Source organism: Vicia villosa, unplaced genomic scaffold (assembly GCF_029867415.1).
Source record: "Vicia villosa cultivar HV-30 ecotype Madison, WI unplaced genomic scaffold, Vvil1.0 ctg.001344F_1_1, whole genome shotgun sequence".
Lineage (NCBI taxonomy): Eukaryota > Viridiplantae > Streptophyta > Magnoliopsida > Fabales > Fabaceae > Vicia > Vicia villosa.
Genome location: NW_026705585.1, coordinates 477069 through 549157, shown reverse-complemented (window position 1 = coordinate 549157; position 72089 = coordinate 477069). Strand labels below are relative to the sequence as shown.

The following is a 72089-nucleotide window of genomic DNA, read 5'->3' as shown; positions in this document are numbered from 1 at the left end:
AAATATAATTTATAAATCAATTCCAAAAAATATTTTGAAGAAAATATAAAATAAAATATGATTGTTAATCATATTTTTGAAAATTGTTTTAGAGATAAAAGTAAGAATATTATTAATTTTTTATTATTATTATTTTTAAAATGAAATTGTTATTTGACAGTTTGGCATGAAAAAAAAAGTGTATTCTTAATATTCTTAAGTGAAAATAAGTTAAGATAAAATGAAGAAAAAATAAGTTAAAATAAATATTTCATTGCAATCAATTATAAGTTTCAAATTAATTTGATTTAATTAGAGATTTGGTCCCCTGTTATGACCTATTTATGAAAGTTGTCCATTTATTTTATTTTTAAATAGCTTTGATCATTTCTTCTCTATTTTAAGTAAAAAGAATTATGATGTGAAATAGTTTTTAATATGTGACATTTAATGGATGATGTGTAATGTACTAGTTGGATTATTGAATTTTTCATGTCATTTTTTATTATTTTAATATTAAATATATTAAACTAAAATAATCAAATATTAAATAAGCTCGATGTATCCTCCTATTCACCGTGTTTAAAAGGAAGTGAATGAATCTCAAAAGTAAGGTGAGTTAGAGTTGAAATTTGCGGTGGATTATTGCTCCTATAGGAAAATGGCATTAAATTTAAAGAAATCAGAAGAGATAATTGTGTACTATTGACTACTTATAATTAATTAATTTCTTTTCCAGTGGATTATTGCTCTCTAGGCTTATGCGACAATTGCACCAAACTGAGTAATCAGTTCCTTGCAAATAATTAAACTAAACTTGCAAAGCACATGAACCAAAACCACACACAAACATAGCAAAATCACATAAACTAGATTTTGACATAATTAGAAAATAAAAAAATAGAGGTGTTACCTTCGATGAATAAGAAACCCTTGAACTTCATGGAAAGGGCTCGAAATGGAAATGGATTTTTCGATTAACTCTGGGTTAGAATGAGGGCTTGATTTAATTCGGATGAGTGTTTGATTGATTTTGGACCAGACCGATGAAGGTTCCATTAGATGGAAATGAAAATGGTTTCTTTGAAGAACAATGAGTAAGTGGTTTATTAGATTCAATTGAATGGACAAAGATTTTGGATGAAAAAAATTATTAGGAGACATTGATGGTAAATAGAAAGAAAGAGAAGGAGCTATGAATTTAAGCTTGAATCGTGAGAGAGGATAAGCTAGTTCGGGAGATAGGAAAACGAAAAGTGAAAAAAGAAAAGGGAAGAGTGAAAAAATATGATAGGAGAGGAAAAAAGTGAGAGAGAAATGAAAAGTGAAAAAGAAAATAGGGAAGAATGAAAGAAAATAGAGGAAAGATAAATGAAAAATGAAAAAGGAAATAGGGGAAAAATGAAAGAAAATAAAGGAAAGATGATAAAAAAAACGTTTCTGGTGAGTGAGAGTATGGACAAAGGTTTCAGTGATGAAGGTTTAATGAATGAGAGAGAGAGAGAGAGAGAGAGAGAGAGAGAGAGAGAGAGAGAGAGAGAGAGAGAGAGAGAGAGAGAGAGAGAGAGAGAGAGAGAGAGAGAGAGACGGGGTGAAGGTTTAGTTAGAGAGAGAGAGAGAGACAGAAGCGAACACTTTTGTTTTTTTTTAATTTTTATTAGTAATATTAGAAATAGTGGAAAATGAATTATTTGGGCGAATTTGTGAAAAGTTGCGCCATATAAAATGGTTTAGCATCAACTAAGCTCGTCTCTAAAATTTTAATAAATAAATATAAAAATCATATGATTCTCCCATTTGTGACCCTAAAAGATTTTTTAAATTTTTATTAGCTTTTTTTTAGTGTACGTTAAAGTGGACACTATGATTAAAGCCATTTAAAAAATTAAAAATAAAAATTAAAAATTAGTTAGTCTGTCTATGCGACGTAAATTGACACTAGTAGCATCGGAGCCGTGGCCGACACTAATATTTTGAAGCTAAAACTCATTGGTTTATATTTTATAAATCTATTTCAAAAATCTTTTTGAAGAAAAAATAAAATATGATTGATAATATATTTTTTTAAAATTATTTTAGAGATGAAAAAATATTATGAATTTTTTCTTTAAAATATAAGATTATTATTTAATAGTATAGTATGAGAAAAAGTGTATTCATAAATATGCTTAAGTTAAAATAATTTAAGAAAAAATAAATAAAAAATAAATTAAAATAAATATTTAATTGCAATCAATTAAAATATTTAAAATAATTTGGCTAAATTATAGTTTTGATCTATATATTATTCCCCCTATTTTGTTTTTCCCCTATTTTGTTTTTAAGCATTTTGGCCCCCTTCTCTATTTCTAGTTAAAAAATGTGTTGTTGTAAAATATTTTTTAATATATGACACTTATGGATGACATATAATGTATCATTTTAATTATTGAATTTTCCGTGTCACTTATCTTATTAGGGTATTGATTATATTAAACTAAAACTAATTAAACATAATATAAGCTTGATGTTTTCTCTTCTTCATCACATTTTCAACCTTGACCTACAAACTTCAAAAAGTTGTGCATTTTCTCCTTTCTTCATTGTGTCTTCTTCAACATCACTCATCCAAATGTTTTTGTGGGCTGGATTGTCCACTTGCATGGACATATGAGAATTTCGACCAGAGATTTTATGAATGTGGATTATACAAGATACTTGTATATCCCTGATTTTTATGTATTATCTTCTCCTTCTTCATCCCTAACTATCATGGTAATACTTAGTATTTTTCTTTTTTGTATTGTTCAAATTCAAGGAAGGAACTATCATGGTAATACTTAGTATTTTTCTTTTTTGTATTGTTCAAATTCAAGGAAGGAAACGATGTGCCTTTTTGTCTAATATGATGAACATATGGCAAATCGTTCAAAGGAAGTCATTAATTCACTATGGAAGAAGGTTAATAATTTAAATAAGAAGGTTGATATAGTTAATAAGGTTAATGATAATCTAATGAATGAAATTAAATTTTTAGTTTATTTTATGATTTTCTTGTGGGTTTTGATCATCTTGTTAATAAAAAAACCTTAGTAAACTAATGTAATTTTATTGTAATATTGGTCATTGTGTTGTTGTTATAATGTTATTGTAATGTTGATCATCATGTTGATGTTAAGAATTAATGTAGTGACATAATTTATTTGGGTCATTTACGTATTGATCATTTTGAGACCATTTACAACATGATATCAAAATTTTGATCGCCCACTAACTAAATTATTTTTCTTATGATGGACCTATAACATATATAGCAAAAAACCGTCAGACGGTGTGTCTAGCAATCCTACTTTTCTCAAGTCTATATATAAGCATGCAAGTCATTCATTTCAATATATCTTGGTGGAAATTCTTCGTACACTACTACAAATAATACATTTCATGACTAAACTTTCAACTCAACCAAAAAAAAAGAGATATTATGCCTAGGTGTGTCATATTTTATTTATATATATAGGCACTTGTGATGCGACGAGTTGAGAGTCTGTGAATATTTCGATCTCCTCGGCCGCGATGTCCTTGGCCAATCGTAATCCTGTGAGGAGAGCCTCGTATTCTGCTTGATTGTTTGAGGTAGGGAATGATAGGAAAAGAGACACCTCTATTAATTTTCGTTCTCCGTTCTCCAGGATTATGCTTGCGCCGCGCTACCAGTTGAACTAGAAGCCCCGTCCACATAGATGACCCATTTTCGGGCATCATTGACAGATGGCTCAGTGAAAGTCATCTCAGCTGCAAAGTATGCCAGGGCTTCTGCCTTCAATGCTTTTCTATCCTCGTATCTTATGTCGAATTCAGATAGCTCGAGTAACCAACGAAGCATTCGACCGGCCATATATGGTCGTTCGAGCAATTGCTTAATGGGTTGTTCGGTCCGTACTATTATGGTATGTGTCAGAAAATAATGTATGAGCCTTCTTGCTGCGTTGATCAGGGATAGTACGACCTTCTTTATCTATTGGTATCTGAGCTCTGGGCCTTGAAACGCCTTGCTTGTGAAGTATATAGGCTTCTGCTCCTCTGGGGTTTCTCTGATAAGGCCATCACTAACGGCTTATGATGCAACGGCCAGATACAAGTATAAGATTTCCATGATATTCGGCCTGGATAGGACACGTGGTTGTGACATGGCTCGTTTGAGGTGGATGAGGGCTTGTTCGCACTCAGCTTTCCATTCGAACGTAGCCTCCTTTCGCAAAAGTTTAAATAAAGGAAGAGCATGTTGGGCAGATTTGGCAACAAAATGGGATAACGACGTGAGCATCCCGTTTAAAGATTGGATGGATTTCCTTGAGTTTGGAGTAGGGAATTCGGAAAAAGCCCTACATTTTTCCGGATTGGCCTCAATTCCTCGTTCTGTTAAATAGAAACCGAGGAATTTTCTTGCTCGGACCCCGAACGTGCACATATCGGGATTAAATCGCATTTTGCATTTTCTGGCCTGTTCGAAGAATTTTTTAAGGTAGAATGCATGATCAGTTTCCTCTTGGGAATTGATGATCATGTCGTCCATGTATACTTCGAGCATGTCTCCGATTTCTCCTCGGAATACTTTATTCATCATTCGTTGGTAAGTTGCCTCAGCATTCTTCAAACCGAATGGCATTACATTGTAGTAATAGTTGCCCAATTCAATCATGAATGTTGTGTATTCTTTGTCGACTTTGGCCATAGGTATTTGATTGTATCCCGAATAGGCATCCATAAACGATAGTAATTTAAAACCGGCGGAATTATCTACTAGTTTATCTATATTCGGTAATGGATATGCGTCTTTAGGGCAAGCCCTATTGAGATCGGTATAATCAGTACACGTGCGTCATTTTTCATTATTCTTTTTGACAAGTACAACATTGGACAACCAAGTGTTATACTTGGCTTCCGAAATGAAATTTGCCTCTAGGAGGACTTTAACAGCTAATTCAATCGTTGTCGTTTTCTTCGGGGACTGCTTCCTCCTTCTTTGGGCAACGGCTTTGCACGTTGGATCAATTGTCAAGTGGTGGCAAGCGATCTCCAGGTCGAGACCGGGAATCTCTGCAGCACTCCAGGAGAACAAATCGGCATTCTCTCGTAGGCACGCCTTTAGCTGTTTTCTGGCCAGGTCGCGTAGCCTGGCTCTGATCTTGACCCCTTTGGTTGGGTCTTCTCCGAGTGGTACAAGCTCAAAGTCTTCATCTGGGATAGGGCGCATAATGTCCTCGACTTTATTCGCGAATATTTCTTTGCCTCCATTCTCCCCTCGGCTTCCCTGCCAAAACGTTTTTCCAGATCGACAGTATTTATGCGCGACAGCGGTTTAGATATCTCGGAACTGACGGGCAGTGGTAGTTTTGCCTCCAATCGAGGAGTAACTTTTATGGAATTTAGGCCTTTGGCGGATGCCTCAAAACACCTTTGAGCTCCCTCAATGTCTCCATGCAGGGTGGCTACTTGTCCTTTGGCAGTATAATATTTCATCTTTAGATGGACGATCGAAGGCACGACTATTAATTCAGCCAAGGTGGGTCGTCCGAAGATACATTGATATATGGACGGACAGTCAATGACCAAGAACTGAACCTTGATGGCTCTGGTCGTTTCTGCTGCTCCAAATGATATTATCAGCTCTACGAAACCCCATGGTTTAGTAACAGTGTCGTTGAACCCCTGCAAGTCTGATCCTACATATGGGGTGAGGTTACTCTCATCCAATTGTAGAGTGGAGAACAACTGGGAGTACATGATGTCGACAAAACTTTCCTGATCGACCAAGACGCGACGGACATCAAAGTTGGCCATCCGGGCGCGGATGAGTAATGGGATAGTGGCGTTGGGAGCACCACCGGGGAGCTCTTCCTTATAAAATGCAATGGGTGCGGAATTCCCTCTGGGGAGGTCGAGCGTAGCGGTCTTGCCCGAGCTGGCCAGTATGAGCTCCTCGAACTTACATTTTACCGAGGCTACCATGACCTTGTTAAATCCTACTCCAGATATGACCATTGCGAAAGGAAATGATTCCCAAGGGCTATGGGAGGATAAGAACATGGAATTTGAGGCCCAATCTGGCATGTAGAAATCTTCCGGCCGGGTAATGCTCATAGCAACCTGTAGCGCAGTTGTGTCATCGGCAGATGGTTTTTCTTCTGCCACTATCTTCGCCTCTTGGACTGCCTCTTGCTTCTTCGCATATTTCTTGAAGTGCCCCTCTCTGATAAGTATTTCGATTGCGTCCTTCAAGTGGATACAGCCCTCGGTGTTATGCTCATGGCCTTTGTGGAAATGGCAATACTTTGACTTATCCAAGTTTGACCGAGCAGGCATTGACTTTGGAAAACGTGCCTTGCCCGTCTGGAATTCAGTATTAGCGCATTCGTTCAGGATACGTTCCCGAGATGCATTCAGAGGAGTATATTTCCGGAATTTCCCGGCTGGTCCCTTGTAATCTCTAGGGTCTCGGCTCTTGTCTTCTTTATTTTTATTCGTTCCCTTGTGAGAACCTTATTCATGTCGAGCACTCTTGGTATTTTCCTGGTGCATGGAATCCCGAGCCGCGTGGGCGGCTTCCTTTTCCTCGTACTGGATATACGTTTGTGCTTTGAGGAAGAAAGCGTCCAAAGTGGCAGGCGTTTCTATGCCCACAACCTTGGAGAAATCGGAACGAGGTCGGAGGCCTCGTTCCAAGAGATACTTTTTCATGTCGGCCATGGTAGATACTTGTACATCCTCCTTGTTAAATCTTTCGATATTAGCTCTGAGCGACTCGTCTTTCCCCTGGATGATGACCTCCAGGGAGGCTTCCGACTTGGGATGTCTGCGAGAAGTCGTGAAATGCCTTGAAAAGAGTTAGCCGAGACCCTTCCAGGATGTAATGGACTCGTCCATAAGGCTTTTATACCAGGTCATTGCGCCCTTGCGCAGGGTTGTCAGAAATAATTGACACTTTATCGCACTTGGGACCCCCTTGTAGTCGAGGAGAGCATCGATGTTTTCTATATGCTCATTAGGATCTAATGTTCCATCATATATGCCCAATGGGGGAGGTTTCTCTAACCCGACGGGCAGAGGAGTTTCTAGTATTGCTCGAGATAGGGGTCTCGACGCTCTTTTTCTTCGTCACTACAGATGGGGGATGGTGAAGGACTGTAACTCCGCCTATGACACCGATGATGATTTGCAGGCTTAGGGGAAGGTGATTGTGATTGTCCCTTTGATCGTGGTGATGGTGTGCGCCGATGAGAGAGGTGATATTATTTTCTCTTCTTGGGAATAGAAGAAGGATGATCTCTTCGAGAAGGGGTATGCTGACATTTCTTGGACACCGACGGATCCTGCTCGGGATGAGGTTGTCTACGAGGAGGAGTCTTGGCACAGTATTTCTGCTCCAATGCCCTAATCCAATCTTTTTACTGACGGATCAAGGTGTTGGTCTGGTTCAGGGCTGCGAAGGTGGCAGCCATGGTGGGATCAACCTGAGGTGGCTCCGTGACCAGAAGAGCGTCTTCAAGAAGATTTTCTTGATGACCCTTTCCACTGGTATCTCCATAATGGAATTTGGTATTGTTACGGGCATCCTCCGAAGAAGGAGAAGTCGTGAGGCCATCGCGAGACTGAGACATGTTGTTGTTTGGGGGAGGTACGATGAGTTCGACATCGTGTTTCCCCATTTGTGCGGCATCCAGAGTAGAGAAATTCTCGTTGTTGCCAGCCATGAAAGCTGAAAGGTGGTAGCTTTAGTTTCTGATTTCTTGGTAACGCAGGAAAGCGATCAAGAAAATGCAAGAAAGAGAAACGGGGAAGTAGGAGTTTCCCACATACGGCGCCACTATTCACGTCGGGCAGAACAGATGGCTAACAATAGTAGGCTTGACCTTCGGTGATGGATGAGAACATATGGCTAACAACAGTAGGTTGCCTCCAGATGGTTCTACGAATTGGGCCAATGCTTATTGGGTCGCTTCATGCCAATGAGTGGATTAAGTCTAATGTAAAGATTGGGCCAGTCCAGAATAGTTTAAGTCTATGACGGGTGAGTATGTCTGCATGCCTGATAAGCTAATTATATCCAAAGAATGTATTTATTTTCTATCTATATCTTTTTATTTTCCGCGTTTACTTTCAATTCGTTCAAACCCGAGCTCGAAAACATCGAAATTGTTGAATGACATTCTAACAACCATCTATGTGGACACGGTAAATTCCCGGAGTAATACTTCCAAATATTTTTTTGCTTGCCGCATCTAGCACCCATAAATGGGAAAAACAAATGGCCCAATAATTTTGCTCTAGAAATTTTGCCACCACTTTATAAGAAGGGTCCAGGAAGGCCAAAAAAACTCAAAAGAAGGGAACTAGATGAGGCATCCCAAACAAGATGGCAAAGATCAAACACAAGTCACAGGTGCAAGACATGCTTAGTGTATGTGCCCAACACCTAAACATGTAAGAATAATAAACAACTTGCAGTTGTTCCTGGTGAACTGCCAAGAAATGTCTAAACACCTACTCAAGGAAGCCAAATTACAACTATGAATATATGACCAAAGAAAAGGGTCAGTCTCATTATGTACTCTTGTGTATGTTGACATAATTGATTTTTTACTATCAAATTGTGTATGTATTCTTGTCTCAAATTATGCATGTTATAGGGTAGGCCCAAAGGGATATCCAAGAAGGGAGGCCCAAGTAAAAAAGACAAAGACACATGCTCAACCTGATGAGTCTTCTGCTCAACCTGATGAGGCTTCTGCTCAAGTTGCAACAGATTCTAATCATCCTGCAACACAGGTTTCTGTATGTTTTGATGAGGTTATAAGAAGGTATTGTGGGATAAAGGATGGTGCCTTGGCAGCAGTGCTGAATGATGAAGATATACTGGACGTTGAACCACTTAGTTTTGACATTGTTCTAGTAAAACCATATATACCTGCTAGGCATTCTGCTAGTGTCAACCCAATTAGTGCAGAAAAACTTGATGTTGTTAACCCAATGCCAACTGTAAGAACATTCATTGGTAAAAAACCTAAGGTGCATAAGTCCACTGTCAAAACATTCTTTGGTCCAAAACTAAAAGTGTCTAAGTATGTTGTTTCTCTAATTCCAACTAATACCAAAAAGGAAAAAGGCCAAGCATCTACTCACAATCCAACTATGAGCGATCATGTAAGTTACCAAATTATACCAACTGATAGTGTTTATTGTTTTATGTTAATTAGTTTAGTAACATTACGCTGTCATAATAGATGAAAGGTTTGATACCAACAAAAAAATGCCAAGCATGTAGAAATTCCAAAAAGGAAGAGCGATCAACTTAGGACTTTGAAAACACGTGAAATTGTGGGACCAGTGAAGCATGCTGAAGATCCACTTGTGATTGCTAAAGAAACATAGATGTTGGCAGTGCTAAGGGAGAGAAGTTTTTGGAATGACATCGAGAAGAGTTTGACTAAGTTAATTTATGTTATGAAATATGTGGTATTTAGTTCATCATTTACTCTTTTGTTTTGGACAATAATCTTAATGTAATATCAAACGTGTGTACTCTTTTCGTGAGGAACATCAAACTTATGTATTATCGAGACGTTTTGTTATGAAATATGTTGTTTGAAACATTTATCTTGCTATGTTGAAATATATGGTATGAAAATCGTAACAATTAAGCCAAAGATTCATTAACCAATGATACGTAGTTGATACATTAACACACTAACGAAAGATACATTAATCGAATATAATTTAACCAAAGATACATAACTGATACATTATCACACAAAACATTATCGATACATTTCATCAACAATTACATTTCAAAACAAAATACACATTAAACATCAAGGAAATTACAAAACACAACATATTTATTTTTCCAAAAAAATTCCTCTACTTTGAGTTTGGTCTTGAGATTTTTGTTCTTCTTCTTTGTATCCTCATACAACTTTTTCAACTATCTCATTGCTTCCATATCTTCAAACTTTGACTTGAACATGCTCCCGTCTTGATTTTCAGAGTTATCTCCAATGTCTTCATCACATATAAACAAATCACATGTCTCATCACTCTTTCTAAATGGACATCTCCAAAATAGCCTCCCTTTATTCGGTCCCTTCTTACATTAGTATGACAACATTCAACCCTTGCAACCACATAAATGGCTAGCTCGAGATTTTACAGAAGAAGATGAAAAAGAAACGCCTTTTGATGAGCTTGACTTCGAATAATCCAGTAAATATAAGAGACGAGATGAAATAAATAAGGAGATGGATAATATTTTCTTTGGCTATGTCATGAAGGGAGACGAAAGCTAGGTTAAAATCAAAATATGCAAAGTCAATTATTAATCAGATTTTCTTTGGCTATATAACACGTAATATCTCAAATAATATATTTTAATCATAATAAAATTTTTAAAAAATAATCTAAATATACACGTGGACTGCCATGTCACGTATGTTAGTCTCATTTAACGTTGGGGAATAATTCTATGGATGAGAAAATTTTGAAGGACCATTATTTGAAGAAAATATTTAGGGGGACTAAAAACGAAATCTACAATATTTATGAGGACCAAAAACTTATTTACCCCAAAAATAAATATATAAAAATTAAATTTCAAATAAAAACAATAGTATTTATAAATAAATAACATTTTGTTTTTTTGTTGATATGTAAATTAAAATAAACATCATATAAAGAATGCGATAAAATATACCTATAATATTGGTTGATTTCTCTAAAGAATTAATGATGTGTATCATTTTGTAACGTAATGCAGTTTTTTTTTGGTGAAGTGGAGGGCCAGAGGCCCAAGGAAAGAAAATTACAGCGAAGTTAACCTCGGAATCGAAGCACCTAAAGTGTCTGTAGAACTCAAATGAGAGATAAACATCATAATGTCTTCCTAAAACAATAATACTCCACCACTCGTTGCTACATACTGTGCCAACGCATCCGCACAGAAGTTAGTTTCTCGGTAACAATGTGAGACTCACACCTCTTCAATGCACTGCATAAGAAGGATTATCTGCTTGAGTAATGCCACGTTGTCCATATTAGTTTTTATGCCCGTGTTGGTCATGTCTGCAACCACACTAGAGTCTACATCAACAACAACCTTGGATATTCGTAGTCCTCGTATAGTTTTGAGCCCTTCAAACACTCCCCACAACTCTGCCTTAATAACACTACAAATGCTGAAATACTTAGCAAAATCTCCCAAACAGATACCATTTATGTTTCTAATAATTCCCCCACAACCCGGAACTATGTTATTCACGCATGCACCATCAATATTAAGCTTAACCCACCCAGGTTCTGGAGGTTTCCATCCCCCATTAATCACTCTGCTCTCACGTTGTACCATTACATGCTGAATCTTCGAAGCGTTTATGTAATCATGAACTCTACGATGTAAGTGCAAATTTGGCTTCGTCGGTCTATTATAATCACCATCATGACATTCTCTTTTCCTCCAATTCCATAAGTTGTGGCACCCTATGGCCTAGTAACTAGCCCGTGTTGTGTTTACATTAAGATTGCAAGTAATTCAATCAAGAAGTCTTGAACCATAGAAAACCAAGCTGATATTACTCGGGACTTTGTTTGCCCAAACTTGCATTGCAACTCTGCAATCCCGCGGCGCATGAAGTGCAATTTCCATAACACTACCACACAGTTGGCAACTCGCACTACCAAGACCTTTAGAATTCAACAGATAGTTAGACGCAATTCGATCTTGCGCTAGCATCCAAATGAAGCAATGAACCCATTCCTGAACCTTTAGTTTCCAGATTTTATCCCATCGAGTATTTGTAACAGTAGCAGCCCGATGCACAAGATTAGTATAACTCGTACTTACCAAATAGTAATGCTTGCTGAATCCTGCGGTTAACAATTCATCATCCCCATATTCTGGCCGCAGCCACTGCATAGTGTGCTGCAAATTCCAACTTCCATCCGCCATAACCAGCTCGCACAGTCTCGCTTGATTTGATTCAATTTGCAAAATACAAACCTTAAACTGAACCCCACACTTTTTAGAAAATGGTCCGTACACATTCGAAGCAAATGTAGTTTTTTACCGTTTAAATTTGATTTGATTTAGTTAACGGTTTTTTAATAGGTTGGTTCGATTTTTAACACCCCTAGTGATAAGGGGGATTAAATAACCCGTTTGGTGACGGTAGGAAATCATCATCCCTTTTGTTATATTCCCACTCCTGTCAACATCTCACTAGTCACACTATAACAAACAATACCATCTATGTATTTTTCTTTTTCTGTATTATTTCGATCATTAATTAATTGAAACCATTTTGATAAAAAAAAAAGTTACCTGCCTCTTTTTAGGATCATTTCATTTTACTATTTTTCCAATAAACAGATGAACCTCTTGAAGTACATAGAAGAGCAGAGTCACGACTAAGGATCAATTTCATAATCATGATTATGAACTATGAAGAACTAATTCAATAATAGAAACATATAGACACCCACCTAGTGCCCACACAAATGATTTTACTTATGAATTTAATATACATCATTTACAAGAAAATTAGAAGGTCAGAAGAATCACTGGACACAAATATTGGGAGTGAAGAACATTAAATTCCTTGAATCAGATCAGTAGCATTTAGCTAGTTGCAAAGAAATCACCTACATTTGTTAACTAAATTCCTTTACACCACCAATTTACAACAATTCTAAGAGAGGGGAGAAAACACAAAACAAAGCAAGTCTTCAACCTGCAACAGACATTTTGTAGTTTTTTAGAAAAGTATGAAATTCTATGAATGTTTATTTTATACATATTTTAAAGTGCTATACATACATATATGCACATAGACAAAGTACTAATGCTTAAGCTGAATGTAAATGAAATCAAAAAAGTTAACTGTTTCAGAACATACCTTCCTCGGAGAAGTCAAATATATCACCAAGCATGTCATCATTGTCCCCATCTTCATCAGACTTTTCCCTGCCGGAGGGACTGCTACAATCCATATCATTAGTAATTTCTGCTGATTCATGACAGTCAATTGAGGCTTTACAATAACCCTCTTGAAAAAATTGCTCGTAGTCTGGTGAGTCACTACGTGACTCCTCACAAGTAGCATGCATATTCTTATCACAACCACTAAAACTTGAATTGAAACTGTCCCCATGATCTGATGATTTAACCTTTGTTATACTATCAGTGAAATTTGAGGCACCTGTTGAAACCTCAATTGTGTTAACAGTTTCAAGGTTAAAAAAGGGGTGATGCCAACACAGCTACAACTAGCTCTTTGTTCTTGCAATCAAATTTTAAACTAATTAGGAGAAATATCTTACAATATCAGTTAAAATATAAGAAATTACCATATAGCATCATGATATCATGTTATAGTACCTTAGCTTATATCATAAAATCAGTTTGTAATAATCTTAGAGTATCTTAGATTATCTTATAGGATTATTTTCTATTACCTAGTTATTATTATGATGTGTTTTCTGAATTTTCTATTTATTTGTAATTAGAAGTCATGTATTTGTCAGTGTTTAGTTTTTGTAACAAGCTACTATCAAGCTACTGTATCATCAATAGTATCCAACCTCTTATTATTTCTCTCTTTATTTTATGTAAACTAAAACAAATAACTTCAATGTGGTATTTGAGCCAAGTTCGACCCTCCGTGACTTGTCTCACTACTATTCCACTTCCGAGTTCCTGAAACTTTGAGACTGTAATTGATAGTTATATTCAACGGGCTCTCTGCTAAGTTCATCTGGATTTGGTTCTTTCAAACTAAGAGACACAATTCATGAAAGTTGATTGATTTGGTTTTCTCTTTCAAACAGATATATTGGTTACAAACTTAAAACTAAGAGAGCGAGCTTGAGGATTTGTGTTAGAAAATAAGAAAATATCTTTATATGTATTGATATTATGCTATAGTATTTTAGTTTATCTTGAAAGATACAACTGTAATCTTAGAGTATCTCCTAAGATTAGTTTCTATATTCCTTAGTTATTATTAAGATTTGTCTCCTGGTTTCTCTATTTATATAGGATTAAGAGTCTTGTACTCCTATAAATATAGGTTAGTATTTAATCTTTTGTAGTTAAGGACACATCTTGGATTGAGCGTGTCCTCGTGTTTGACACGTGTTCGACAACTCAGATACGTGTCCCAAAGAACATTTTGTTCCCTTTGCTTTGACAAAACATACATTCCTCAAACACATCCACAAGAGTCGAAGATGTGTTGAAGCAATGAAGAAGGTTAAAGATATTAAATTTATTACATCGCTTTTAGTTTTAGTAATATATATGGATAAATGAAGGTAAGAAAACTATCATATCTTGTTTTAGATTTTTTTTTTTTTATGTAACAAATTGCTCATTTCAGATGCACATATACGTTTTGATTTTCAATTTAGATATTTTACAAATAATGTTCATATTACAATAAATAAATAAGTATCAATGCAAGTGTCTTATGTTTTTGACATAAGCAGTATTCACGAGTCCGCGTCAGAGTTCATGCTTCATAATATGTTTGTTTCTATATTAGGATTACTTTCTTATCTTAGAGTATCTCTTAATATTACTTTCCATATTACTTATAACTAAGATTATGTTTATTTCCATGACTTATTATATATGTTTGGTTTTAAATCAAAGTACCTCTTAATATTACTTTCCATATTACTTATAACTTAGATTATGTTTATTTCCATAATTTATTATATATGTTTGGTTTTAAATCGTTCAAGTTAGGTCTTTGACCGCCATAACTCATAAGCGCTGGCTTAATATTGTTGCAATTTGAGTTTTTTGTAGTTCATGAAAGCCAGTTGTCTTTTTGGTACTTGTTTCTCTTTCCAAGAGTATATTTCTAACAATTGTAAAGCTTAATAATCTTTATGTTGAGAGGAGTGAATTTGGTATATTTGTAACTAGCTTAAAACTTAGTAAGTTTTAGCTAGACAGAAATGATAGAACATAAGGAAAATATCTTATAATATCTTAATATAATCTTGACATAACCTTGAATTATTTCATGTGATTACTTTCTTATCCTAAGATTAATTTCCATGTTAATTATTATCTTGATTTTCTTTCTTATTAAATTAGGATTAGGAGTCCAGTACCTAACCCCATCAATAGGGGTAAGTACTTAATCCTTTTGTATCATAAAAATATCAATCATTATCATATGATGTCACTATCCATTCTCTCCTCTCTTAATCTAATTTTACAGTTATATAGGTAACTCAAAAAGTACAGTAGAAGCTTTCACACTGGTTTGATTATCTTACCAACATCTGTTTTTTCCGCTAAGCCATGTACTATTAACTTCGGATGGGAAATAGCAGCATCTTCTGACAACTTCTCTTCAGTGGCATGTGAATCTGATGAAGAGCTGGAACATCGTCTTATAACAATACCTCTGAAAAATATTGTAGAGCTTGTTACAATGTAATTGAACAGTTACACAGACACTCTTAGTTTCATCATCATCATAAGGAAAAAGACGAGAAGCAGAGTCTTCCAAATTTAAACAAATGAGAATTAAAATATGGTCCCCGAAAAACCTTACCCAGTCTCAATTTTGTTGAGCAATAAACAGATGAACAAGGAAATGTGAAACTTTAAAATTTAAACCATGTAAAAGTAAGATGGCAGTGCACAAGAAAAAATAAATAAAAATTAGTCCATCGACAAGACAACACAGACAAGTCAATACCAACTCCTGTGATTTCCTAATTATAACATGTAAGTAAACTAAAATAAAGTATTTCCATCTAGAGCATAAAGAAAAGCTGTCTTTGTAATGACAGAAAAGAAACTAAACAAACCTAGCAACAATAGAAGTCAAGAGTACACTGGAGAACCATATTTCAACAAAAAAATGGCAAGGATGTAGAAATTACAGCCATATGCAAACATTTACCAGTATAAAAAATTTGAGAACTTTATATATAATGAAAGTGTTCCCATATTTAGAATGAAAATCATCTGAGTGGAAAGTTAGTAGAAAACATGCCCAGTGGACCCAACAACAAAAAGGAAGATAAGGGACTGTTACCTGTCACCCCAAGTAGACTGAATTTTGTGGAAATGATCATAGACAGGTAACAAAACCTTCTGTTTTATTTCAACTTCATTAACAGGAATATCTTCTATCTCAATCTCTCCATTGGTTAGAAGTTCAAATTTATTCAGCCCTCCAGTTTCAAAAGAATCCATCGCAAAGAAAGACACCTAAAATTGAGGAGGAAATAGTTTGTTTGAATGGACATAGTAATGTTGAGAAAGGAGGCAAACATCATTCTTCTGTGCATAAATTAAATGAGTACCTCAGACTTCTCCCAAATTGGTATCCTCCCAGAGTTTATATGCACCTCTGCATTTGAGAAGTGACAGTCCTGATTAGGTTTAATAGAAACATCGTTCCCAACACTATAATTTTCACAATTTGAAACATCCAAGATCATTTCAGCAGCTTCCAGTCCACCAGGTGTATTCCCTGATATATATACCTCTCTTTCTTGCCAATCATATCTCCTACAGACATCCCACCACTGAACAGGTTCAACCTTCACTCGTAAATCTTCTTCTTGTATCTGTGGTAAAGGAACTTGGGCTGTTCTTGAAGCAGTTTCATTTGGCTCTGTCATCAATGACGGTAGTAGGTTATATTGAATTAAGTGACCAGAAGGGGTATAAACCAGTAAGTGTTCCATGACATGAACTTTTGCGTATGCGTTGTGTGAATCAAGAGAAACAGAATTATGAAAGACAGCAGAAACAGCACCGGATGGAACTGAAACTTTCCCTGCTGCAGAAGATGCAGCATTACTAACCGTATTGAGCCATCCGGCATTAACATTTTTTATTCTGCTAACAACAGAAAGAAAAGCAGGAGGTTGGGGGGGTATGTGGCAAAGCTGTTGATGCTGGTTTACAGTAAAATTTGGAGTGAACCACCATGGTAGAGGAAAAACCGGCAAAAGAGCAGGGCTTTCTGTATCCTGATTGTGTAGCTTAAGAACAGTCTCACCACCAAAAGGAGAAAGGACAAAAATATGACAAGTTCCCTTGGAGGAAATGATGGCAACCCACTGACTGTAGTGACTAAAACAAATATCTTGTATTACCTGTGTAGCACACATGATTTAGTAAAAACCTTTGCAATTATTGAAAAAAAAGGATTTAATTTTGATCTCTCGTTCTTGACACCATCATCTAAACATATCTTGCCAAGCAAACAAGTTTGACTAACAATGCCACTAGCTAGGAAGATTAACTCTCTATTGATGTGTCAAGACATCATTAGATGATGGTGTGAAACAGTTCATCAAATTTAAGCTCTAAACACAAAGACCTAAAAGAAACGCAGAGAATAGCAGCATACAGCAGATGTCATGCCACGGTGGAGTTTGTAAAGATGCACATGAGAACAACTCCAATCATTGCCTTGAGAACCCGGCCCTTTCTTTGAGTAGGATGGCATAATTCGAAATATATTGATGTTATTACCATGAATTGAGGCTGTAACTAGAAGTGTTCCACTTGGATCAAAACAAAGTGCAGATATAGGACTAGTATGGGCCCTAAATTGTGCCACAACAGCTCTAGAAATAAAATCCTTGACAACAACCTGCAGAAAATTAGTAATAGCAGTCAACAGGAATACCATAAAGAATGATTATTTTCCAGCTGCCACTGACAAATTATCATCTACCTTAGAAAATCCTTCTTCTATGGCTAAGCTGAACCAATAGATGATCTCATGTAAAATGTAATAAAGATGCCAATATTACTTTAAGAAAGAAAATATCTGGTCAGCAGTCCAGAATCATTGGAAAAGAAAAATCAAATGTAATGTGTTACATTGTTATCAAATAGAAACTCACCACTCCAGCCGAATCTGTTTCGGTAGAATTTGAAGCAAATCGACTAACTTTCCAGCTTGAATTTGGTGATACAGGGGAACTGGACCCATCCGGCATTAGATCTTGATAGTATTTAGACAATGTTTTGTAGCCCATATCACTAAGATTGATAAGCCCAGTAGCCAAGTGCTTGCTAGATTCCATGGCATATCGGGCTACCAGGTTTCCGCTGCTTGGTGATGTTGATGGGCTGACAGAAGGAGGAGTCAGACTTTGAGGACTTAAGCGACTTGTGTTTGACACCAATGGGTTGTTGGAGGCATAAGCTAACCACCGCGGCCCTACAGCCATTGGACCATAGCCAATATTAACCCCAACTATTCCTTGTCCACCCAACTGAGGCACAGGATACGTGAGTACACTGAATTTATTCTCAAGAGTAAGAGCATCAAAACAGTATATCTGCAAGCAAATTAAAAATGAAAATAACAAATTAGTCAGGTATAAGCTATGTCAATAAAAAACTAAGTCATTGTATATTACGAAGTGATTCATTAGGCCTCGTGAAGTATTGGTATCCTGAAAACTTTTTAACATATCTGGGCATATGTTTAGATATTTTAAAATTAACGGAGTGCAGTATAATGTGGCCTACTCAATTAAGGAAATTGGTAAAACCTATCCAATGGTAATCGGAAAAAATTATAAACTCAATTTCCTCAATAAGATAACGTTGAAAAATTATAGGTGATAAAAACAAATTGCAAACATACTTGACTCAAAAACTTACTTGAGTAGCAAGACCCACAGCGACTATTTGAGGACTGCATCTAACCATGTAGACAGTTGAACGGAATCTTAGAGCATGGACATAGGTATGGGACCTTAATGAGTAAAATCTAACCGTTGTAGCTGAGTTGATAATATTTTCAGCTTGAGCGTCGCTGTGACCATCTCTAACATTTTGCACTGTACCAGGTATCTTTGATTTATCACATGCAACTACCAAGAGTAAAGGATGTGATGCTCTAAATCCTTCACAGTCCTCTGATTTTGCAGGGACAGGCTGCATCTGTAAAAATGAAACTGGATCGTCGCGTTTCGAGACAAGTTCCTTGATATCAGAGGCATCTTCCACATCAAGAACTTGAAAGCCATTGGAATATCCAAGTAAGAGGATGTGTTTGAAAGAAGACAGACCAAGCTCTAGCCTGTCAAAGCAAGCCCAAAGCACCTGTTTGACAAAAAATAGATATCAATAATTCTTACATCTCTGTTCATAAATAATAACTTCACCATAGTATGGCATAATGCTGATCAAAATGCAAGTCCACTAATCAAAATACACCTCTTCAACTTCACTCAATAATCCTAAGTAATCTATTTAAATATTTGAGTCATGAAAACATAAGAAATAACGATTAACCGATCGTTCATACTCGATAGATTACGAAACAGTATCTCAGCAGTTCACAATAAGAACAACGCTTCTACCTAACCATTAGCAATCAGAAATCTATAACTGGTAAGTTTTCTAAACTAAAGGTTTTCTTTCATCAAAACTCACGTAAACAGCATTCACAAGTCACAAATTCAAAAAGCAACAACCAAAACATTCAAAAATTAAACGCTACCTGATCTTTATCATCGTGTCCGTCACCGGAGATAGATGCGGCAACGGAGGCGCCGGCAGTTCTGACGCCGGAAGACGCGGTCTTAATGCAAGACGAAATGAACTTGAAAGAAGACGGAACGAATCCATTGTTCTTGCAACCGTTGCTCTTTCCCTGCTTCTTCATAACAATAAAAATACACTACGCGGTTTACTAAAGGCCACCGGTGAGTGACCGGGAATTCCGTCCCCGCCGACGACAAGAGTCGCGGAACGCACTCGATCGGATATAGCATAAGATTCCGAGACGACGGGATTCGCCCTACACGGCGGCGATAGAAAACTCCGGTGGTTGTTTTAGTTAGTTGTTGAATAAAATTTGACTTTAACAGAGACGGTTGTTCTTCTTCTTTCTTTCAAGCTTTGGATACACATTCTTCTGCTTCTGCTTTGGTGCTAATCACAAGTCTAGTTATCTTAATTGTCATTTAGATCCCGTGACATTTTCGATAATCTCCTCTATGTCCCCTTCCAATATTTTCAAACTTCAACTTCGCTCCACCCTTCTAAATGACCATCAAACCCCTCACGCGGTCTTCATTCTATTTTAATCCGTGGATGAGTTTGAAGGACAAGATGGATATTAAACATGCAGGCACGTGAGTGTCGTGTGATATTTTATGGGGAGAATTTTGATATATGATTATGAAGGAAGAAAAAGGGATTGGGGAATAATTAAAAATTCAAGGTCATAAGGCATATAGAAATATTGATTAGAAACGACAAGGAAGCAAGGGGAATATGTTAATCAAGATGCGGAACTAAAATATAGATATATTTCAATTGCACTTACAAGTTACAACCTGTACTTGTTCACCAAGAAAATGATAATGATTGAGTTGTAAATGTAGGTGGAGTAACGTGAACCCTTTTCCTATTGGTTTTTACTTTTAAGTACTGGACACGCAATTTATTAAATAAGATTTACAGATTAATAATTTCTCAAAAAATTATTGCATTTTTATTAAATAAAAATAGCATAAGTAAAAAATAATAATCATTTTTATATTAAATTGTAAAAATAATTATTTATTTTAAAATAAAATCTATTTACTAAACTAACAATGTCAAGAGTCGTGACAATTTATTTTCTATTTTTATGAGTAAATAGTTGTTTATTTTGTACAATGAAATAAATAATGAGACAGGTTTCTTTTCCGACGAATCTTTAAAAGTAAAAATGATGTTGGTTTCGAGAAAAATGGAAGCATCAATAGTTGTAAGTGTGACATATAAGATTAACTTAAGGCACAAGCAAACTTTTTACCACATAAGAGAAAACTTCAACGTCAAAAAATAAGAAGAACAATTCGATAGAAAAACTATGTTTTTAATATTTTCACATGTATAAACTATGCTTTTAAAAAAATGAGGTTAAATTCATCGATATAATAAATTATATTCTAGCATTCTTCCCCTTTCCTCTGAAAAACCTTAATTCAGAGGAACAAAAGAAAATCATTCTATGAGGGATTCTTATCCCCTCCTCTCTCACTTTTTAGATTAGTTTATCTTTTTCTGCTCTTTAAAATTTTCGTTGTTTCTAGTCTAGTAAAAGTCTCCATTGGAGCAATTATTCAAGATTTATTCATGTCCTAATTTACTTATTTTCTTATTAATTCAATTGTTTATCTCTTATTATTGTGAAAAACGATGTCGAAATCCCAAAGTATACTAGGTTTCTTTCGGAAAGAAACCCACAAGAGTAAGCAAAAGTAGGGGAGCAGTGAGAACAACAAGGAATTGGTTATAACTGCTATTATTTCCTTTCTCTTTCAATCAAGATTACAAGTTACAAGAATAATAAATAACACTCTCACCCTAAATTAGGATTTGCAATATGCAATGATGAGAGATTAGTATGTTATTTATAATAAACCTAACAAACTAAACTAATGGGTTTTTTCATAAATACCCATTACAAGCCAACTTAGGGTACAAGTTAACTTAAATAATTGGACATAACAAAACAGGCCCAATTCGAAATACTAATATGCAATGATGAGAGACTAGTATGTTATTTATAATAAACCTAACAAACTAAACTAATGGGCTTTTTCATAAATACCCATTACAATTGGACATAACAAAACAGACCCAATTCGAAATACTAACAACCCTAGCATTTCGACACCCACATACTAGACACACTTTGACTATAGTATGTAGGTCTTCGACACATTCTCTGTCAAAACAGGAAGCTACTCTTCGACCCTCTATAGTTTGATTCAATTCTCACAAATCTTCACCTTGGAACAAACTTTAATATCAAAGAACAAATGAATTTCTATAACATATATAGTTCGATTCAAATCTTAGAAATCTCCATAACATATATTAAAGAACCAACTATATGAGCATATGGAATGCTATTCATATAAACTCTTTCGACATCAGTACTGGGACACTGATTAATACTCAACTTGAATTGAGGGTTTGTCGGAGTCACGACAAGATTTGAATTCAACATACCAAACTTGTCGAGAATCTTTCGTAGGTATGCCTCTTGAGATTAGCATAACTTTGACTGTTTTCTATCTCTTTAAATGTCAATCCCAAGAATCCTGGATGCTGCTCCCAGATCCTTCATATCAAACTCCTTATTGAGTTTAGCCTTCATCCTCATCGCATCTTCGACATTGTTGCTTTCTATGAGAATATCGTCCATTAAAGCAACAAAGTAACAAATGAATTTCCAGGTCGAAATCGGAAGTACACATAGTGGTCGAATTGGCTTTTAACGAAACTTATGTGTGCCATGAACTTGTCGAATCTCCATTCCACCGTTGAGGAGATTGTTTCAGTCCATATAAAGATTTGTTTAGATTGCACACATAATATTCCTTCTCATTTTCGACATACCCTTCAGGTTGCCTCATTAGAACCGTTTCATCTAGATCACCATACAAGAACACAGTCTTCACATCCATTTGTTCCAGTTCAAGATCTAACGGTGCCACCATGGCAAGCAACATTCGAATGGACCTATACTTCACAATAGGAGAAAACACATCATTGAAGTAGACGTCTTCTTTCTGAGTGATGGACACCTTGCAGGCCCCCAAAGATCAGCATAGATGTCATCAAAGGATCCATGTGTTCTTTGTTTGTTGTTGAACTTCATTCTGCAAGATTTTCCAAGTACACATGGTTCACAAAACTTCAACTTTTTGACTTTGTCTCCACCAAGTAGATTTTGTTTTCCCAATTCGACCAAACCCCTTTCACTGACATGGCCCAATCTCATGTGCCAAATTGCTGTCTCCGACAAAGGTTTCGTGGATGCAACATTTGTCGAAACACTTAAAACTTCAGCCTCAAGGGTATACAAGCCTTGTTTTTTCATGCCTCTCAAGACTTGCTTAGACCCTTTCATGACTCTTAGGATACTATTCTCTCCTTGGAAAACATATCCTTTCTTGTCGAATTCACCAAGAGAAATCAATTTTTTCTTCAAATCAGGAACATACCTGACTTCAGTCAACAACCTTATTGACTCATCATGGAGCTTGAATCTCACAAATCCAACACTTGCAATCTTGCAAGCTTTGTTGTTTTCCAGCAATACGGATCCACCATCTTGATCACATAATTCCTCAACGAGTATTTATTTAGAGTCATGTGCCAAGTGCAACCTGAATCCATAATCCACTATTTACTCGAGTCACTGCTTGAAACCACAAGAACATCAGATGATTCAAAATCAACTTGAACAATGGTTGTGTTGCCATTATCCTTACCTCCATGATCTTTCAGGCATTCAGGACACACATTTCTTGTGTGACCCTCCTTCTTACAATGATAACATCGAATACCAGATGCTTCGCCACTGTAAGACTTCTGCTGACTTTTACCCTTCTTTTTGTCGAACTTACCATCCTTTCGCAAGAATTTTCCATTAACGACCAAACCTTCACCAATCATTGAAGGTTTATGCTTCTTTCGTTCGTTCAAGTTCTTAGAATACAAGGCTGATTGAACTTCTTTAAAGGTTACGGACTCCCTTCCATACAAGAGAGATTCTTTGAAGTGAGCATGTGTTCGAGGCAAAGCGCACAACAATAACAGCACTTGATCTTCATCACTGATCTTCACATCAATATTTTCAATATCAAGAATCATCTTGTTGAATATGTCCAACTGCTCAGCCAACACTTTGTCTTCATTCATCTTGAATGAATACAAAGCTTGCTTCAGGTAGAGTCAATTTACCAGCGATTTGGTCATGTACAAACTTTCAAGTTTCACCGATAACCTTGATGTCGTCGTCTCCTTTGATACCTGTCGAAGAACCTTATCACCAAGGTTCAACAAAATAGCGTTGTGGGCTTTCTCTATCATGGTCGTATTTTCTTTTTTCGTTGACACAACGTCTATAGCCGCCGCTCCCTTCAATGCTTCCAAACAACCCTACTAACAAGTAGGGCTTTCATCTTCAAGCGCCATAGACCGAAACCGTTCACTCCATTGAACTTTTCATTCTCATACTTTTTTGAAGGCATCTTCTCCATGCTCACCGCACCAATTTGTTATGAAAAACGATGTCGGAATCCCAAAGTATATTAGGTTTCTTTCGGCAAGAAACCCACAAGGGTAAGAAAAAGTAATAGAGCAATAAGAATAAAAAGGAATTGATTATAACTGCTATTATTTCCATTATCTTTCAATCAAGATTACAAGTTACAAGAATAACAAATAACCCTCTCACTCTAAATTAGGATTTGCAGTATGCAATGATGAGAGACTAGTATGATATTTGTAATAAACCTAACTTACTAAACTAATGGGCTCTTTCACAAATACCCAATACAAGCCAACTTGGGGTACAAGTTAACTTAAACAATTGGACATAACAAAATAGGCCCAATTTGAAATACTAACAACCCTAGCATTTCGACACCCACATACTAGAACACACTTCAACTACAATATATAGGTCTTCGACATATTCTCTATCGAAACAGGAAGCTACTCTTCGATCTACTAGAGTTCGATCCAACTCTCACACTTATGTTTATGCTTTTACATATGATTTTGTCTATAAGCATGTTTGCTTCCATTTCTAATATGTGTGAGTAGTTTTCTTTAGGATTTAGGACATATGATTATCTAAATGACAAACTTCATGTAGGTTCCTTGATAAAACATCAATAATGAGAAATCACCCCTTCTTTTAATTTTCTATTTTAAACTCATATGTCTTTGACGCCAAAGGGATGTTTGTGTTAAACATATGACTCCATACACAAGAGGGGGTGAATTATGGAGGTTTGGAAAATGTTCATTTAAAATAATTTTTTAAAAAAAATTAGAGTTTGAAAACATTTTATCAAAATGTTTAAATAAATATGCAGCGAAAAATTACAGTAAAAAAATTAAGTGGAAAATAAAAGAGATAAGGAAAGAGAAAAGACCTTGGAGAATTATAGATGTTCTATCTAATGAAGTGACATACTCCTCTCTCAAAGAGTTGATTTTGAGAGTGTCTGTTATGCTTGAGAACTTTAAGAAGATTAAGCCCGTAAACCCCCTTACAGAAAGAAAACAAATATTTTTCATAGGATGATCTCGAACTAAGACGGAGTTTTGAGTTGATTATCCTCTAAACTGAACTGAGGTTTTATTTGGGTTGACCACGAATCAAACCAAGATTTTACATCGGGTTGAACTAAGAAACCAAGAGAGATTTTAACTGGGTTGAGCTCAAGAACCATTGTGTAGATTTTTTTAGTTGATTTCCAAGAACCAAAAGAAAGTTTTTTCACAGGTGGAGCTCACGAAGCAAACGGAGAATAAGACTAATCCTCTAAAAAAATATCTTTTAAAGTGGTTTAGCTTCCAACCAAAATAATAACTTCCTACAGATGGATTATTTACTTAAGAGACAGATCTACTCTTGGTAAAGAATGATTTAGAGATGTGAGAAAAACAAGAATGATTTAGAGATGTGATGAGAGAAATGAAAAATGGGATTTAGAAAGACATGGTGTAAATTTAGAAAGAATTCAAAATGATAGAGAAGCTCTCTATTTAAAGACCAAGACATGGTGTAAATTTAGAAAGAATTCATGGGTTAATTCAATGACCTAGTCGTTTAGGCTAATAGATTTGGCAATGTAAATAATTTATTATTGTTGCCCAAAATGGAATTTTTAGATAAAGAGTTACTGTCCAAAATGAAATATTTAAATAATTTATTGTTGCTACCTAAAAAAGGCTAATTGATTAGGATAATTTTTCTTCAACAATTAAATATTAATATATAATTCTTACAGTGAAAAATATATTAAAGTACTCAAATATTCAAATTTACTTTAATGTAGTTATAATTGAGATCTAATAATCTCACTTAGTAAATAAAATATGCCAAATATTATTGTATATCATGTTGAATTTACTTTCAACCTTATGGATGGAACTTTAAGAACAAGATTTGGTTTTCTATCTGGCCTTATGTTTTAATGATAACATCACATGATATCTTATAGAACAATTTAGTACTCTAATGGTTTATGTCTAGTGTAGCTTTTTCTAACAAGTTCTTACTCTAAAGAAAAGGCATGTGACGTCATCAGGTTCTGGACTCAACAAACTCTTACTATTAATGAAACCAGTGGTGTTTACAAAAACTCAGTTAAGTTCTGAAATGCTTTTATAACAACGGTTATGATGAACATCGGTGATATAGCTTCTGATTGTGACTCTTGTGGAAGAGCTTCTGGAGACTCCTTTAGCTCTGAGATTCTGTTGTCCAAGTTCTGAAGATCTGAAGACAAGGTTCTGGAAGAACAAGTTTTGAAGATTCTGAAGAAAAAGATTCCGAAGACCAAGTGCTGGAGACTCTGAAGACAAGGTTCTAGATGAACATATTCTGAAGACTTAGGTTCTGAAGATTCAATTTTTGGTCCTTCTAAGCATGCTTCATCACCAACTACCAGAAGCCTATGAAGATTTGAAGATTAGATCAAAATAGGTTTACGTGAGGAAATAGTATGAGGTTTATATGTTTCCACTATCCGAATAGGGTGGCGCAGAGATTGTACTATGTTGTCGACCACTCCCTCACTGACTGTTATGGATAAAACAGGTGGAATTAAGTATTCATATTATACTATTCAATGAAATTATTTTTTGCTATAAAAAGGAAGACTTGGAAGATTGAAGATAGAAGAAGTCCTGCTAGAGCTGTCAAAATGGGTTAGCCCATATGGGCCGGCCCGCTGGGCCCGAAAAATCATAGGGCTTGGGCCTTAAAATTAGAGCCCATATTTTTCAGGGCCTTTTTAGCCCAGCCCTGAAAAGCCCGCTACCCATTAGGGCTAGCCCATATGGGCCGTGGGTAGCCCATCAGACCCGCATAATTATAAATTTTAAAAATATACTAGTAAGAGACCCGTGCTCCCGCACGGGTAATTTAATTATAATATTGTGTAATCATGAAATAAAAAAATAAGACGTAAATGTAATAATACATGAATGAATGGTAATGTTATAACACTTAGATAGTATCAAATACAAATGTAAAATTTTAGATATAAATACAAAATTTGAAATGATTTAATTTTTTTAAAATGAGCAATCACATAGATTTAATTATATTAAATAATTATACACAAATAAAAAATTGTGAGATAGAGAAAAATTAATATTTAAAAATAAAGATTTTGTCTTTTAAATTAAAATAATAATTGATTAAACTAAAATAAATATTATCTTGTTAGTGACCCGTGAGATATATATATTTTTAATATTATTAAAATTAAAAAATACATTTTATTATCATGCAATCGATATGGTATAAAATTATTTAAATACAAATAAATTTAAAATAAATTACTTAACTATTAAATAATTATACAAAAACAAATTTTACCTATGAGATGAAGAGAATAAAAAGAATTTTAAATTTGAAAATTAATCAAAATAAATCATCTAAGAATTTTAACAATTGATAATGGTATAAAATGAATTACTTAACATTTGAGAATTTTTCAGTTCTCCACTACTAAAAAATGGTATTAATTTTTAAATATTAATTTTTCTCTTAAATAATGGTATAAAATAATATTGTCTCTTAAAGAAGAAATAATGATATTAACATTTGAGAATTTTCCAATTCTCCACTACTAATAAAGATATTCACAACACTGAAGTAATCAGAATCTTGGTCAATTATTGGGTCTGAGTTTTATTTATGCACCCCTAAATACAGGTTCATCAATTAAATGAAATAATAGCAATAAATATAAATAATATTATTGACCAATCACTTACACACAAATAATAAATATGATGATATTGTTGTAGAAATACATTTATGTCTCATAATTCATTATTAACTAAGAGATGACCATTATGTGAAATTGAATTCAAAATTAGTGCCAAATCTTAATTGACTTTTTTTTATTCGTCACAACAAAGTCAAGTTCCATGTTCATACTGTCTTAGAACCCAATATGGAGAATATCGACAACTCTATTTATTTTCCTAACAACCATTGCAATTTTGTGAATCTCTTTATCTCTAACATCCTTAAGACAAATCATGTTATCAATGGTCTTAACATCCTTAATAAAGGAGAAACTTTTGTCTTCAAATGCACCCTATGAACCAGAATTGAATGACAGAGTTTGCGGTTTCTTGTACGGTTTCTTTTCCCTGCCAAGAAATAATATCGGCACCGAAAATACATGACTTACTTTGTATCAACGCATATTCCTCAATCTTATATGGATAAATATAATCTCTATCCTGAAGTGTACTACAACTAAAATGAGCATAAGAAATAAAATGTAGTGTTTGAAAAGATATTGAATTCAAACAATAACTAAATTTCACTAAACCTTAAACTAAGGTGAAGCAAAGTAAGTAAAAAGTTAAAATTGACTAAAATAAAACACAACATGGTTTGATAAAAATGATGGCTTACTAAAAGCATGCTAATTTTACTCTAATCATAAAGCAAAAAATGAGGTCACTAATTATTTCTTATAAGTTGCAACAGTAACCTCATACAGCATAAATCCTTTTCATTAGTTTGAAAAATGCATAAATAAATGCACAAATCTGTAGCAAAAGAGGAATCACAGTCAAAAGATTCATTGAGAAAAGATGAGTAAGACTAACTAATTGAATCATTAACTGTTTCATTACACTTTTCATACCTCTTTTTCTATTAACATGATAGCATCGACAAAACATACCATATAGATTTGTCATTAACAGAAACAAAACAAAATCAGAATTAAGAAATACTAACCATATTGCTCCACTAAGTTCAAATGGGATCATCCAAATAGCCACTGATGTATTCAAACTGGATTGTATTATAGAGTAGAAAGAAAACTAAAAGAAAACTATAAGAAATAATGAAATCAAATGGTTAAAAAATGTGCACATCTAAAAGGTAAACGTAGGTTATGAAATCAAATTGTCACCTATTTTAAGTGAAGATAAAAGCATGTGCAAACCATAAAACCTGTGAAGTTTATAAAACCAACATGCAGAGAAGACATTTTGAAACCAAATTGAAAACCATAAAACCATAAAATCTATGAACCATATAAGATTTATAAACATTAAACCTATTTATCATTTAAAAAACAAAAGTTGATGAAAATGCATTGTTAACTATTTTAAGTGAAATTGAATGCAGAACATGAATTTTTGTACAACACCCACAAAATATACAATGATGTGTTACAAAAAAGTTCTAAAAATCATAAAACCAGAGAGTCGTAGAATCAGTGACGCATAACACCATACAAAAAGAAGACATTTTAACCGGAACTGATAACCATAAAACCAAAAAATCTACGAACCTTATAAGATTAATAATCATTAAAACACAAATATAAGACATTTTTATGAAACAAAATTGAAAGAAGTAGATGATTGAAACAGTGATAATAGTCTCTTCCAAACTCAAGTATAATGATTTTACAGTAGAGAATTATACAAAAACAGGAGTGGAAACTTGAAGATTTTATTTCATAGATTCAATCAAAGAATGCTTAAAAAATGAGGGGAATCGAGGGAGCGAAACAATACCTTGAGAATGGTGGAGCTTTCATTGGGAAACAGAAAATTTGAAGTTAAATAAATCACCTGCAAATGCACAAATAGGTCACCCGTATATGTATAAAAAAGAAGATTACAGGATCAGCGTTGCCAAACCTTTTGAAATATATAATAACTGAAAAGCTATAGCATGTTTTCTTTGAAACGAAAAAAAATGACATTTTTAGGAAACAAAACTAAAATAAAACGCTTAATTCAAAACACTAAAAAGTGAAAACCTTTTAACTTAGAAACGAAAAAGATAAAATCGTTTGAAAGGTGAAGACTAACCGGTTAGCGTTGAAGCATGAATCAGTGAATGACATAATAAGGAAAGAGAAGTGAACTGAAGTGATGGAAGAGAACTAAAAAAGTGTGGAGGGAAAAGAAATTCTTCAAGTACTGAAAGAGCAAATTTTCCACCCTGAAAATGAAATGTGATAAGAATTCAATTCTCCAAAATAGCAGCGCTATAAAATATTACTTGTAGAAATAAAAGCCTTGAATTAAAGCAACAAATACAATAAGCTATTAAGGGAACTGAGCTCTACCTTGTATTCCTTCACCCAGGCTGCAAGGTACTATCTTCCTTAAGTCCAAAATACTGCCAAGAAAAGTCATTCAAAATGTCAAATATCACTAATAAGAAAATAATAACTTCAAATATTTCGATACAAACCTGGAAGGCACCCATTTTTTTCAATCGAACTCCACCAAAAGATCCATGCCTTGTTGTTGTAAGTTTGTTGCAGTCCCGGGTAGTTTGTGTCAAAATCATCGAAAAGCATTATACAAAAATCAAAATAAAAAACTAAAAAATACATATCCAATGCAAAATATTGGAAGTCATCCAATACATATCACTTGTCTTTAGAACATAGAACAACACAAATAAACAACCGCAAGAATCGTGGTTTACGAATCTGAATGAATGAGTGAATGTGTCTGAGTTTTACTTACTTGGTTGTAATGTAGAGAGTGTTAGGTGATTCGCGAAGAAGATTGGCGAGGGCTATGTCGATGGCGGTTGGACGTGCATAAGATCTTCACTGTTCTCTATCGATTTCTGGATCTCCGGTTATCGATCGTGACCCTAATGCCATTTGTTGTTATCTTTTTCGGTTCTTTCTTTGCTTGAACTTTGGTAACTCGGCGGCAGATTAGGGTTTCAGGAAAAAGTGATAAAAGAGAAGAAGAGAGAGAGAAAACGAAAGTGAGGAGGAAGGAGATAAAGGGATGGTTTTGAAATGAATAATGTGGCCAATGACAAAGTGAAAAGTGTTGGCTTATTTGACATAATACACCACTTGTCAAGTTCTTATTAGTCCAAATTAAAAGTGTTTGGTTAATTTGTTAATTACGTAAATGTCCAAGTTGTAGTGTAGATTTTTTTTGGTGAAAGGGCAAATAAGGAAGATTGGTCAATTGTTTAGTATTAGCTTTATAGTAGATTAATATTTATATTATCTTACTCCAAAATAGCATATTGATTTTTCTTACTTCACTAAATTTTATTTCTATTTTATTCAATCTTTCTATTTTAAATATTATACATTAATATAATCAACATTTTTTCATCGTATTATATTATTTTTTCTTTTATAATAAATATTCAAGTATTATTTTATACAATTTAGACATATATTGTATTTAGAAACATATTATAGTATTTATAAGAGATAATATAGTACTTAAAAATGTATTATGTTTAAAATAACATAATTTTTAATTTTATTTATAATAAATATCATGGAGTTTTTATTTTAATTTTTTTAAATAAAAAAGCCCATTTAGGGCCGGGTAGCCCGAAGCCCATCTAGGGCCGGGCTCGGGTAGTAAATCTCGAGCCCATATTATTCAGGGCCTTTTTGGCCCAGCCCTGAAAAGCCCAAGGCCCGCTAGGACCGGCCCGTTTAGGGCCGGGTAGCCCATATTGACAGCTCAAAGTCCTGCTAACAACACTCAACAAAACTTACGCTGAAACACTTCTTAATTTACTCTGATATATTCTTTGTAAAGTTTTGTAAAAGCAAGTGAACTTTTGTTCGTTAACTTGCAGCAAGTGGGCTTTTGTTCATATACTTGCTAAACACTCTTGTGTTTTTGATTGTATTCAAATATGTGTAATCCCCTTTCAAGAAAAAACTTTGTAAACACAACCTTTGTATTTCAACTTGTAAGTTAATAGTTCCTTGAGAGACTAGGGTATAGTCAGAATTTCTCAAGAAGATATTGACGGGTAGTTTTTGTGGTTTGCAATACCAACAATTGGTATTTGTTGTGGTTCTGTAATAAGTTCAGTTATAGTGGATTAAGTCCTTGTTGAGAAGGCAAAATCACCTTGGTGAGTCGACTAGATTAACTTTGTTAGAAGTGAACCAGGAAAAAAATAATTGTGTTATTTATTTTTGTTCTTGTGTTCTTTGTTTTTGACTTGGAAAGAATTTATTTTAAACCTCCAAACCCAATTCAAACCCCCGTTCTCGTGTTTCTCGCACCTTCATAAACTCTTTTGTGATATCCGAAAGGGTTTCTTGAGAATAATCTCTAATTACATAATAACTTAATACAAAAGAGGTGTTCCCAAGACCTTTCATCGCTAAGTTTTCATTAAAGATTTCTTGGTTTCACATAATAAACCATACCATTTTCACGTAATACAATAAAATTGACATGTTATATAAGAAACATAAACTTACTCTCACTGACTTTATAATAGCCATAATTTTCTCTCTTATTCATATAAAAATCGAATGAGATATCTAACTTTAGAATACCCATCTCAAAACTAAATAAGATAATTAAAATCATAATATTCATCTCAAAATCAAATCAGACAATTAACTCACGAGAGTATATGGTATCACTAAAGAGATAGCGTTGGAACAAGTTTGGTTTGTCAACTAATCCTTGAAGTTTTGATGATAACAAGTACACTTGTATGGAGAACAAATTTGTTTTCTAACGGTTTGTTAAAGTGTGTAGATCAGAATTATAGGCTCTAGACTCTGAGCATGCAAGTTGTGGACTATGAACAAATGAATTTCGAGACTCTGAACAAGACATCTCTGAACTCTATACAATCAATGCACTCTAAACCGATGTATTATGCAAAGAAGTGTTTACAATGACGAATCTGCTTCTACAAGTATCAAGTCATCTACTAAAAGAAGACTATCTAGATCGACTCTAAAGATAAGCAGAATATGAAGACCGGAGATCTCTGAAGATTTCTATAGCATGCAGACTCTGATGTAAGATAATGACTTTGAACTCTGAACAAGTTTCATCACTATTTATATGAAGTCTCTAATTCAAAGGGAAAACATCTTAAAGAAGATCTTTAAGAAGCAACAAATGTAATCAAACATATAGGCTATCAAGTCAATGCTCTACAAGAATTTATCCAGAAAATATTTGAGTTACACTCTTAACTCTTTACGACTCTGATACCTCAAAGGTCCGAAGACTTACTCTAATCAAGCTTCACCATAACCAATCATATGCCTTTGACTCAAGTTGTTAAGTGTGAGGAAAAAGATAGTGACTCTGACCTCTAATCAAGCTTCATCTAATTCTATCACAAGCCTATGAATCATGAAGTTAGTTGTGAAGGGAACTTGTGGGAAAATATTATTAAAGTACATTAACACGTGACTACAGTACAACATCATATCCACTACCCTGCGAGATTGGACATAAGATTGTACACTATAGTGTTACTATTCTCATACGTCCCATCATCTATCCTAGTTTTACAAGCGCCACTTTACTTAGTTTCTAGCTAATGCTCTAACAACTATTTGTTGTATGGATACTCAATATCTCTCATTCTCCAACAAATCTATTTTCTGTATCTATTTTAAGAGAAATTGGAAGATTGAATCAATGATGCAGATTATATGCACAAGAGAGTGAGAGAAACAAAAAGGCTGCAAAGAGGTACACTTGGAAAAAATAATACAAATAAGGAGAATCTAAAGAAGAAGAAGAAAAGAGAATATGGCCGCATAAGAGAAAAATGCACACTAAAAGAAGATAATATACGTGCAAAAACATATGAGAATGTGATATTAAGGAAAAATGAATTGAAGGAAATAAGTAAGGATATTGAATGAAGATATGGTAAGACTCTTAAATATGAAAGCGAAGAAGAGTAATATGTTACCACTAGTACACAAGCAATATCAGACACAATCAAAAGCAGCTATGAAAAAGAAAATGAGAGACAAGGCAAAATGTTGAGAGTGAGAATACTATCTGATAACGTTAGTCTTCCTCGAGGGATGAAGATAAGAATTCAGAATATTTATCACAAGATAGAAAGAATGCAAAAAGCTCTACAAGGAAGAATACCTGCTCAACATCAATGATCGAAAGAAGAAATTTTTCTAAGCTTAAAATATTCATATATTTCTATTGTGTAAACCTTGGAAGTAAATTTGTGTTATTTAAGAAGCACTCTATAAAAACAAACTTTGCTGTAGCCAAGTTTGGTTGTTTTCCTCAACAGACTAGTTCGGTCAGAATTCTTGAGATGTCAATGAGAGACAGATCTTGATATTTCATTTATACTATTCTCATCAGCTAATTCACCTAGTCGAAAAGAGAACCAACGAGCTTCATGGGAAGTAAAATATTTTCACCTCATAAAGAAAAGTAGAAACTTCTAAGCACCTATCTCGCTGAAGCTTTAGGTCGCAAACATTGTCTTTCATCCGTTGTTTTTCAGCACAGTGCCAATCAGACTAGAAAGCCTTTTAGTGACTAAATGTACCAAGGGTTGAGCAACTGAAGCGCACCATGCATACCTTTTTTTTTGACAGAAAATAAATGATATTCATTCATTCAAATCGGTAGAGTACATCGTTGCAATACACATTCAAAATCGCCAAAAACAAAAAGGATGAATCTGCGAACAAATCCACAGCATCCATGTTAATAGCATAAAACGGCAAATTGCATATGCCTACAAATATTAATGTATTGACTATATTGAGATGTCCGAAATATTCATGCTTCCGGATCTGTAGCGTTGACGGCACCAAAGTCATTGATTGAATCTGCACTAGATCGAAACTAATCTTTCAACCTGAAACAAATGAACACCGCACAAAAACGGAAAAACAAAATACCCGCACAAAGACGAGAAATCAAAATACACCACAAAAATATGGGAAATCAAAACAAAAAAATGACCAACGAAATTACAAAAAGATAAAAAGAAAAAGTGTGAAAATCACTTATTTAAGTAATACATAAACAAAAACGATTTGGAGGGGTGATTTTGGATCAAAATTGATCCTAAATCACCCCTCTTTGAGAGAGAGGAAGGCTAAAGAAGAAAAGCGACGGCTAGGGTAGAAGAGGAGGAGATGCATACCTAGCCACTTTGCCCATTTATATATCATATTTATAATAAATATTTTGATTTTTTCCTTTAAATAATAATAAATATATGACTCATTTAATGTAAATTTTTTCCTTAATTAATACTTTAGTTTGTTGATTTTATATGGCTATTTTTTTTCCAATCAATTACTACTGTATTTATAAAATAAATAAAAGTAGAATACAAAGATAAAGCCATAAAGAGGAACATGTCATTAACCAACATTATTAAGAATCAGAACTATATTTCTGATTTATACCAGAAGTGCATTTTCGATTTTACATAAGTGTAAATTAAAAAAAGGTGCGCACCAAATATATATTTTCGATTTTTCAGGAGTATTTTTGAAAATGTATAGGATATTTATTTACACTATAAGGTGAAATAAGAAATTACTTTAAATTTTAAATTTGGGCTCGGTTTTAAAAATTAGACCTGTTTAGATAGAAATTTGGATGATAAATTAAATTGGTTTATGGAGAAGGATATGTTACCTTTGATTTCGATACCTTTGGTAACTTTGTGTGTCTCTAATTAATCACCATCTCTCTCTCTAAAATGTACTACTCCCTCCGTCCCACAATGAGTGACCCAATTGGAATAAAATGATGTCCTAAAATGAATGATCCATTTCAATTTTCAATACATTTTTTCCAGTTTTACCCTCTAATTAATAAAAGTTTCATCATTTCCAATACATAATAAGGGTAGTATAGTAAAAATTCTATTATCTCTCTTACTTTTAACCACTTTTCTTAATATGTGTGAAAAGGTGGGCTGGGTCACTCATTGTGGGACGGAGGGAGTATTATTTTATTCATTTATGTATCCTATTTTTACACCAAAGGCATCAAAGTTATGGAACAGGGAAGGTAGCCAATCATATCCCCTAGTCTATTAGCACACTCATGCACTTTGGGATTAATTTCTATTTTAAGTTAGAATACCTTATGATTTGAAAGAGAAAATTTGATTACGAGATTATATTAAAACACCTTTTATTTATTATGTATACACATCGAGTACAACATAGAACCTCTATCTAGCCTTTATCACAAAATACAAGTATGACAAAAAACTAGAAGTTGGAAAGAAGTACAACAACACCAACACAAATGAGGCCACAAAACTTGCAATTCCAATGTATATACTTAATCATCATACAATACCAACTCCATACATGAGTAGATTGCCATGACTTCCATGAATATTATCCACCAATTGGTGGTGACAGTGATACCTCTTTCTATACTTTTCATTATTATTCCACTCTCTAACCCTATCATCTTCCTCATATTCATACCTACTCTCTTCAACCATTTCCTCTTCCTCTTGTTCCACTTCATCATCTTCTATATAACATTCATCTGTAACAAGAAACAATCTCAACCGCCCATCTTCTCTATCCGCATAAACAGTTTTAGGTCTTTTTACTTTCTTTTTGTTGAGTTGTAATCTTCCGTTCATCCTCACCGGTAACAGAATATAATTTGGTAGACCGTTACTGCCTAACGTTGAAAGCGGCGGCGGAAACTTATTATTACCATTTACACCTTCTTCTTCTTCTTCTTCTTCTTCTTCTTCTTCTTCTACAACCCTAGTAGTCTTCCAATAATATTCATCACCTTCATTATTTTCATCTATTATCGAATAATCATAATCATCTACCAACTGCATGCTTTCAAATCCAATACCCTCTGTACAAACCATCGACGGCTCCATATTATCATGGATCATTGAATGCGGTGGAAGAGAGATCAAAAGCTTTGATTTAGATGAAACTGGATAGGTAGAGTTAGGGTTGGGGCATTTATGATTATTATTGTTGGTGGTGGTGGTGAAGAAAGAGTGAAAGTGTTTCTTGAAGTTAAAAAGATGAAAAAGAAAAGAGAGAGAAAAGGAGAGAATGATCTGAAAATACAAAGAGAAAATCATAACGATGAATCATGTGATATTGTTGATTGAGATTTGAGAAGGTATTATAGGAAGGAAGAGATGGGAAGAGGGTGAGGGTATTAATATAATATCCTCAGCCCAAAGATAGAGAGTGTGTTATATATGGTTATGAATTGTGATACTAATCTACTAATGATGATAAGATAGTGAAAGGGTATGAATGAAAAAAATGGAAAGAGGTGTAGTGATGGAGTGATTAGGAAAAGATGCCGAGTTACACTGAGATGGCCTAAAAATACGCCTAAAATGGCACATTGTCATTTTTCTTCCATGTTTTTTAAAAGACTATCCTCATCCTCACTTTTTTTATAGGTTTGGATTCATATCTACATGGATCCGGTGGTGCATATTTTAATTTATATTCACTCACTCAAATACTTAAATGTGATAAAATATATTATCAAAATATTCTTGTAATTGAAATGAATTGAAAAAAATTCTTATCACAAATTTATTTTCAAGTCAAACTTGGCTTAAACCAACAACTCAATTTTGTTGTTTAGCTCTCAGTCAGATAATTTGAGGCTAAGGGACTAAAGAGTCAAAATCTCGAGTATGTAGGTATATTTCCTTTTTTTAACACTAATGTTTTTATTGACATTAAGTCTACGGACTAATGCATCCAGACCTGCCCCTGTGCCCTTACAACAGGAGTCACAACACATGGCCTTAACTTTATAGGGGCCTCAAAATATATTAAATATATGCTACAACTAATATAAATTTGATTTATGTCAAATATGATTGATCAATGCAAATAGCATACTAGTCCAGTGTTATGTTTTGAATAGAAGCTTGTCGGTCCAAATTTAAAAGCGACAATCCCCCTTTTTTTTAAGGCACATATATATCTATTAAGTTTAAAAGAGAAAACCTGAAAACTTCCCTTACTTTAAAATCTTTTCAAATAAAATATTATATATTGTGGTCTGTTCTATTAATATTTTTTTTTTATAAAGCATATATCATTTTTTTAAATTATATTGTTATATTTTATTTTATAATAATACATTACAAAATTAATAAATTAATTATTAATTATTAATTAAATCATTAGAATTAAAGAAATTATTACATTTATTTTTTTAATAATTTAACTTAATCTAATTTAATATAATATTTAGAGAGTTTTATAATTTTTCTCACAAATTTAATATCTTTCATGTTACTATAGTGTTTTAAAAATGGGATCAAATCAATTGGTCGAACCGATTGAACCTTAAATTAGAGAGTCATCGATCTATTCTGATTGTTAGATCAGATAAGCTATTAAAATGATGGAAACTTGTCATAATTGATAAAAATTGACGAACCGACGAGTTAAATGATTGCTTTATTTTTTCCAGATAAAATGACGCCGTTTTGAATTTGATAATCTTTTTAAAAAAAATAAAATTAAAATATAAGTAGACTTTGTTAGAAAATTATTTGGAACAACTTTTACTCCTTAGAATTAAATTTATTATACATAGCAATTATTTTGTTGTTCGATTTATCTATTATATATTATTAAAAATTTATTTAAATTTGTGTTTTATATTATTTTGTTGCATGTGATGATGATGTTTAGAATTTAAATTTAAAGAATGACCTTGTAAAATTATGAAATTTTGAAATTTTATAGGTATCGTGATTTTTTTAAAAACAAAACCATCCTGTTTGACCGGTTTAATAACTATATAATTTTGTTATAGAGAATAGTTTATTCAACCGAGTTATCTACTTTAATCTGATCTACTCATGCGGTTGGACCACTAACTCAGTGGTTTAACTAATAAATCAATGAGTCAGTATACTCACTAGTTTGATGATCGGTCTGATTTTTAAAACACTACTACTTTATTAACTACTAATAAAATCTTTATATATTATTTTTAAAAAGAATTATTAGTATGTATTTTATATTTTATTTTATAAAAGGCCTATTTAAAATATTAGAACAGGGCCTCTTAATTGTTTGGGCCAGCCCTGACTGCAACTATAAGGTATTGTCTGCTTTGGATGTGAGAACTAGTCACAATTTTGTTCTTTGCAAAATGCGTCTTATTATTTGAGGAATGTGAGTGTTGTATACAAACTACATTTTTTTAATGACACAATAATATAAATGTACACCCTAAAATTCTTAAGGGCGGTTTGTAAACCAGATGAGGGATATATACTGAACAAACTGATCGCAGGTAAATAGTCGATATGTGTGAAGGGGTCGGAGTCGGGACATAAAACGGACGCGAGGAAGGATACACCAACCCGGAGTCAGGACAAGAAGCCAGACGCGAGGAAGGATACACCAACCAGGAATCGATGTACGAAGTCAGATGGAACGAATGGCACGCCTAGTCAGACAATCGAAATGTCAAGTCGGTCTGAAGGTTACGGTAGTCAAATGGCTGCACGGACGTTGTGAAAATAAGTGAAGGGACATTGCATCTCATGATGGTGACGACGAGAGTTATAGAATGATATTGATGATGGGAGCTGGAGGGTCACTACACAATGAATGCAGATTATTAGGGTTAAGTATTAAAAGGGATCTTCCCATGGAGGGAAAGAAAACAACCAACATAACAACATCATACAGAAAATACAGGCACACCATAGCCTCGAAACATATAGAACTGTTGAGGTCTCACCTGATTAACTTTGGGGAGGCTATCCAAAAGTGTTTTTCAGGAACAATAAATAAATAAAGAAATATAGGTAAATAACCCTACAACAACCAACAATAAAGTCAAATGGCACAAGGAGTGCCAAAGAAACAGGTAAAAAAACAAATAAACCGCAACCACTAAACGTCAAAAACAATGAAAAGAAAAGCCTAAGCAACAAACAATAAGCTCCCCCCCAAAAAACTAGAAACTACATAGAGAACCTGCATGACAAAGCACCCCCAACAAATACCTGATTAGAGCTCTGACACCATGACCCACCATCAACGGACCAAGAGACAGAGCAACATAAAAGACAATCGAGCACTTCTAAAGCATGTCAAAACTCTTGATCTCTATTGGTTCAGACATATGATAGCGTTTTGGAGTCAGTTAGAGAAGGATGTTAAGTTCAATGAATACCTGTTAAGAAACAAATTTCAAGTCAAAAAATACTCTTATCAATCCATCTTCCACATTTATTGACTTACCGCAAAATAAATTATTGTTATATATTGACCAAATGGTCCACACCATAACATGTCAAATCAAAATAATCCCCCTCTTGACTTAGCCTTAGAGCCTAAAAAGAGAATGAAGCTTAAAGACATACCTAAGATCCTTAGGAAGAGCCAACTGCACTCCTAACCACCAAAAAATCATATACTTGACACTTGAAGCAAAGGTACATGTAACAAATAGATTAAGGGTGATTCAAGTCGATCCCCACACAATATACAGGAGATGCCCTCCAGGTCAACAATAACCTTTAGCTTGAAAAGGTTTTTTCTAAACGAGAACCTATCTTGCACGAGCTTCCAGGAAAGAACCACCACCTTAGAAGGAACCCATCTGTCCCAAACAATGGAAAAGGAGGGAATTACACTAGCTACAAGAGTCTCAAAGGAAGGACACATGCTTGCTTAAACAAGATAAATAGATGCCACTAAGAATCGACCATCTTTAGAATGACTCAAGATCCACCTATCGCTCTCCTCACTAAACTGAAAAACTTGGAGAGTTGAGAAGAACTCAAAGACCAAGGGTTCTTCGTGAACAAATAAATGCCTCATCCATCGAATATCCCAAGAAATCCTACCCTCTTCCCACCTTCCCATCTTACCCACAAATCCATCTTGAAATTGGGAGATGATGAAGAGCCTCTAAAACATAATCTTAAGATGGATGTCCCCTAACCAATGGTAATCTCAAAAAGAAGTCTACAAACTTAACCCTACCTTTTTGACTAACCTTGCCTCAAACCAATTGAGATGATCGTCCTTTTTGGATTTAACTTAAGACTAGAAACACCCGACAAAATTCGCTATCTTCATTTTGCTAAGAGAGCAAAGTTATCCAGCTAAAGATCTTTAACACCCAAACTCCCATTATTGTTTATTTACTAACATCCAACCATTTAATCCAAAAAACTTGGAGCCCCTTTCACACTTCCCCAAAGGAACCTTCTCTATAATCTGACTAACTTCTTCCACACCTTCATGGGCATTTTAAGGAAAAAAGAAAAGAAAATATGGATAACATTAAGGACAAAATTAAGGAGAACAACCATGAAATTGCAGGTCTTTTAGTTTTGATGTTTTTGTCAATTTGTGTGTATGTGCTATTAATTATTCGCGTATTTGCAATTTGTTAGTTACTTAATTCACTACTACAAAACATATCTACGATGAAGATATATTACCACGACCATTTATTCACCGTAGTAATATCTTATTTTTTACGTGCATTATTTTTTAAAATTTTATGAAGAAAGATTTCATCATGGTTTTTAAATCTAACCGTGATCATAGAAATTAGGTGACAAGCTACGAATCATAGCATCAACATTTTTCCATTTTTTCAATAAAAATAAGTACGTGACCCTTAATATTTTTTGTTATTTAAGAATTAAAAGTATACCAACCACAATTTTTTCATTCAATCGTGGTTATCTGTTCCATATTTCATCATTGTTGTTTCTTTCAACCATTGTGATTTTTTTTCACTTAATATAAACATAATAGGCAATTTATTTCATTTATAACAGACAAGGGCGCCCTAGAAAATGAGACGGCGAAGATGGCGAAATCTTCACCATCTTCATTCATTTCTGGAAATAAATTTATGAAATCTTCACCTTGTTTATTGTTCATTTCTTATTTTCTCTCTCTTTCTCTATCTCGCGAGGTAATGGTACTTCTTTCTGAAAGTTTATGTTCTCCGACAGGGTTTCTTTTTTAACAAAATGACACTGTAATGAGAATTGTTCATGTTCTATTCACATTTTATGACAATAACTTTGTGTAGTTACAAACTCATTATTGGATTGTTGATACTCTTTAGGTTTTGGTGTTGTTAAAATAAGTAAATGACAACAAATACTAAGAGAAGGAAATTATTTTATTCATTAAGAAGGCATTACATTTTGGATCCTCAACGGATGTGCCTATATTATATAATTTTATTCTTCATCCCCCTCTTCTCCCACTTTGGAGGCCCCAGTAGATGTGCCTACTCCTTCAAACTTTTGAACCTTTGAACCTTCCTCATACTTTTTCTTCTCTTCCATTTCTTGCTTCTTCATCAGCTTGGAAACTCCTTTTTAAAATCCCTCTTTCCATCCTTATGATGTTTACATTTACCCATTTTAGCTTTAATGTGATATGGATGTTTACGTTTACCCATTTCTATAAGAAGAAATCTGCCTTGAAGAATATGCATCAAGAATCTAACTTTGACTATCTTGAAGACTATGCTTAAATTCTTTTTGTTTTTGTTTCTGCAAATGTCTATTTATGTTTTTACTAGATTCTCTCTTATCTTTTTTTATTTTCTATGTGTAGATTCTTGTGCCTACTTCATATTTTATATTCTTCATTCATAATTTACTGTAAGTTATAATTTTAAAGGTCATTCACTCACAACTATTTTTATTTGGAATTATAGGTGTTTATTAGTATGTTGTTGTTGATGATGTTGTTTGTATTGTTTGTTAATAAATTGTATTTCATGTGCAGCTAGTAAGTAGTTATAGGTCTTTACTTATCAGTGATGCAGTTGGAAATACTTATTAGTGAACATGGATCTAAGATAGTTCCGATTTTGTGTACGCTGTGGAAATATTATACGAGTCTTCCATATAATATTTTGATAGAGAACATGTATTTTAAACTCTTCATAGCTTACAGGAACGGTTAGTTATCAAGTTTTCCCAATTTATCTTAAGTATTTGATGTTTTTGTTAGTGAGTTTGTTATATCATGTGTGATTACTTGTTTCACTAACCACTCATTGAACTTGCATTCATTTAAATAAAATTTTGAGTTAATAATCATAAAAATTAAATTATTCTTGAAAAACATCTTTGACAATCTAATGTTTTTTTTCCCGAATTGCATCCACCTTATAAATCATAATTTCCTCTTTAGCCTATATAATTTGATTCAATGCCACAAATTCTTCAAAACAATATTGATAAATAGATGTCAGTCTGAGTCTTTCACACAAATCTTGATGTTTGAAAAATAAACTAGAAAAGAAGAGGAAATCAAATTTTGTATGAAAGACTCAAAAGACACCCATTCATCAACATTACTTTAAAGAATTTAGGATAGAATCATCATCAACATTACTTTAAAGAATTTGGGATAGAATTAAAGTCTATGAGTTAATGAGGAAATCATGAATTACAATATGCATGCAATTGAAAAATATTGGATCGTTTAAGTTATTTTTCAAGAATAATTTAAATTTTTAGATTATTATCTGAAAAATCTATTTTAATTATTGTATATGATTAATAAGGGGCAAGGAAAAATAAGCAATCTCATATTTTATAATAAACTCTTATATATACCACAATGGTTTTGATATATACCCGTAGTGAAATTTAATTTTGTAAAGCATTTAGACTTTAGTTGCAGTTGGGTATCGAACCCATGACCCTACATTTATGACAATGATTGTTTAAGATAACCGTTGTGATAGGTAGCGTGCTACATAGCTTATCATAATGTCCGCACAACCATAAGGAAAGCATCGTACATACAATCATACCTTACCTCACAACGGTTGGTTAGTCGTTGTGGTAAGACTTCTTCAACAGTTGTTGTATCACTTTTTTGTAGTTGTGATTATTCACATGTTTATAATTCATTCACATTTGAATTGTATTATGTTCACTTTGGCTATTTAGCATTTTACCCTAATTCCCTTCATCATTTAATAAATTAGAATGACAGTCCATGATACTATGTGATATTTTTTAGCCTTGCAAGTTGGTTAATGTCGTTTCATCAGGTGTTGCTTGAATCACAACTTAGAACACTTAAATCAAGGTGATAAATTGTTTGATTCGAATCATGTACATTGTATGACTTGAATCATGCAAGTTGTGAAAATTGGATTTTTCCATCGTGTGATTTGAATCACAAGTTAAACTTGACTCGAATCACAACACAATGTGACTGGAATCATGATTTTCACTTGACTCGAATCATAGCTTCAAAATTCCATTTTCCATCTCTGATTTAAATAGTTGCTTCTTGGATCCAAAAAAAGAGACTCTCATTATGATACTTTTTCATGATGAAATCTTTGATGAAACCTTTAGATAAAAATGACAATTTGTCTTTTCTTCTCTAGTGTGTCTATACCTAGAACCTTTGTATCTTTCTCTTGTTTGAAGAACAACTTCTTGATGAGGAGTTGGTCAAGGTACTGAATCATGTGGATTCAATGATAATTAGTTTGATATGCTTATATCAGGATAAGAACAAAGTATTACTACTTGCACTCTAATGACAGTTAGGTTTATAAGGACAAAATTTTTAAACCAAAGAAGAAGAAGGTATTTGGTTCAAGTGGAGAGTCTAGTTCATCATCAGCTGTTTTGTTTTCTAATAACACAAAAGCCTAATTTGATGATTGGTTTGGGAAAATCTTAGTTGATAACTAGTAACAAACCCGTGCATTCACACGGGTTCTGGTACGGGACGTGCGTTTGTTTAAGATGTATATTTTTTAATAGAAAAATGTCTAGTACCCGTGAAAAAGTAATAATTGAATGTATAGTTAAAAAAATATTTCGATCAATAACTTCATGTTCCCGTTAATAATTAATATTTTGATCAATAACTTCATGTTCCCGTGTACAATTAGTTTTGTTTAGGTATCGTTATTAAAAATATTTGGATCAATAGTAAATTTTTCGTATATAAAAATATTTATGTCAATAATAGATTTGGCTAAGGAAGCAAAAGAAGGTAGAGAAAAGTTCAAGGAAGAGATCAAAGTAGTAATGAAAGTAAGTGAATAAAGGGTTATGGCTGAAGTAATTATTTTGAAAGGTGCCATATAACATATTAGAAGTTTCACTTTTGCTTTCGTCATTGATACATAGCTGATGTTGTGTAACACCCCACTTTCCCATACGAATATATATATATAATTATAAATACGTAAATAATCAGAGTAATACAAGTAGGATGTCACATCTTCTGAAGCAATTCACAAAACATCTCTTTGTTCAATAAATTTCATTAAAACAAAATTTAATAACACAACGGAATTTAAAACAGTTTATTAGAACTCATGGCACCAAGCCCTCAACAAATAATTCATCTCCACTAAACAGGAGGTCCGACAATAAAGTCAAAATCAAGATACATAACAATTTGACAATTAATTGAAAGGAAAACAAAACATAGCGCATCCCAACATTCCCGTGTTACGTATCAGAGCGACTCCTAAGACTCGATCAGGTAACACTCGAAAATCCAAGCACTACTCTGGTACCTGGTTATCTGTACTCCCGAAGAAGCACAGACACAACAACAGAAAAGGGGTGAGAATTAAATTCAATAAATATACGGTGAAATATCACATGTTTAAGGAGTAGTATCTACACCACACACAAACCACAATCACAAACGGATTCTCACACTGTCAACCACACGACAACATCAATACATGACATTACAATCAATTAAATGAAATGAAATGCAACTATCAACACTACATGCATGTGGTACCAACAGAGCATAAGTGTAACACCCCTTACTAACCCCGCGGCAATTTAAAACAATTATTCAGAGTACATGAAATAAGGGTGCCACAATTCATAATAAATAAACATCATTCAGTCATGTCATGCATTCACTGAGGTAATCATCATAAATTAAAACGTTTCATGTTAACACAGCGGAATTTATCAAAACGGACTAAGTTTAACATCTTCAAAACAGATCCTTCAAAACATCAAAACATAACTAGAGTCATAATCATAAACTCTAAACAATCGCGTCCCCAGTGTTACAACTATCAGAGCATGACACCTGACGCTACTAAAACACTGACTCATGAGCTAATCCTCACCGAGTCGAACAGCCGCTATCCTCAATCTGAAAATGACAACATGTAAGGGTGAGTCTCATCATAATTAACAAATGTTATAAGGTTATAAAGTAATAACACATCACAGTTGCATCATTCACCCAATTGTTTCATAAACAGACATTCATAACAAGTCAAACCAAAACCAATACATCATTAACATTTACAACACTGGAATACATCCAATCATGTTATAAATTATGCATATGTATGAACTGACACTATGCATGTGGTACCAACATCATCAAATGGGGATAACCCATGACCGGTCCAACATCGTCCAAGATACGGCCCTGCCAGCACAGATTCCACACGATGGGAATCATGCCCTTCACTGATCCAACACACCCTTATGGATACAGTATCATCAATGAACATGAATGAATGCAACATATACAACATACTTCTACTATCATCATCATCAATCATCAACATCATCATCATCATTCAAGTATGTTCATATATATTAACATCATTCAATCACAATTCTATAATCATCATATACAAAACATACACGTATTTGCATCAATCATCATACTCAATAAGAATAGCATACATGTATTTTCATCATTCTAAAAACCGACCAATCATCATCATATAGATTATCCTACAAGGTTCATTTAGCTCAAAACGGCGCATCAAACGGACCAACGGTTAAAAAGTTATGCATCTTTGAACTTTTAAAAAAAATATCTCAAAACACCAACAGCACGCGGCGCCATCACCAGTTCGCGGCGCGAACTGAGCGTCCCAAAAATTCATTGGCTCTCTGCCAAGCTGTTCGCGGCGCAAACATCTACACGCGGCGCGAAACGAGAAAAAGTTACGCCTTCGCGGCGCGAACACAGGTACGCGGCGCGACCTGAGCGTATCACAACTTCCTGGCATTCTGCCCACCTGTTCGCGGCGCAAACCCTTTGCACGCGGCGCGAACCGGCGATTTCAGAAACCCCAACCTGCAGAAAACAGCATTCTACACATTCCAAACACACCCAATTCATACCAGTACGAACCTAGAGAAATAGAATGCACAAACAACACAAAATACGTCTCATAATACACCAATTACACATCAATTGAGACCATAACAACGCAGACATCATAGATTCAAACATAGAGATCAAACATCATACAATTGACTCAATCCCTAAACCTATCATATGACTCAATCGACCCGAATTCCACATCTATTCAGTATTATCAACCCCTAACCCGATAATAGATGATAATCAGATAAGTCCCCCCTTACCTTAGACAAATTTCTTGATTCTTGGTCTCTCCCTCTACCGTTCTCCTTCACGTTCCTCGTTCCTCAGACTTCTGTTCTTTCACGTTCTTTCTTCCTTCCCAATTCCAATTATTTTATGAAAATAATAATAATATTAGTAAAGGGCCTTCCTATATCACACCCCCCTTTTTACTATTTCTCACATGGCCCAAATGCCATAAACCATTATTTATTTATTATTTTCACAAAATCCTTAATAATTCTAATTATTAATTCAATATTCTTGATTAAATTAATATTAAAATTATACGGGCGTTACAACTCTCCCCCACTAAAAGAGTTTTCGTCCTCGAAAACATACCTCAGGTAAAGAGCTCTGGATACGAATCCTTCATCTGGCTCTCTAGCTCCCAGGTAACATTTCCTTCAGCTGGTCCTCCCCAAGCTACTTTGACTAAAGCTATTTCGTTGCCCCGCAATTGCTTCAGTCTTCTATCTTCAATCCTCACAGATAACGTTTCAACCGTTAAGTTGTCTTTCACCTGTACATCATCCACTTGGATCACGTGGGACGGATCCGAAATGTATTTCCTCAATTGAGACACATGAAATACATCATGCAAGTTGGCAAGCATTGGCGGTAACGCAATACGATATGCCACTTCTCCCACTCTTTCTGAAATTTGGAATGGTCCAATAAAACGCGGAGTCAACTTCTTTGACTTCAAAGCTCGACCAATACCCGTCATAGGAGTAACCTTCATAAACACATGATCTCCCTCTTGAAACTCAAGTGTCTTCCTCCTCTTATCATAATAACTCTTTTGACGAATCTGAGACGCTTTCATCTTCTCCTGAATCATCTTAATCTTCTCCGTAGTCTGTTGTACAATTTCTGGTCCAATCACAGCACTCTCACCAGCTTCGTACCAACACAATGGAGTTCTACATCTCCTACCATACAATGCCTCAAACGGAGCCATACCTATACTCGAATGAAAACTGTTGTTGTAGGTAAATTCAATCAAAGGCAGATAACTATCCCAAGCACCTCATTTTTCTAACACACAAGCACGTAACAAATCTTCTAACGACTGAATTGTCCTCTCAGTCTGTGCATCCGTCTGCGGATGATAAGCAGAACTCAGTCTCAGCTTAGTACCTAAAGCCTTCTGCAAACCTTCCCAGAACTTAGACGTAAATCTCGGATCTCTGTCTGACACGATACTCGAAGGAATACCATGTAGACTAACTATCTTCTCAATATACAATTGAGCCAGCTTTTCCATCGGATAGTCCATTCTTACCGGTATGAAATGTGCAGACTTCGTCAATCTGTCCACCACGACCCAGATAGCTTCACAATTCTTAACAGTTCTCGGCAAACCCGAAACAAAATCCATTGATATGCTATCCCATTTCCACTCAGGAATAAACATTGGTTGCATAAATCCAGATGGCTTCTGATGTTCAACCTTTGACTTCTGACAAGTCAAACACGAATACACAAACTCAGCAATTTCTTTCTTCATTCCAGGCCACCAAAATAGCTTTCTCAAATCATGATACATCTTGGTAGCACCTGGATGAATACTTAATCCACTACGGTGTCCTTCTTCTAAAATATTTCTTCGGAGTTCAGCAACATCCGGAACACAAACTCTGTTTCCAAACCTCAGTATACCATTCTCGTCAACTCTGAATTCACCGCTCTTGCCTTGGTTAATCAAAGTCAACTTGTCGACTAATTCGACATCAGCCTTCTGGCCCTCTCTGATCTCTTCAAGAATACTACTGGTCAGCTTCAACATTCCCAACTTAACACTAGTAGGAGTACCTTCACATACCAAACTCAAGTCTCTGAATTGTTCAATCAAATCCAATTCCTTCACCATTAGCATAGACATATGCAAAGTCTTCCTACTTAAAGCATCTGCAACTACGTTTGCCTTACCCGGATGGTAATTCAAACTAAAATCATAGTCTTTAAGGAATTCTAACCACCTTCTCTGCCTCATATTCAGTTCCTTCTGGTCAAAGAGATATTTCAGACTCTTATGATCACTGAACACTTCAAATCGCGACCCATACAAATAATGTCGCCACAACTTCAAGACAAAAACCACCGCTGCCAACTCCAAATCATGAGTCGGATAATTCCTTTCATGCACTTTGAGTTGTCTCAACGCGTACGCGACCACTTGTTGGTTCTGCATCAATACACCACCTAAACCCATCAGCGAAGCATCACAATAAACCACAAATGATTCTGTCGGATTCGGCAAAATCAAAATAGGAGCACTAGTCAACCTCTTCTTCAGCTCTTGGAATCCTTCCTCGCACTTTACATCCCAAATAAAAGCCTGACCCTTTCTGGTTAATTTAGTTAACGGCAATGCTAACTTTGAAAATCCTTCAATGAACTTCCTGTAATAACCTGCAAGACCAAGAAAACTACGAATCTCTGACACCGATTTCGGAGCTTCCCACTGAGATACAACCTCTATCTTAGTAGGATCGACAGCAATACCATTCTTTGAAATTACATGTCCAAGAAAACTGACCTCTTCTAACCAAAATTCACACTTCGACAGTTTGGCAAAAAGTTGCTTCTCTTTTAACAACTCCAACACAATTCTGAGATGTTCTGCATGTTCTTCCTCACTCTTAGAATATATTAGGATATCATCTATAAACACCACCACGAACTTATCGAGATAAGGATGAAATATCCTATTCATATACTCCATAAATACACCAGGTGCGTTAGTAACTCCAAACGGCATTACCGAATACTCGTAATGTCCATACCTTGTCCTGAAAGCGGTCTTCTGAATATCATCATCTTTCACACGAATCTGGTGATACCCAGACCTCAGATCAATCTTACTAAACACACATGCTCCAACCAACTGATCCATCAAATCATCAATCCTCGGCAAGGGATATCGATTCTTGATAGTAACCTTGTTCAATTGTCTGTAATCCACACACAGCCTCATTGAACCCTCTTTCTTCTTCACTAGTAACACAGGTGCACCCCACGGAGAAACGCTAGGACGAATGAACTTCTTCTCAAGTAATTCTTCCAACTGCTTCTTCAGTTCTATCAGCTCAGACGGTGACATACGGTATGGTGCCATTGACACTGGACTAGTTCCCGGAATTAAATGAATAGAAAACTCCACTTCTCTTTCCGGTGGTAATTCATTCACTTCTTCCGGAAAAACTTCTGGGAATTCACACACCACAGGTAATTCGCTACTCGCCACTTTTTCTTTCACATTCATCAATGCGAACAACATAAACACTGTTGCACCATCCTTGATAGCTTCACCCACTTGTCTAGCCGTCATCTCCAGATCATCAGAATGAACTTCTTCAGGAAAGATTACTGTCTTCGAAAAACAGTTGATGTGAACACGGTTAAATTCTAACCAGTTCATCCCCAGGATTACATCGAGTTGTTTCAACGGAAGGCACACTAAGTCCATCCCGAATTCCCTACCAAAAATATCAACCGGACAATTCAAGCATGCGGACGAAGTAGTTACTGACCCCGACGCTGGAGTATCAATAACCATACTTCCATTTATTTTAGATATTTCCAAATTCAACCTCTCAGCACAATCCAAAGAAATAAAAGAATGAGTTGCTCCAGTATCAATAATCGCAACTAAAGGTGTGCCATGAATAAAACACGTACCTTTAATTAGTCTATCCTCCGGAGTGGTTTCCGATCTAGACAAAGCAAAGACCTTCCCTCCAGCTTGGTTCTTCTTCGGTTTAGGACACTGTGGGCTAATGTGACCCTCCTCACCACAATTGTAACAAGTCACAATCTTCTTCTTACAATCAGCGGCAACATGACCCACTTCGTCACACTTGAAGCACTTCTTCTGATTCAGCTTGCACTCATTCCTACGGTGCCCGATCTCACCACAGTTATAGCACCTGACAAAAGCACTGGAGTCTCCCCCACTAGGCTTCTTCCAACCACCAGTCTTTGGATTACCTCTACCATATGGCTTACCCTTATCCATAGGCTTCTTCCCTTTCCTGTCAACTAACTCGCGAGAGTGAGATGACTTCAGCTTGAGATTATCTTCCTCGAAGATCCTACTACAGTCCACCAAGTCTACGAATCTCCGGATTCTCTGATATCTGATACCCTGCTTAATCTCATCGCGGAGACCGTTCTCGAACTTGACGCATTTCGAGAATTCACTAGCTTCATCATTGTTGTAGTGGACGTAGTACTTTGCCAACTCAACGAACTTCGAAGCGTACTCTAGTACTGTCATGCTACCTTGAACTAGTTCCAGAAATTCAATTTCCTTCCGACCTCTTATGTCTTCAGGAAAGTACCTTCTCAAAAACTCTCTCTTGAACAAAACCCAAGAGATAGCCACACCATCAGCTTCCAGTTCAGTCCTGGTAGTTATCCACCAGTCGTCAGCTTCTTCAGACAACATGTGAGTACCATACCTCACCTTCAGATCCTCAGCACAATCGATGACTCTGAAGATTCTCTCGATCTCCTTAAGCCACTTCTGAGCACCTTCAGGATCATGCGTGCCCTTGAACAATGGAGGATTGTTCCTCTGAAAACTGTTCAGCTGCCTGTCAGCACCAATCGCAGCTCCATTGGCATTTCCTCCCAGCACACCAGCAATCATGCACAGAGCCTCAGCGATAGCATCATCGTTTCTTCCTCCTCTTCCAGCCATTGTTCTGCTTAAATCACAACCAATTTAATCAGAACAGAAGTATCGGCAGTTAACTCTTACTAGTCGCATACACAGGAAAGCAAAACTGACACTAAGACTCTGGTCATAACGACCGACTATGCTCTGATACCACTATTGTAACACCCCTTACTAACCCCGCGGCAATTTAAAACAATTATTCAGAGTACATGAAATAAGGGTGCCACAATTCATAATAAATAAACATCATTCAGTCATGTCATGCATTCACTGAGGTAATCATCATAAATTAAAACGTTTCATGTTAACACAATGGAATTTATCAAAACGGACTAAGTTTAACATCTTCAAAACTGATCCTTCAAAACATCAAAACATAACTAGAGTCATAATCATAAACTCTAAACAATCGCGTCCCCAGTGTTACAACTATCAGAGCATGACACCTGACGCTACTAAAACACTGACTCATGAGCTAATCCTCACCGAGTCGAACAGCCGCTATCCTCAATCTGAAAATGACAACATGTAAGGGTGAGTCTCATCATAATTAACAAATGTTATAAGGTTATAAAGTAATAACACATCACAGTTGCATCATTCACCCAATTGTTTCATAAACAGACATTCACAACAAGTCAAACCAAAACCAATACATCATTAACATTTACAACACTGGAATACATCCAATCATGTTATAAATTATGCATATGTATGAACTGACACTATGCATGTGGTACCAACATCATCAAATGGGGATAACCCATGACCGGTCCAACATCGTCCAAGATACGGCCCTGCCAGCACAGATTCCACACGATGGGAATCATGCCCTTCACTGATCCAACACACCCTTATGGATACAGTATCATCAATGAACATGAATGAATGCAACATATACAACATACTTCTACTATCATCATCATCAATCATCAACATCATCATCATCATTCAAGTATGTTCATATATATTAACATCATTCAATCATAATTCCATAATCATCATATACAAAACATACACGTATTTGCATCAATCATCATACTCAATAAGAATAGCATACATGTATTTTCATCATTCTAAAAACAGACCAATCATCATCATATAGATTATCCTACAAGGTCCGTTTAGCTCAAAACGGCGCATCAAACGGACCAACGGTTAAAAAGTTATGCATCTTTGAACTTTTAAAAAAAATATCTCAAAACACCAACAGCACGCGGCGCCATCACCAGTTCGCGGCGCGAACTGAGCGTCCCAAAAATTCATTGGCTCTCTGCCAAGCTGTTCGCGGCGCAAACATCTACACGCGGCGCGAAACGAGAAAAAGTTACGCCTTCGCGGCGCGAACACAGGTACGCGGCGCGACCTGAGCGTATCACAACTTCCTGGCATTCTGCCCACCTGTTCGCGGCGCAAACCCTTTGCACGCGGCGCGAACCGGCGATTTCAGAAACCCCAACCTGCAGAAAACAGCATTCTACACATTCCAAACACACCCAATTCATACCAGTACGAACCTAGAGAAATAGAATGCACAAACAGCACAAAATACGTCTCATAATAAACCAATTACACATCAATTGAGACCATAACAACGCAGACATCATAGATTCAAACATAGAGATCAAACATCATACAATTGACTCAATCCCTAAACCTATCATATGACTCAATCGACCCGAATTCCACATCTATTCAGTATTATCAACCCCTAACCCGATAATAGATGATAATCAGATAAGTCCCCCCTTACCTTAGACAAATTTCTTGATTCTTGGTCTCTCCCTCTACCGTTCTCCTTCACGTTCCTCGTTCCTCAGACTTCTGTTCTTTCACGTTCTTTCTTCCTTCCCAATTCCAACTATTTTATGAAAATAATAATAATATTAGTAAAGGGCCTTCCTATATCACACCCCCCTTTTTACTATTTCTCACATGGCCCAAATGCCATAAACCATTATTTATTTATTATTTTCACAAAATCCTTAATAATTCTAATTATTAATTCAATATTCTTGATTAAATTAATATTAAAATTATACGGGCGTTACAATAAGCTCCCAATAGTTGCCTTTTTATTTGAGGCAATAACAAGGCATAAGCCTTCAACAATGCCAATTCAGGCCAACAACAGGGCATAAGCCCTCAACGAGATATGTATGAAATATGGACACCCAATCAACACAAACTAACAACACCAGGCATCAGCCTTCAACTCATTGCCATTAGGCTATCAACTTGTTCAACAACACGCAATTATAATTTCATCTCTTATAGTTAATAATCACAATGGTCAACATAATCTTATCACAACATTTTATGTCCAAATTATAAATTTTATAATCTTCCTATATCGGCTTAAGTCCTACTAATCAAGAGATTTCAGAAAGGTATTCCTATTATTCAAGAATCGGGAGAAAACGTCACAAAACGGGAAATTCTGCGCACTAACGTAACCATACGCGTACAACTAGGCCATACGCGTATACCCCCTCGCCCATACGCGTATCATACGCGTATCACCAGAATCATATTTGCACTAAAACTCTCCCATATGCGTATCACATCCTCATACGCGTATGACCTCTCTTCCATACGCGTACCATACGCATTCCACCAGAAGATTGCACTATGATGGGACAGGGCTGCGTACCATACGCGTATAGCCCCCTGGGTTTGTCCCTCATACGCGTATGGCCCCAACCCATACGCGTATCATACGCAAACTGACAGAAAATTTGTCTTTCCAAGTCTGCACTCGCACTAGTTCGTTCTCACTCGTTTTCATCACTTCCAGTCTGCGATTTCAGATCCAAAACATCATATTTTCACCTATTAACTCACACCTTTCATCTAGATTCATTAACCTGTTATGCTACATCAATTTTACATGATAATAACTCAATTCCTACTCATCAAATTGGACAGTTATACATTCAGATTCAGTTCCTCTTATGAACATAACAACAACTCATCCAACATCCAAATCTATATCATAATTCATCAATTCAAACCAGAATTTTCGTCCAAAAATCACACAACATTATCAGTCAAGAAGAATTACATACAATGCAAGCCAATTCATACATCAAGGAAGAAATCAAACTCATCAATCATAAAACCTAAAGAGGGGAAGGAACCCTCACTACCCTCTCATGTTGTAATCACCATTTAAAGAACCCAATCTCCCCCCTTACCTTAGAATTGAGCTTTGATCCTTTAACAATGGTGGAAGTCTTCATTCTCTCTAGCCCTAGTCTCTTTCTCTGTTTCTACGTTCTTCACAACTTTGCCAAAAGAATTATTCCTTCTAATTTTTCTTTATTTTATTAATCTCTTACTAATGCTTAATTCTGCTAATGGGCTTACTACACACCCTCCCAATTACTAATCACCTACTTGGCCCAAATAATTAATTAACCATTTTACTACACTATAGTTAATTACTAAACTAATATAATAATAATTAAAATAACAGTTTAAGCACCAAATACACCAAATAACTGCGTAATAAAATAAATATCGAAAACGGGGCATTACATGTTGCACCTATTGCCCCACCTACAACTAACCTATCTTGATTATTTACCATTTCATGCATCTCATAACATGCCATTTTCATTTTGATGATTATTATTATATTGGATATTGTCTGACGATATTCTGTGTAGTTGACATTACACATTTTGATTATTTTACTTAATGGAAGTTTTTAACCACGTTTTTTAAGTATATGATATTTCTCTTTGCTATCTCCCTTGTCTTGATTATTCTATGAAATTGCATTATTTGTGGTAGTTGGTATCATATGCGATTTTTATGGTGCTTTAGTTCGCTAGTGTGACATTTCTATTTTTGGATTTTATGTTATCATGGATTTAGTTGTCTGTGTGATTTTGTTCTTTTCTCTTTTTGATATTTGTCAAAGGGGGGGGGGGGGGGGAAGTTATCGAGATATTATTGATATTCACGCGTAATAAATGCTTAATGCAGGGGGAGCATGAGAGCTCAAGCAACATGTTGTACAATCTTCAGTTATGCGTTATGCGTTATGCGTTAAGTTCACCATATTCAATTTCAAATTTCAAATAAGCTCAAATCAATTGATCAACAATAATATCTTCAAATTTGCCAATCATAAAAAAATGGGAGGCTGAAATTGCAAGTTTTTTAGTTTTGATGTTTTTGTCAATTTGCGTGTATGTGTTATTGATTATTCGAGTATTTGTAATTTGTTTGTTACTTCATTATTCGCGTGTTTGTGATTCATTCACATTTTAATTGTATTATGTTTGCTTCAGATATTTAGCATTGTACCCTAAGTCCCATCATTATTAAATAAATTAGAATGTCGGTACATGATATTGTGTAATCTTTTTGAGCCTTGCAAGTTGGTTTTTTGTTGTTTCATCAGGTGTTGCTTAAATCACAAGTTATAACACCTAAATCAAGGTGATAAATTGTTTGATTTGAATCATGTATATTGTGTGGCTCAAATCATGCAAGTTGTGAAAATTGGATTTTTGCCACAGTGTGATTTGATTCGAATCATAAGTTGAACTTGACCCGAATCACAACACATTGTGACTCAAATCATGATTTTCCCTTGACTCGAAGATATATTACAACTAAGCCTGGGAAAGAGAGATGAAAAGGATGAGGCTGATAAATGAAGAAGCATATCTCCATATGATACATGATGAAGACACTTCCAAGATTTTGGAGTAGATCTTATTTTAAGGGAACTAATAAATGTGATGTTGTATGTCATTTTGAATTGCTGTCATTTTGTGTCATGGATATGAATGTCATTTTGAACAAGTTTATGTTAATGACAATCATGTGTTATGTTGACATTCTGTTAATTACAAGTTGATTTGTTAATGCATAATTGAACAATTGAACAATGTTAAAATGAACGATTGAACTGATAAAATTAAACCGATATAATTGAACAATGTTACAACAATCAACTGAAGATAACAGAAGCATTTCAATACAACTTAAACATTCAAAAAACCAGAATTTAAACATTTCAACATGAACAAAACCAGAACTTAAACATTTCAATACAACTTGAACATTTCAATTCATCATGAACAAAACCATAATTGATGCACCTAAATAACAAACATCATCCAACATTTTTTCAACTTCAAAATCTTGTTCATCTCCTTCCTTGATTCTTCATTTGTCAACTTAACTTTTTCAATCTCCATTGTTGTATCATCCAATTTCTTTGATAATTTTCCACTATAGACATTATAACTTGCCATTTGTCATCTTGAGCTTCCTCATAAAACCATTAAAAAAATCCACACCCAGGTTGCCTTGTCCCCTGCATTTTACAATGGATTACTTAAATTGTAACATTGGAGATAAAAAGCTTGTACATATCACAAACATACCTTAAAATGAGAACAACCCCAAAAAAAATTTTCATAGCTCTTTGTCATTGAAGACATACGAAGAATAGTCGTGTCTCCACAGTGACAACTCGGTTTCCATGGAAGATTCGAGCTCGTGAACACACTGGAGTTCATACTTTCTTGGCTTATATGTTTCATGGGGGACGAAGCATAACCTGATTTCATGGAGGATGAACCCTAGTCTTCAATTTTTGGAAATCAAAATCAACTTAACCCTAGGTAGTGGATACGAACGCAGAAGACGATATTGTTGAAATAGATAAGGGAAAAAGAAGGAGACAAGCCATGTCATCTGCCACGTCTGCAGACCCAAGCGTCTGTTTGCAGAAAAAATAGACGGAAAGGACCTACGTGCTCCGTTTTTAAGACTTAAGGGATTGATTTGAACTTTTTAAAACTTAAGGAACCATAATGGACCCAGAGGCAAAGTTAAGGGATGACAATGGTACTTTCCCTTATATAATTCAACTCAATTGATATTTGCGTATAATATCTATATATTGGATCGTGAGTTTGAATCTTCATTAGCAATGATAAACACGCATGCCTGCTCCGTTTAAGTCTGCTCTGCAAAAACTTGCGTAAAACGGGACGAGGCGGACATTGTTGAGGATCCAAGCCTAAAACTTTGACCCACCTCGTACTAAAAGTGAGGGTGGGGAAGACTCACGGATAATGTATTTTGTTGGCCTAAAAATATATATAAAAAACAGGGCGGGACTGGGCGGACACATTAGAATGTGCGAGCCTAAATCTTTGTTCCACCCACTCTAAAGAGCAGGAAAAACGGAAATGCCCAACAGGGCGTACACGTTTTCCGCCCCTAATCATCACCATCATCCACAACCAAGTTAACTTATTTCGAAGAACAAACAAGTTCAACTGATATACCATTAAGGTTGGATTCAATCTACACAAAGTCGATCAAACTTATCCCGATATATATATATATATATATATATATATATATATATATATATATATATATATATATATATATATATATATATATATATATATATATATATATATATATATATATATATATAAATGAAAACTATACACAATTAACATAAGTTTTATAAAGTTAACCAATATTAAGATTTGGATTAGAATCGAAATTTATATAAACTAATTTGAATGAACTTAAATATCAGTCTACTTGTTGGATTTGTAAAATAATTGTATAATAATAATAATAATAATAATAATATTATTATTAGGGTTAAATATGTTTTTAGTCCTATAAATATGCGACCTTGCATTTTTAGTCCCTATAAAATTTTCTTTCAATGAATGGTCCTTCTAAGAATTTTATGCATGCAATTTGAGTCCCTACTATTTTCTAAAATTTTAAAAACTGATTAATTACCTTTTAATTTTTAAATTTTTGAATAATTTTTTTTTATATATGTTTAGAATACTGTAAAATATTTATGAGTAGAGATCCACTCCATTTCCTAAAAAGAAATGGAGGGTCCATTACTATAGTTTTATGCGTAATTTACAGTATTTCTAAAACATGTGACATACATTTATTATTTATTTAACTTTATGCACCCAAAACTATAGTAATGGACCTCCATTTCTTTTTAGGAAATGGAGTGGATCTCTACTCAATATTTATCTACCAAGTTTTAGAATTTTTTAAAATGTAAAGAATTAAATATGAATTTTTCAAATTTCAAAAAATAATTATAAAAGTAATGAAAATCTCGACTTAGAAATTAAATTTTGAGTTTTTATTTTTCAGGAACTTTTTAAAACTTTATGAACATGTCTGAAAAATAATCATTTTAAAATACACATTGGTTTGACAGCAGAGACTGAAATTACATGCATACAAATTTTAGAAGAACCATTCATTGAAGGAAAATTGTATAGGTACTAAAAATGCATGGTCACATATTTATTTATAGGGATTAAAAACGTATTTAACCCTTATTATTATTATTATTATTATTATTATTATTATTATTATTATTATTATTATTATTGTAAAATTCTAAAATTGAGAAGTTAACTTGAGAGGCACGCATGACTCAAAACATATAATCCAAAACAAACCCAACGGTCAAGAGCACAACTCGCTATAATTCTTGTATTGCCGCCAAGTTTCTCTACCAATTCATCATCCTCATTCAACATGCAGCAAAATCAATCAATGTCAACTTTCTGCAACTATGAATCCCATCACTTCAATTTCTAATTCATAGAAACTTGTAACAAAATAAACAAAAAGCTTTCATGGCGAATAATAAGGTTGATGCTCACGAACTATGGTATGCATGCTTTTTTTTGTTCTAGAAAATTCACAATTTTATTTTCTGTGTACACTTTCAAATATCTTAAGATTATGTGCATTAATTGTAGGAAAAAAACCCTCGAAAATGCGTTAAATCCTAAGCCACAGACACTTGGAACTCTCCTTGGTTGTTCTGCTTCTGCTCAAGGTTCTTAATTTCTAACTGCATTTATACTTTTCATATACTTTTTGTATTTTATGTGTTTGTGATTATCATTTTATGAAAATAGACTTGAGAAATATGGACCTTGAGAAAGATAAAGAAGACGAGGCGTCTCCAAGAGGGGTGTTAGAGGCCTGTGTTAGAGGCTTTGAGGATGGTGCGTCGCCTGAATCAGAAACGAGTTGTTCGGATTCGAGGGCAAGGTCGCATTGGGGAAAGTTTTTTAAATTGTGGAAGAAAAAATCAGTTAAACACCTACCTTCTATCCCTCCTTTACCTATAAATGTGCCAAAGTTACCAAAGTGGAAAAGCAAAAGCTCTAGGGAAAGTTATGTTAAGAGTAACATATGCAAATTCAGGTCTTCTTGGGTGACTTTCAGCCTCTCTGACCTCAGAAGTGCCACCAATGATTTCAGCCAAGGTATAGAATATTCTGCGCAATTCATTCTTGTTTATCATCGTAACGATTGCTTTATTAAGAATATGATCAATTTGGTTGTGTATTGATCAAGGCCGTCTTTAAAGGCGTGCAAGGCAGGTTACCCACATGACCCAAAGTTTATCACGCATAAAACCTCATAAAATATTTGTCATGGTTAAATATAGTCTCTATTTGTTTTGTCATGTTCAAATTGTGGCTAACTTATACAAGGTCTCTAAAAACTCGAGGCGGCTCTGGTATTGACTCAATTGTTCCTTTAACTTGTAGAAAATTTGATTGGAAGAGGTGGTTTTTCTGAGGTTTACAAGGGATCTCTACAAAACGGAAGACTAATAGCGGTGAAGAAAATGACTACAGGCAGCACAGATGAGAAGACAGCTGGCTTTCTATCTGAGTTAGGAATTATTGCTCATGTTGATCATCCTAATACTGCAAAGCTTGTTGGATGTTGCATAGAGGGAGAAATGCACATTGTCTTTGAATTGTCTACACTAGGAAGTTTAGGATCCGTTCTTCATGGTTCTGGTGAGTCTCACACTCACGCGCTGCGCATCAACCACTTGCATTAGACTTTGGTGGTCGATGTCCTTTAAACTTAAAATGTATTTATTGTTTATTTCTCTTGGTGTATTGCAGGTTCGAATAAAGCTAAATTAGATTGGAGTAAAAGGTATAAAGTTGCTCTTGGAATAGCGGACGGTCTTCTCTATCTGCATGAGAATTGCGAAAGGCGGATAATTCATAGAGATATTAAGGCAGAGAATATTTTGCTCACAGAGAATTTTGAGCCACAGGTTTTTATTAAACTTCACAGAGAATCTTTCTTTTTCGTCACGCGCCTTTATTAATAAGTATTTTGTTTTATCTAGATTTGTGATTTTGGGCTTGCAAAGTGGTTACCAGAGCAATTGACTCACCATAATGTATCCACATTTGAAGGCACATTTGGGTATGCAAACCAGAAACTACTAATTAATGACAGTGTTTTGAAGGTTTGCGCGATATAATATATATTCGACTCATTACTTAAATTGTCAGGTATTTTGCACCTGAATATTGCATGCATGGCGTAGTGGATGAGAAAACTGATGTATATTCTTTTGGTGTTCTACTTTTGGAGATCATAACGGGGCGTAAGGCAGTGGTTCATATGCAGAGTCTTGTGACATGGGCAAAACCTTTGCTTGATGCTAATAACATCAAGGACGTCGTTGATCCTTCACTTGGAGATAACTACGATAAAGGACAAATAGGATGCGTCGGTTTGACTGCATCAATGTGTGTTGAACAATCTCCTATCTTACGCCCTCGCATGAATCAGGCAAATGAATTGCGACACTTTCTCGTATTTATTAATTACATATTTAGTCATTAGAAACTCACACACAGAATCGTAAGAGTCAGGGTTCGAACCCTATGTGATGAAAGATGATCGTTTGTTTGATGGGTGGTGCAGGTTGTAACATTGCTTAGAGGGCAAGACTCAGTCCTAAATGCAAAAGCAAACAACACAAGAAGGACTATCCAAAGAACATATTCAGAAGAGTTACTTGATGTACAAGAATACAACTCTACGAAATATCTAAGCGATCTCAATAGGCATAAGCAAATTGCATTGGGTTTTGAGTGTTAAGGACATCATATATAAAATCTATTATTTGTATATAGTTTCTAAAAAGATTTACATGGAAATGTGAATACTTGTATAGTTATGTTGGTAAGTTTTAGTTTTTTAGTTCCATCTGTAATATTCATCAAACTACCAGAACTGAGCACACAGTTCTTAATCTTTTAGTGTGAAAATGTAAAAGAAAAAATGTTTGCACCATTTGTTCCATAACTTTAGTCTCTAAGCAAAATATTCAATCATTATTACATTATAGGATGCTTTTTGCAGCAATCAACAACACTGTCTCCAAACAAACTCTATCTCATTTTCAAAATTTCTACAATTCTCTTGGCAACACAATAAGCAATAGACTGAATAGTTATCATAGGATTCACACCAATTGCAGTTGGAAACAAACTTGCATCACACACAAATAGTCCTTCAGCTTCCCAGCTTTGTCCATTTTCATCAACCGCACCATCCTTTTCAGTCATTCCCATCCTACAACTCCCCATCTGGTGAGCAGATGCATACATACTCCAACTTTCTTCAAATGACATTGGCCCTCCTGTCGCGTATATCGATTCCACAAAATTTTTCAATTCTTTATCATTACTTCCACTACAAACAATTCTCTCTCCGTTTCTGTGAGTACCTACTTCAACCGCTCCGGCCGCGATTAGAATCCTTAACGCCTGCTGCAGTCCTTGCTTCATGTTCTCTTTGTCGAATTCTTTGTCTAGCTCGTACTTTATCCTACCCTCGGTCCTAACTTCTCCACAACCTTTGTCTTGAATGATTGTGATCAAATGAACGGTTCTCGAATATCTTAGCATTCTTTCTTTAAAGTCGAATCCGGATTCCCAAGGAAACAAGGTAGAAAAATTTCCCGGTCCTAGTGCCGGAGTTTCAATTATAGCTTTTACCTTGGAGTCTTCTTTCGATAACACTTTGTGTACAGAAGTTATTATTCCTCCCTCATAGCTTTTCCCCTTGAGATCAGACACTGATTCGGGAAAATATCCCCACGTCAATAGCACCGGATGAAGGTGAAGGTTTCGGCCGATGTTCTTATTCTTTAGCCCACTCGATATCATTAAGGGTGGCGTGGAAATCGCTCCGCATGACGAAATTGTTGCTTTTGCCTCAACTTGAATTCTCCATGTGATATTTTCTGTCAAAACATTTGCCATAACTCCCAAGCATTTCTTTCTTCTCACATGTCCTTCTTTGTTATTCACCAAAATTAACTTTTCAGCTTTGCATCTTGTTAGTATTACCGCACCATGTTCCACGGCATCGACGAGCCATGTAACATCAGTCCCTTGTTTATCTCCTTTTCTACAGCCATAGTTACATGATCCACAGTAATGATGTTCTGACGAGTTTCTCGGCACATAATCAACTTGAAGACCAAGTTTGTTACAACCTTTTCGGAGAACTTGATTCTGTAGTCCTTCCTCGAGACAAGTATCGGTTACGCCGATCCTTTTACACACCATCTCCATAGCAGAAAAGTACTCATGGCTTGAAAAGAGTGGTAGATTATGATTCTCTGACCAATCTTTGAGAACATAATCTGGTGTTTTAATAGATGCAGACCAATTAATAGCAGAGCCTCCACCAACGGTCGAACCGGCTAGAATCGCTACGTTTCCGCCCCAAGTTGGAAAAGTTCCTCCTAATTCATAAAGCTCATTCATAGAAGGACCTTCTAGAGAAGAATAATCCCTTGGAGTGAAATAGTTACCCTTCTCAAGAACAAGTACCTTAAGGCCTGAACTTGCAAGAACAGCAGCTGCAACTCCTCCGCCGCAACCGGAACCGACGATTACCACATCACATTTCACTTTAAGGATGTTGTTTTTAGCATCTATTTCAATTTCAAGACCTTTATTAGAAAGAGATTGTGGCAGACTCGCATTATCTTCGTTTATCGCTTCCACTATACCCTTTTCAAGTGGTCTCTCTTTGTGAATATTGGTTGTGTTCTCATCATTGTCAACATGGTAACCGATAGCTTCCCATGCAAGGTTCTCACCATTCTCATCACACTGCATGCAAAAACAAGTAAAGTGAATATTCCATTACAAACATAAGTATAAATAAAACACAGAGAATGTTACATTACCTGAGAGAAGAAAACAATGGCACAAAGGATTTTGATGTAAAGAAATGCAAGTCTAACAGGTGTGAAGAAGCGATGCTTGAACCATTTTTGAAGAACCATTTCTCGATTTTGCAGAGAAATATTTGAGAAAGTGTTGATGAATGGCCATTTCTTAGTATGACAGAGAAATCCACACAGTAAGAAAGTGCCAAACCTTGTTGATAGCATCCATAGAATCACTCTAACGATTATAAATGCTTCTGGCAGTGCTCTTTCAACTAGCATCTCTGAAACCTATGCACATATTGTGACATAAAATCAGATTCTTCAAATATTTGGTTAGACCTCAAAAAATATTTATATATTACAAAGAAATCAGAGTGTTTGTTATATCTATTTTATATCTCTATTTATTTTTCATTTGTTTACAACTTCTTATATATAAAATTTAATAGTAATAATTTATTGTGAGATTTTGGATCATACTCTAGTATTTCGACAAGGATAACGGAGATTAAGCATGTTGTTCACATTTTGATGTCGAGTCCTGCATGCTGTGGTCGAAGTACGCTCAAGCATGTAGTAGTCGAAATGCTAGAATTGTTAGCATATCGAATTTGACCTGTTTGTTTAGTCCAATTGTTTAAGTTAGCTTGTAGTTTAAGTTAGTTTATTAGTTTATAAATAGAATAGTTCTCTTAGGAAATTGAGAGAGGTTAATTGTTGTTATTCACTTGTAATCTGTAAACTCTTGTTAAGAAAGTGAATAGTAAAAACAGTTATAACCAATATTGATCTTCTTCTCTCTTCTCTCACTTTTGTGAAAATCTAATAGGGTTTCTTGTGTTTGTTCAAGAAACACAATCTTTCTTATAGTGTTTGTACAACAAATTGGTGCAGTGAGCGTGGAAAAGAAGATGCCGCCAACAAAGTATGAGATTGAGAAATTCATCGGTGTGAATGATTTCGGTTTGTGGCGTTTGAAGATGCAAGCTCTATTGGTTCAGCAGGGTTTGCTAGAAGCGTTGAAGGGAGCCGCAACCATGGATGATTCGCTAACGGAGAAGGAGAAAACAACTGCGGTAGAGAAAGCCCACAACGCCGTCGTATTGAGTCTTGGTGATAAAGTGTTACAAGTAATAAAATTCTGTTAAATATGCACTTATGTGTTTTTTCTCCCTTTTCTTAATTGCTTTTTTTAATTAATTTTTCATTATTATTTGTTGGATTAAACTGAAGAGATGACTGAATATAACTAGGCAGGAGGGGATTCTATTCCTAAATTTATGGTGCCAACTACTAAAAAATAAAATAAGAGAACGAGTTTTGTGAATCGATTAAAATGGGAACTAAAATTGTAATTTAATTTTTTATTTTTGAAAAAGCGAAAATTAACCAAAATATTTAATAAATTAATTGCAATTTCATAGTTTAAAATAAAAGATTCTAGTATAAAAAAATATGCATTCATCTCATTTAGGAATAAAAGATTAAAGTAAATTATTTTGATACAAAAATTGCCAAAAGAAACACAAAACTAGCATTAGTTAATTTTGTTTTTCATACGGAAAAAAATCAAATAACAAAATTTAATACAACAAATATTTAGGTAAATTATTTAATGGCTATTAATTTAAAATTTTAGTTTTGCATTGATCATATGAACCTGTTTATTTTAGCTTTAAAAAGTGGATTTTTTTTAATGGATTTTTTAAAATTATTTTTTAAAATATTACAAATTTATTTATATTTCTTTTTTTATAATTGAAAGACTAATTTTGACATTGTATAACATAAACATACATTATGGAAGATCAAAACATAGTCGAAATTGCAATTTTTTCAACAAAATATTTTATTTAAAACCATTTGAAATTACTTTTTTTAATAAAATTTTCATTAAAATGATGAAATATCTAAAATATAATTTTAAAAATAACTATTCAAACTAAATTTTTATTTGAAACTTTTATGGAAAAAAATTTTGTAAATTTTTTTACACAAAATTATGTTACACTATAAAATATATTTTTTAAAAAAGCCAAAACAAACTGGCGCTATATATAATATAAATTTTGTTTGCCTTGAAACATGTAAAATTTTAAATCAAAAACTTAATTAAACATATAATTTTTTTAAAAAATAAACAATTGAAACAAATATTTAATAAAATACAATTTTATAGTTTAAAAATAGTGACTTCAGTAAATAATAATAATAATAACATATCCATACCATTTAAGAATAAAAAGATAAATTAATTTACCTACAAAATATTACCAAAATAAATGCCGAGCTAGCATTAATTGTAAATCAAATGTTGTTTAAATATTTTAGAAATCAAATTAACAAATATATATATATATATATATATATATATATATATATATATATATATATATATATATATATATATATATATATATATATATATATATATATTATGGATCTTAACTAAATTTTTTTTTTATTATTATATCAATGATGTGACATTCATGTATCCATCTTCACACAATATTATTATGTACTATCAACATTTAGTTGACTTGTCTTTTTCAAACTATTTTATCTTCAATAAGCTGTCTGTTCCACAGTTAAAAAAAAAAAAATCATACTACCAAACATCTAATTGAAGTTAAAACCTAATTGATTTCTTTGTTTTCAAACTCAGGAGATGCAGAATATATAGTGCATGACATCAAGTAGAGATGAAGATTGATAGGATTATTTCTTGATTGTATAAATGTGAATATGAAATGATTGATAAAAAAAATATAAGACTAGCTAGTATATGATAGATAAAATAAAACAATATAAAATATAAAAGAAAGTATAGTTAAAAAACTTACAATATTTAAAAAGAATGAATTAACACATGTTAATCATGACTCTAGAAAATTATAGAGTGATGTACCTCATGAGGGATTGAGAAATCAGAACCAGAAGCTTTCCAGAAGAATTTCATATTCTTGTTTGTTGGTTGAATTCCCTTTTTATTCAAAAATTCAGAATCAAGAGGAGGCAACACAGTTTCACATATACTTGCAAGTGATTCCATCTCAGCTGAAGATAGAGGATTTCTATATTTTTCTCTCCTTCTTCCACCTCTCAATAAAGGATGAAAATCTATGCCATTCTCCATTTTTCTCCTTCTATTAGTTAGTTAATTTGGCAATTGGATTGTTGTTCACTCATGTGTATATATAGAGTGCATGTTGCTTTTGTATTTATAATCAAAAACAGATGTGCAAACCAAACCATGAGTGCACATTATCTATAGGGTACACTTGGTTATGTTGGTTACAGATTTTTAAAGATTCAAAAGTGGTGAATTTATTTTGTCACTACATCTAAACTATAATTGATTTTCCTTTAAGTTATAATGTGGGGAAAAAAAAATTAATTTTGATTAAATTGATTATGTAAAATTGAGTCGGGTTATATTTGAATAATTTTTTAAAAATTAAGTTAAATAGTAAATTTCAATGTATACTTAATTCTACTCCCTTTGTATGATAATATAAGAAAAATGCACATTTTTTTAATCTCAAAATATAATTAAAAAAAACTGAAATACAAAAATCTTAATTCAAACGATAATATAAGAAAAATGCACATTTTTTTGTCTCAAAATATATTTTAAAAAAATCAACTGAAATACAAAAGTTTTAATTCAAACGATAATAAAAGAAAAATGCACATTTAATTGTAAATTGCATTTAATTTACTCTCATTTTCCTTTTCTCCATAATCAATCCAAATTGTTTTTATTTTACTTTTTCATAAAAAAATACAAAAGTCTTAATTCAAATGATTATGTTTTAATTTTTTAATAAATATGATTTTTTAGTTTTTATTTCATATATTGGGACGGAGGAGTACTTGATACTAAATAAATATGTCAAAAACAATTATACATATCTACAATTAATTATGGGTGATCCAAATATAAAATTAAAATCTAATTTTAATACTTAAATTAATATTTTAAAAATCGAATCAAACTGACTTGTTCAATCGGTTGGAACGTGAATCGAAGATGAATTCAATTAAGTCAACCTTTCAAAATCGCTAGTGGGTCAAAATCGTAGTAGAACAAGAAAAATTGGATTGAACCATCCAAAATTATTCGAACTTAAATTAGTCATTTTTTTATTTTTTTTAAAAAGTTTAATATGTAAATATCAAAACTTAACATACATTCTCCAATCACAAAAAAGAATGATGTGTTTTTATAACGAACATACAAATTTCTAAGTTTTGTCATTCTGTTATAGTTTTTCTTTCAACCATTTTCTCATGTGTTTGTCGTCGTTCAACTCAAATTTATTTTTTGTTGTTTAATTAAATGTATTGTATTGTTTATTTTTTGTATTCTGTCTTTTAATTTAGGTATTCTTAATTATTTGTATTATTTTAATTATTATGTTCTATTATTTTACTTTTGGTTTGAATTAGTTTAATTTATTTTATTGTAATTTTTTAATTTGTTCAAATTATTTTTAAATAAAAGTTGAAATAAAGTGTACAACTATGTTGTATTATTATATGTACTATCGATAATATTGTATTAAGTTTGTAATTGATTTTTGAAATATTTATTTTATTAAGTTGTGGATATATAATTATTAGTTTATTTATCAAAATTTAATTTATTAATTTATATTATTAACTTATTTATTAAACAGATCAACCATAGATTTAATCGGTTGAATCAAATTAAAATTTAAATTAAAATCTTTATCAGTTCGATTTTCGATCTGATTTTTAAAACATTGACTTAAACTAACCGTTCATCTTACCTTTTATAAAGAATAATCAAAATATATATTATTTTATATTTAATTTACTTTTAGTTAAATAATTTTATAAAAATAGTTTAATAAAAATCAATTTTAAGCATTGTTAATTTGTTATACCAAACGCGTATTTAATAGCCTTTATTATAGTTTTTAAGACAAAGGAATGGTCCCACCCACCATTATAAACAACAAAAACTTCTTTTGAAAAAAAAACGTAGTAGTTAGACTAAACATCTATTGACTTTTACGTTTCAACCACTTGTGTTTTTTCAATATTTCAATTTGGAGTTTTAATTTTTGATTTTTTTTTCCTTAGGCTGAATTTAGAGGGGTGAGGAGGAAAAAGTTTTCAATAATGAAATTTTAAAAAAATATAAAAAATATTTGATATTTTTTTTTGAAAAAATGATTTTATTTAGAAAGATAAAAAAGTCATTATCATTACTAAATTTTTAATTTTTAGAATATTATAATAATCTAAAAAATATTTGGAAAATTTATGTAAGTACTCCAAAATCCTCCTTAATACAATTTTTTGAGTCCCCATTTTATGGAGTTTTTGGTATTATGAATAAACTCAAACCCTCCTACCCAAAATCTTTTTATTCTTTTCATCCAATTCTTCCTTTTTTTTTCTAAGTCATCCCCTCCCTTCCCCTCCAAACTCACAAACAAAGCCTTAAGATCTGGTGCAGACTCAAATTTATTAGGTTAAAAGCTCACTTAAACACATACTGGTTAATAATAATGGTGCAGACCTAATTCAAATGTAAAACTTTAAGGTGTAAGTTTTTGGTTTAGAGTTCAACTCCTAGCAGCGGCATTTTTAGGGTTCAACTCCAGTGGAATTTTTTTAAATTTTTTTTAAATGTTGATATTAATATCAACAATTTAAAAAAAATGTAAAACTTTAAGTCAAATTTAATAAAATACATTTTTATTTTTAATTTGTATAAAATTCTTATTTATTATAAGGATCTTGCTAACTAGTGCCCTCATGACATTTTTTAAGAATACTAAATAAAGAAAATATTCTTTATAAAAGTCAATATTTTAATTTCCAATACATTTTCAATGCATTGAATACAAATATTTTAACAAAAACTTACCACTTTAATCACTTAAATAGTGTCCCAAGAGCACTGGTTAACATTTTCCTTATTATTATAATGGAATAAATTCATCTTTAAACTATTTTAAAAAGTTTATGTTTTTTAACATGCTAAAGAAAAAGAAGAAAAATAGAAACTATAATCGTACAAATAAATAAAGAACTTGTATCTTTAACTTTGTAGCATAATCTACATTTTGATCATCTCTATGGAACGTACAAATAACTTTCAAATAAAATATTTTTAATAATTTGGATCAACATCGCAAGTTTATGAAATATGTTTAATGTGGTCTTGATGAGATAGATATTGAGGGATGAGTCGATGTAACATGTCAAATCAATATTGCTCATACTTTTGTCTGGTGGGAGCACTTTATAGATGACGCAAAATTCCACGATGAATCCAGAGAAGGCACGTTGTTATAATGTTGCATATGGATATGAGTGTCGAGATATTATTGAGATTGATATAGTATTGAGATATTAGATATAATATCAAATATAATATAATCTAATAATATCAAATATAATCTAAGTTACGTAAACTCAAGCCCAACTAGGGTTGTATATAAATAGTTATGGTTTGTATAATTATTTGTATAATTCAAGTGAATAATATAATCCTTATTTCCTTATTACTCTCTCTTTCTCTCCTCACTAAAAGTATCTCACGCATTGACAAATTGTTATCCAGAGCTTCCGGTTACTATTCTTGATCATGTTTTCAAGAGCTTCACGTCAGTGGTCGTGTTTCCAGATAACGTAAATCTATCGCTGCAAAGATGAATGGTACTAATGGCATTCTAAATTCTCTTCCAATGCTTGACGACAAGAATAGGATTCGATGGAGAAAACATATGCAATCTCTGTTTGGCTTTCATGAAACCCTAGAAGTGGTTGTTAGAACAAGATTTGTTCTTATCAATTATCTTAGTTTTGATGATAACAATAATATGAATTTTGCTTAAGATAATATGGTACTCTAATCCAATGCAATTTCCCTTTCAGGAAATATATATAAAGAGTACGCATAATTCAGCGCTCAGAAGTTGTGTCTCAAATGGTTCAGCATGCAACATCAGAACATGGTCTGGCAAGACATCAGAAGATGGTCGAAGCAGAATCAGAACATGGGTCTATGAAAGCATCAGAAGAACATGAGATCAGAAGCACTGAAGATCAGAAGATGGTATCACGCAACAGAAGCACTTCAAGATCAGAAGATCAGAAGATGCTATGCACCAAGCTGTTTTGACTCTGATGATATTCAAACGTCGTATTCACAAACATCAGATCAGAAGGAAGTACAGGTGGCAGACTACGCTGACTGACAAAAGGAACGTTAAAGCTACTAAAGGCAACGTCAGTAGACACAGCGTGAACAAGGCTCGAGGTAGTTGACAAAAGCGTATAACATTAAATGCAATGCTGTACGGAACACGCAAAGCATTAAATGCACTCAACGGTCATCTTCTCAACGCCTATAATTATGAAGTTCTGATGAGAAGCAAGGTTAACGATTCTGCACCAAAACAACTCAAATTAACTTGCTGAAACTCTGTTCAAATTCAAAGCTCAGAATCTTCATCTTCATCAAAGCTCACTACATTGTTGTTGTAATATATTAGTGAGATTAAGCTTAAACGATTAAGAGAAATATCACAGTTGTGATTATCGCTTTTAAGAAGCATTTGTAATACTCTTAGAATTACATTAAGTTGTAAGGAACTAGAGTGATCGTGTTGATCAGAATACTCTAGGAAAGTCTTAGGAGTGAACTAAGCAGATTGTAACTAGAGTGATCGTGTTGATCAGTAGACTCTAGAAAAGTCTTAGAGGGTATCTAAGCAGTTGTTCCTGGAGTGATCAAGTTGTGATCAGAATACTCTAGAAGACTTAGTCGTGGACTAAGTGGAAAACCATTGTAATCCGTGCGATTAGTGGATTAAATCCTCAGGTTGAGGTAAATCATCTCTGCGGGGGTGGACTGGAGTAGCTTCGTTAACAGCGAACCAGGATAAAAATAATTGTGCAATTTATTTTTATCGTCCAAGATTTAAAGTCACACTTATTCAATCCCCCCCTTTCTAAGTGTTTTTCTATCCTTCAATTGGCATCAGAGCGCCGGTTCTAAGGTGCAAGCACTTAACCGTGTTTAGAAAAGATTCAGGAAGAGAAAAA

General features: G+C 34.0%; 4 protein-coding genes and 1 long non-coding RNA gene across 5 annotated transcripts; 1 reads left to right on the top strand and 4 right to left on the bottom strand.

Moving 5' to 3' along the window:
- Nucleotides 1-12465: 12465 nt before the first annotated feature.
- On the bottom strand, nucleotides 12466-20267 carry LOC131634762 (autophagy-related protein 18h-like). Its single transcript, XM_058905387.1, has 9 exons — nucleotides 19512-20267; nucleotides 18668-19111; nucleotides 17899-18339; nucleotides 17397-17642; nucleotides 16339-17139; nucleotides 16068-16243; nucleotides 15298-15428; nucleotides 12903-13205; nucleotides 12466-12737 (listed from the first exon to the last, which is right to left on the bottom strand). Exons 1-9 carry the CDS (start codon nucleotides 19674-19676, stop codon nucleotides 12733-12735), a joined length of 2712 nt encoding a protein of 903 aa, XP_058761370.1. The 5' UTR covers nucleotides 19677-20267; the 3' UTR covers nucleotides 12466-12732.
- Nucleotides 20268-27803: 7536 nt separating this feature from the next.
- On the bottom strand, nucleotides 27804-30827 carry LOC131634761 (uncharacterized). The gene is made up of 6 exons (XR_009293670.1): nucleotides 30288-30827; nucleotides 30160-30212; nucleotides 29900-30032; nucleotides 29600-29656; nucleotides 28809-28865; nucleotides 27804-28207 (listed from the first exon to the last, which is right to left on the bottom strand). It is a non-coding gene; the product is annotated as an uncharacterized LOC131634761 (long non-coding RNA).
- A 5154-nt stretch (nucleotides 30828-35981) lies between these two features.
- On the bottom strand, nucleotides 35982-37107 carry LOC131634759 (protein FANTASTIC FOUR 3-like). The gene has a single exon (XM_058905385.1). It carries the CDS (start codon nucleotides 36933-36935, stop codon nucleotides 36159-36161), a length of 777 nt encoding a protein of 258 aa, XP_058761368.1. The 5' UTR covers nucleotides 36936-37107; the 3' UTR covers nucleotides 35982-36158.
- A 22340-nt stretch (nucleotides 37108-59447) lies between these two features.
- On the top strand, nucleotides 59448-61981 carry LOC131634757 (receptor-like cytosolic serine/threonine-protein kinase RBK2). The gene is made up of 8 exons (XM_058905382.1): nucleotides 59448-59645; nucleotides 59737-59816; nucleotides 59899-60252; nucleotides 60541-60798; nucleotides 60910-61067; nucleotides 61143-61222; nucleotides 61312-61594; nucleotides 61730-61981. Exons 1-8 carry the CDS (start codon nucleotides 59611-59613, stop codon nucleotides 61904-61906), a joined length of 1425 nt encoding a protein of 474 aa, XP_058761365.1. The 5' UTR covers nucleotides 59448-59610; the 3' UTR covers nucleotides 61907-61981.
- Nucleotides 61982-62078: 97 nt separating this feature from the next.
- On the bottom strand, nucleotides 62079-67287 carry LOC131634758 (long-chain-alcohol oxidase FAO1-like). The gene is made up of 3 exons (XM_058905384.1): nucleotides 66907-67287; nucleotides 64014-64286; nucleotides 62079-63936 (listed from the first exon to the last, which is right to left on the bottom strand). The coding sequence occupies exons 1-3, from the start codon at nucleotides 67132-67134 to the stop codon at nucleotides 62200-62202; spliced, it is 2238 nt and encodes a 745-aa protein (XP_058761367.1). The 5' UTR covers nucleotides 67135-67287; the 3' UTR covers nucleotides 62079-62199.
- Nucleotides 67288-72089: the final 4802 nt, after the last annotated feature.

Bases quoted from the DNA above. Each gene is read 5' to 3' on its own strand.
- LOC131634762 (XM_058905387.1), bottom strand. From the start codon at position 19,676: ATGAAGAAGCAGGGAAAGAGCAACGGTTGCAAGAACAATGGATTCGTT. The intron at 17,643-17,898 runs GTGAGTTTCTAT...AATTTTCTGCAG, and splicing joins AAACAGATTCGGCTGGAGTG to GTTGTTGTCAAGGATTTTAT. The intron at 15,429-16,067 runs GTAACAGTCCCT...AATATTTTTCAG, and splicing joins CAGTCTACTTGGGGTGACAG to AGGTATTGTTATAAGACGAT.
- LOC131634759 (XM_058905385.1), bottom strand. From the start codon at position 36,935: ATGATTTTCTCTTTGTATTTTCAGATCATTCTCTCCTTTTCTCTCTCT.
- LOC131634757 (XM_058905382.1), top strand. From the start codon at position 59,611: ATGGCGAATAATAAGGTTGATGCTCACGAACTATG. The intron at 59,646-59,736 runs GTATGCATGCTT...CATTAATTGTAG, and splicing joins GTTGATGCTCACGAACTATG to GAAAAAAACCCTCGAAAATG. The intron at 61,068-61,142 runs GTTTTTATTAAA...TGTTTTATCTAG, and splicing joins CAGAGAATTTTGAGCCACAG to ATTTGTGATTTTGGGCTTGC.
- LOC131634758 (XM_058905384.1), bottom strand. From the start codon at position 67,134: ATGGAGAATGGCATAGATTTTCATCCTTTATTGAGAGGTGGAAGAAGG. The intron at 64,287-66,906 runs GTACATCACTCT...ATATGTGCATAG, and splicing joins ATTTCTCAATCCCTCATGAG to GTTTCAGAGATGCTAGTTGA. The intron at 63,937-64,013 runs GTAATGTAACAT...TTTTGCATGCAG, and splicing joins CCATTGTTTTCTTCTCTCAG to TGTGATGAGAATGGTGAGAA.